Source organism: Dasypus novemcinctus, chromosome 1, assembly GCF_030445035.2.
Source record: "Dasypus novemcinctus isolate mDasNov1 chromosome 1, mDasNov1.1.hap2, whole genome shotgun sequence".
In the NCBI taxonomy this organism is placed as follows: domain Eukaryota; kingdom Metazoa; phylum Chordata; class Mammalia; order Cingulata; family Dasypodidae; genus Dasypus; species Dasypus novemcinctus.
Genome location: NC_080673.1, coordinates 76,296,778 through 76,368,866, shown reverse-complemented (window position 1 = coordinate 76,368,866; position 72,089 = coordinate 76,296,778). Strand labels below are relative to the sequence as shown.

The window sequence follows — 72,089 nt, the reverse complement described above, 5'->3', positions numbered from 1 at the left end:
CACTCTTGGTTCCCTGGTGTGGTGGTTGACCACCTTCATCTCCAAAGAGCCCAGCTGGTGCATGGCCAGTTCAGAGATTCAAGTTTCCTGGGTATATACCAATCCCAGCATCAACCACAGCTTCAGTAAAAGTGACAGAAGAGGCATGTTTGGAAAGGTCACATCTGAGTCCCACTCCATCACACTCAGGGACACAAATTACAAAGTAGGGCCCACTGACAAGGCACTGAACTCCAGAGCCATCTCCCATGACTGTAGAACCTGTGTGTCTCTGTAGCCCTTGGGAGTACCAGTACCTGGAATTGTATCTACTTTGGCTGTTTCTTAGATCCTGCTGAGATGTGCGTAAGTGTGACCCCTCTGATGATCACCCAGCTCTTTTTTGAAGACTCTTAGCCGTATAAACTCATTTATCTTAACCATTATCCCCTTTTATTCAAGGACTTTTTCTAATTACATCATCAGCTAGTGATTGGTAGCAGGCTCATCCCTGGGAGTCATGTCCCATGCTGGGGGGAAGGTAGTGAATTTATATGCTGAGTTTGGCATAGAGAGTGGCCACATTTGAGCAACATGGAGGCTCTCAGGAGGTAACTCTTTGGCACCCTGCAGCTCTAGGCCTAGTTGAAATTTCAGGTACACAGGCTCATAAGCATAGTCATCAGTATAGACTATACACTTTTATAAATATATGGTGAAATTTAGCATGGCTTACATTCATCATTGCACAATCTTGTGAAACACTTCCATTGCCCCCAGTTACCCCTTCTTACATCTATTCTATTCCTCCCTTCCCCTCCCCTCAAGGTCCACAGTGACAACCAAGCTTCACTGGTTGACAGAAAAGATTCATCAATACATACAACAATGTTGAGGACTTGACACTTTAGTCTGTCCTCCCCCATTGGGAGCCACCCATGCTCTCAAGAGACACCCTTTCCTCTTTTTGAGAATATCAGGCCTCCCCAGGAGGGGGTACGACACTTGCCTGTACATTGTATGTGTCTCCACCCACTGATATAACCCAATATGATAAGATGAGTGCTCACACACTCCCTAGAAGACTGTCCCCTGTGCATGCTGTGCCAGATGTCCATGTCAAACACCTTAAACAAGTAACACTTCCTTATTATATTTTCAAGAGTTTTCTCAACTTTATACTTTCTACCATGTACCTGACAATCTCCATGCTCACCCAATTCCCCCAACCCCCCCCCCCAAATTCTATGGACCATCAGACCCATTCACCCAACCCTAGCCCCCCTCAAGCCTCCAAAGCCCTACCGAGTAGTATCCCTAAGCCTCATCTTATCTCTTCACTGCACAACTACTTACCTCCACTGTATCATAGATCTCAACTGCGCAGGCATCAGCTCACAAACTTCTTGCTTCCTATTTCCTCTAAGCCTATAATCCAGTCTCTAGCTCTCTGAAACATCTTGATTTGCTTAATTCATATCAGAGAGGCCATGTAGTATTTGTCCTTCAATGCCTGACTTGTTTCACTCAACATAAGGTCCTGAAGATTCATCCATGTTATCCCATGTGTTAGTACTGTGTTCTTTCTTACAGCTAAGGAGTATTCCATTGCACGTATACACCACATTTTGTTTATCTATTCCTCTGTTGATGGACATTTGGATTGATTCCAACTTTTGGCAACAGTGAATAATGCCACTATGAACATTGGCATGCATATATCAGTTCATGTCCTTGTTTTCAGTTCTTCTGGGTATATACCCAGCAGTGGAATTGCTGGGTCATATGGCAAATCTATAGCTAGTTTTTTGAAGAACTGCCAGACTGCCCTCCAGAATGACTGATTCTTCTACATTCCCACTAGCAGTGAATGAGTGTTCCCATTCTTCTGCATTCTCTCCAACACTTTTAGTCTTCTGTTTTTTTAATAGCCGCTAGTCTAATGAAAGTAAGATAGTATCTCATTGTAGTTTTGATTTGCATTTCCCTAATAGTAATGTTGAACAACTTTTCATGTGTTTTTTAGCCATTTGTGTTTATTATTTGGAGAGGTGTCTGTTCAAATCTCTTGCCCATTTTTGGAATGGGTTGCTTATCTTTTTATTTTTGAGGTATAGAATTTCTTTATATATGTGGGATATTAGGTTCCTATCAGATATATGGTTACTAAATATGTTCTCCCATTGGGTAGGCTCTCCTTTCACTTTCCCAATAAACTCCTCTTAGGGGCAAAATTTAATATTGAGGAGGTCCCATTTATTTATCTTTTCTTTTGCTGCTTGTGCTTTGGGTGTGAAGTTTATGATGCCATTTCCTATTACAATATCCTGTAGATGCTTCCCTACATTGTCTTCCAAAGTCTTTATGGTCTTGGCTCTTATATCTAGATCTTTGATCTATCTTGAGTTGATTTTTGTATAAGGTATGAGATGGTAATCCTCTCTCCTTCTTTTACAAATGGATATTTAGTTCTCCAAGCACCATTTGTTGAAGAGGCCATTCTCTCCCAGTTGAGTGGTCTTTGTGGTCTTGTCAAATATCAGATCCTACATATATATATGTAAGGATCTATATCTGAACTCTCAGTTCCATTGGTCAGTGTGTCTAGCCTTGGGCTAATATCATGCTGTTTTGATCACTACAGCTTTGTAGTATGTTTTAAAGTCATTTCATTTGGATTTTAAAGTCCAATTTCATTTTTCTTTTTCAATATATCTTTGGCTATTTGGGGTCTCTTTCCCTTCCAAATAAATTCCATAGTTTTTCCAGTTCACTAAAAAAATGCTGTGTTGATTTTTATTGGAATTGCATTAAATCTGTAGATCAGTTTCAGTAAGATAGACATCTTGATGATATTTAGTATTCCTACCCATGAACAGGGAATATTCTTCCATTTATTTAAGTCTTCTTCAGTTTCCTTTAACAATGTGTGTAGTTTTCTGTGTATAGGTCTTTTACATCTTTAATTAAATTTATTCCTAGGTATTTGATTTTTTTAGTTACTATTGTAAATGGTATTTTTTTCTTGATTTCCTCCTCAGATTGCTCATTATTGGTGTACAGAAATGCTACTGATTTTTGCACATTGATCTTATAACATACAATTTTACTAAACTCATTTATATGTTCTAGAAGCTTTGTTGTAGAATTCTCAGGGCTTTCTGTGTATAGGATCATGTCCTCTGCAGATAGTGAAATTTTGACTCCTTCCTTTCCAATTTGGATGCAATTTCTATCTGTTTCTTGCCTCAATGCTCAAGCAAGTACTTCTAACACAATGTAAAATAGGAGCAGTGATGGTAGGCATCTTTGCCTCATTCCTGATCTTAGGGGGAAAGTTTTTAGATTTCAATATTGTAAATGATGTTAGCTTTGGATTTTTCATGTATTCCCTTGATCATGTTCAGAAGTTTCCTTCTATTCCTATCATTTGCAGTGTTTTTATCAGGAAAGTGTGCTGTATTTTGTCAAGTGCTTGTTATACTTTTATAGATATGATCATGTGATTTTTGCTTTTGATCTGTTTATATGGTATATTACATTGATTGATTTTCTTATGTTGAACCATCCTTGCTTTACCAGGGATGAAACCCACTTGGTCATGTTGTATAATTCATTTGATGTGATGTTAAATACAATTAGCAAGTATTTTGTTGAGGACTTTAGCATCTAGGTTCTTTAGAGACATTGGTCTGTAATATTTCTTCCTTGTGTTGTCTTTGTTTAGCTTTGGTATTAGGGTGATGGTGGCATCATAGAATTAGGCAGTGTTCCTTCTATTTCAATATTTTGGAAGAGTTTAAGCAAGATTGGTTTTAGTTCTTTCTGGAGTATTTGGTTGAATTCATCTGTGAATCACACTGGCCTGGGACTCTTCTTAGTTGGGAGATTTTTAATGACTGTTTCTATCTCTTACTTGTGATTGGTTTGTTGAGATCATCAATTTATGCTTTCATCACTATAGGCTGTTTATGTGTTTCTAGGAAATTGTCCATTTCCTCTAAGTTATCCTTCTTGCTGGCATATAGTTTTTCAAAGTATCTTTTTATGATAGTCTTTATTTCTGTGGGGTCAGCGGTCATATTTCCTTTCTTGTTTCTTATTTTGTATATTTGTATCTTCTGTTTTTTTTTCTTTGTTAGTCTATCTAAGGGTTTGTCAATTTTATTGATCTTCTCAAAGAACCAACTCTTTGTTTTGTTTAATTTTTAGTGGTTTCTTATTTTCTATTTCATTTAATTCTGTGCTGATCTTTGTTGTTTCTTTCTTCTTCCTTTGGGGTTAGTTTTTTGTTGTTTTCTAATTCCTCCAAGTGTGCAGTTAGGTCTTTGATTTTAGCTCTTTCTTCTTTTTTGATGTATGAATTTATGGCTATGAATTTCCCTCTCAGTTCATCTTTTTCTGCATTCCATAAGTTTTGGTATGTTGTGTTATCATTTTCATTAGTTTCAAGATAGTTACTGATTTCTTTTGAGATTTCCTTCTTGACCCACTGTTTGTCTAAAAATGTGTTATTTAACTTCCATATCTTGGTGCCTAATCTGGGTCTCTTCCCCTTGCAGATATCCAGATTCATTCAACTGTGGTCAGAGAAATTATTTTGTATGATTTCAATCCTTCTGAATTCATTGAGACTTTCTCTGTGGCATAGTGAATGGTCTATCTTGGAGAATGATCCATGTGTTCTTGAAAAGAATGTATATCCTGCTGTATTTGGGTATAGTGTTATGTACGTATCTATGAGGTCCAGATTCTCTAATATATTATTCAAAGTCTTTATTTCTTTACTGATTCTCTGTTGACATATTCTGTCTAATGGGGATAATGGTATATTAAGGTCCCCCACAATAATTGTAGAGGAGATATTCCTCCACTTAGATTTTCTACTATTTGCTTCACATATTTTGAGGTGCCCTGGCTAGGTGCATAAATGTTTATGATTGTTCTTTCTTCTTGAAAGATTACCCCTTTTACTGATACATAGTGTCCATCCTTGTCTCTCACAATAGTTTAGCATTTAAGTCTATTTTGTCTGATCCTAATATAGCTACTCCTGCCCTTTTTGGTTATTGTTTGCTTGTAAGATTGTTTTCCAGCCATTCACTTTCAACCTCCTTGAATCCCTGGATCTAAGGTGGATTTCTTGTAGATAGCATAGAGATGGGTCATATTATAAACTCACCAAACTGGTGAGCTTAATCCATTAACATTCAGTGTTATTACTTCCAAGGAATTACTTACATTAGCCATATTTTCTTTGGATTTGTGTATGTTATATGTTGCTTCTATTTCTCTTTTTGACTATTCAGTTGTTCTTACACTTACCTCCAACTCTGTCTTTCCTGTTTTTCTCTTTCCTCCTGTAGAACTCCCTTTAGTATTTCTTGAAGGGCTTACTTATTGGCATACTCTCTTAGTTTCTGTTTATCTATGAATATTTTGAACTCTCCATTATTTTTGAGTGCCAGCTTTGCTGGATAGAGTATTCTTGGTTGGAATTTTTTTTTTAGTACCTTAACTATGTCCTACCACTGCCTTCTTGCCTCCATGGTTTCAGATGAGAAATCAGCCTTTTATCTTACTGAGCTTCTCTTGTATGTGATAGTTCTCTTTATTCTTGCTGCCTTCACTGTTTTCTTTTTGTCTTGAGCATTGGATAATTTGACAAGAATATGTCTTGGGGTAGGCCTGTTGAGATTTATACTGTTTGGGGTGTGCTGGGCTTCCTGGACATGTAATAGGTTTGGGAAGTTTCCAGCCACAATTTCCTCCAAAACCTCTTCTGTCCCCTTTCCCTTCTTTTCTCCTTCTGATGGCCTATAATGGGTATGTTTGTGCATTTTATGTTATCATTCAAATCCTTAGCTTCCTGCTGGATTTCTTCTTTCTTTTTTCTATCAATTCTACAACTGTTTGATTTCAGATGTACTTTCTTCCACATCACTAATTCTTTCATCTGCTTCTTCAAGTGTGCTGTTACTGCTGAGAGTGTATTATTGATTTCTTAAATGATGGCATTCATCGCAATCATATCTGTTATCTTTTTGTGTATGTTTACAATTTCTTCAGTATGCTCTCCAAGTGTTTTCTTAATATCCTTAATCTCTTCTTTTACTTCATTAAGTTGGTCTGTGATATTTGATTGGAAAGCTTCAATTAATTGTTCAGTGTCCTGCTCCTCTTCCTGGTTTTTAATTTGTTCATTGGACTGGGTCATGTCTTCCTGATTATTGCTTTGGTTTGAACTTTTTTATTGTTCTCTGGTCATCATTTTATCTTGGTGGGTTTGTTTAGTTGATTAGCTTCTCCCTCTAGGCTCAGGTGTTTTTAAGTACTGTTTTTTGTTTGTGTGTTAATTTTTCTCTTTGACACTTCGTTCTTCTTATTCTCTTTCCTTGTTGTCTAAGTTACCTTGAAGGAAAAAGATTAGGGCCAGGAAAAGCAAAAGAGGTAAGAAAAGAAAAAGTATAATAGTAGTATTGGTAGTAAATGTTAGCAGAAGAACCATATAAGACCTAGGAGAATAAATATTAAACTCATGTAAGCGGTGTATAGTTATAGAAATAATATACAATAATATAGAATAATATACAATGAAATGGGAAACTGAATATGGAGAAGAATATAGAATGAATTAAAAGGCTAGCATGATCAGGAGAGAGGGAAAGAGAAAAGACAATAAGATAAAGAGTTAATAAAAAATAGAAAACAGAGTAGAATTGTTAGATATAAAAAGCCAGAAAAATTGGGGGCTAAACAAAGAGAGGGTATATAAAAGCAACAACAGAAGGGGGAAGATAGAGAGATGTAAGTAGGAAAAAAGATAGTATTTGTAGTCAAAATCAGTACACAAAGAAAAAAGGAGGTTGAAGATGAGGAAGCACAGGAAACAATAGACAAGCCCACAGCACCTAATTGAAAAAAGGGTGGGGTGATAAAGAGGAAGGAAAGAGAAGATAACAAGGAAAAAAAAAACACACACACACAAGCTCTCAGGCAAGAAGTCAAACGAACAATAATTAAAAAAAAAAAAAAAACCCAGACTTCCCTTTTAAAGCTCTTATTTAGGGAAAATAAGAGACTCAAGGGAAGCTAATACAAATATATTATCTTTCTTTTCCCTATCTCAAAAAAAAATCCCCTTCAAGGGTGGGATAGATTCTTTGTCATTGAGTAAACTGATTACGAATCTGCCCTTTCCAGTTTCTCCCTTTCTCACTTCCCTCTCTCTCGGGGCAGCAGGAAGCCCATATGAGAGGTCCCCTCCAAAATTCAAGTGGGGCCCTGGTGAGCCAAATAATGACTCTCAGTCTCTTTGCCAGGAACCCTAAATATGCTCTTGGAAGCCACCAAGTACTTCCTACTGTCCCCCTCCCTTAGGTGTGTTGCGCAGGATTAGTTAATTGCCTGGCTCCACCTTCTCCTTGGCTTAAACACAGAGGTTAGGTAGGTCTTACTGCCTTAGCAGATTTGCCTCTTCCCTCTTCCTGGTTTCTCATTAAACCAGCTGGTATGCTCCTCAAAGCTCAAAAAAGGGTGTCAGGAAAATTGAACCCACTTTCATAGGACCCCTCTCCACCCTTACCTAGAACCCTCCCACTCTCGTAGATTTTCTTCTCTGGCTGTGTGTGACCTGCACGGTTTGGGTAAAGCCAGGGCTTCCTGCCCTGGGGGAGGGGCAGAAACCCATGGTTTTACCTTGAGCTATCACTCTTCTTGTTATGCTCTCTCTGGATTGATGTCCAGCAGCCTCCCGCTTTGTGGGTTCTCAAAATAGCTCATTCAGGCAGGATTTTGTCCCCACTTAGCCATTTTTTTTGTAGGAGCAATGATATGGGTGCTCTTACTCTGACACCATCTTGCCCAACCTCTGACATTTTGCCTTTCATCAGAGTAATAAGTGTTGCCTTGCATGTACAGTGGCAAGGTAATCTCCTCCATTTCTTCCTCAGCGTCCACATCCTTTCTTAAAAATTTTTGTCTTCTAAAAACTTTTAGATCACAGTAAAGTCACATATACAAAATAGGGGACTCCCATATACCCAACATCAAACCCTTTTTCCACTTCCCCAAATTGTTATGTATTCTATTTCTAATCCTTAAACCTGACTATACTATTTCATTTTCCTACTAATTGAATTTGGCAATATATTAGGCTTAATTTTTTAAGACATTTTAGATAACAGAGGGGTTCAACTATGGCAGGGGAGGACCACTGGTGTGGGGTGTCTTTAGTGGAGGATGCATGGGTGGGAGAGAGTTCTCCAAGGTATGCATGTAGGGCCCTGTCACAGTGGCTAGAGTTACATATGACAACTGAGGGAGTGATGAGTTTCCATCCTGGGAGCTCTGTCACATTCCCCAATGTAATAGCAATAATCCCAAAATGCAAGGACAAAGACCAGTGAAGAAGGATGGTTTAATGATTGGCCTTTGATACTGATGAGTATGCTTATGAGCCTGTGTGCTTGAAATTTCAACTAGGCCTAGAGCTAGAGAGTGCCTAAGAGTTACCTCTTGAGAGCCTCCATGTTGCTCAAAAGTGGCCACTCTCTAAGCCAAACTAAACATGTAAATGCATTACCTTCCCCCCCAGCATGGGACATGACTCCCAGGGATGAGCCTCCCTGGTGGCAAGGGACTACTACCATCACCAGCTGGTGATGCAACTAGAAAAAGATCTTAAATAAAAGGGGGAAATGGTAAAGACAAATGAGTTTATATGGCTAAGATGATGGATGGGCTGGGAGAGAGTGTGAGCTACAGTGTATCCTATGGTCCATGTGGTGTGGCAGTGCTCCAGGGTGTATTCACCAAATGCAATGAATGTGCCTTACTGATGAAAGGGGGTGTTGATGTAGGAGAACTGGGGCAGGGGGGATTGGGGTACATGGGAACCTCTTATGTTTTTTGTTTTTAACATAACATTTTGTGTCATCTAGCTATAATTTTATAAAAAGACAATAATAAAAAAAATTTTTAAGTAAAAAAAGAGATATGAAAATGAATAAATAATAAAACCTTATTGAAATCCTGAAAACAAAGAATGAACTCAAAATATTTATTTTATACTTTGCATTATAATTTAATACTACTTAATTTTGTTGCTTAAATTGTTCCAGATTTGACCATTTTGAGTTCTTTCAGTTGATTTCAGTGTCCATTTGGTATACCCCTACTATTGTCTTTTTGTTTTTTTAGTTACCTCACTTTCTGGCATTGCAAGATGCTCCAAGTTCATCTTGTGTATTTTCTACCCCAGTCCTGGTATCAGCCATTTCTCCAAGAACCCTGTCTCCTTTTATTGAAGTATGTATGGAAACTAAGATCTGTACACTAGGTGTGATCATTGTTACTGGGTGTCCTTGCTTCTAGGTCCTCTCACCTGACAGAGGAAAGAAATATATGTGTACATACAAAAAATAAAATAAAATAAAATAAAAATACAAGGAAGAAAAGCCCGGGACCAGATGGCTTGGTAGATGAATTCTACTAATCATTCAAAGATGATCTAATACCAAACTTGCTCAAGCTTTTCAAAAAAAAATGGAACAGGGAAGAATGCTACCAAATATATTCTATGAAGTCAGCATCACCCTAATACCAAAATCAAATAAAGATACTACAAAAAAAGAAAAGTACAGACCAATATCACTAAGGAATGTAGATGCAAAAATCCTCAACAAAATACGGGCAAACCAGATCCAAAAGCACATTAAAAGAATTATACACCATATTCAAGTAGGTTTTATCCCATGTATACAAGGGTGGTTCAACACAAGAAAATTAGTGTAATAAACCACATTAATAAATTGAAGAAGAAAAATCACCTGATCCTCTCAATTGATGCAGAAAAGGCATTAGACAAAATATAGCACCCTCAAGGAAGCTTTCTCAAAATGGCAAAGTGCATATAGGAAAAACCTAGAGCTAGCATTGTATTCAATGATGAAAGACTGAAAGCTTCCCTGCTGAGATCAGGAACAAGACAAGGATACCCACTGTTATTCAATATTGTGCTAGAAGTTCTAGCTAGAGCAATTAGGCTAGTAAAGAAATAAAAGGCATCTGAATAGGAAAAGAAGTAAAACTTTCACTATTCATTGATAATATGATCCTTCATCTAGAAAATTCTGAAAAAATCCACAACAAAGCTACTAGTACAAATAGATTAGTTCACCAAAGTGGTGGGATGCAAGATTAATATGCAAAAATCAGTAACATTTCTATACAATACTGATGAATAATCCGAAGAGGAAATCAGGGCAGAAATTCCATTTATAATAGGGACTAAAAGAATCAAATATTTAGTAATAAACTTAACCAAGGCCAGAAAGGTCCTGTATTCAGAAAACTACAAAACATTGCTAAAAGAAACCAGAGAGGACCTAAATAAATGGAAGGACATTTGTGTTCATGGACTGGAAGACTAAATATAATTAAGATGTCAATGCTACCCAAACTGACTTACAGATACAATGCAAGCCCAACAAAAATTGCAACAGTCTTTTTTTGCAGAAATGGAAAAGCCTTACCCTTCCAAATTTATTTGGTAAGGGGCCCTGGATAGCCCCCCCCCAAAAAAAAAGTCTTAAATAGAAGAAAATTGGGGGACTCTTACTTCCTGGCTTTAAAGCATACTACTTAGCAACAGTGCTAAAAACAGCATGGTACTGGTATAAAGACAGACAGAGTGACCAATGGAACTGAATTGAGAAGTCAGAAATAGACCGTCACTTTTATGGTCAAGTGATTTTTGACAAGGCTATGAAGCCTCCCTCCTGGGCCAAAACAGTCTATTCAACAAATGGTGCTGCAAAAAAGTGGTTATCCATATCCAAAGAAAGAAAGAGGATCCCTACCTCACACCTTATACAAAAATTATCTCTAAATGGCTCAAGGACCTAAATATAAAAGCAAAACCATAGAACTTCTAGAAGAAAATGGAGGAAAACATCTTCAAGATCTTGTGGTAGTGGCAGTAGTTTCTTAAACCTTACACCCAAAGCACAAGCAACAAAAGAATAAATAGATAATTGGGAAATCCTCAAACTTAAAGACTTTTGCTCTTAAAAAGACTTTTTCAATGAACAAAAAAGGCAGCCTACACAATGGGAGAAAATATTTGGAAACCATATGTCTGATAAGGGTTTAATATCCATGATATAAAAAGAGACCATACAACTCAACAAGAAAAAGACAAACTACCCAATTAGAAAATAGGCAAAAGATTTGAAGACACTTGTCCAAAGAAGAAGTAGAAATGACAAAAAAAAAAAACAAAAAAAAAAAACACATGAAAAAATATTCTATGTCACTAGCACTTAAAGAAATGCAAATCAAAACTACAATGAGATATCATTTCTCACCTATTACAATGGCCACTTTTAAAAAGTTGGAAAACTACAAGTGTTGGAGAGGATGTGTAGAGATAGGAATGCTTATTCACTGATGGTGAGAATGTAGACTGGTATAGCCACTGTGGAGTATTGTTTGGCAGTTCCAAAGGAAACTGAATATAGACCTGCCATGTGACCCAGCAATACCATTCTAAGTATATATCTAGAAGAACTGAGAGCGATGGCATGAATAGACATCTGCACACTAACTTCATAGCAGCATTATTCATGATAGTTAAAAGTTGGAAACAACCAGATGTCCATCAACTGATGACTGGATAGAAAAATTGTGGTGTAGACACATGAAGAAATATTATGCAGCTATAAAAAGAAATGAAGTCATGAAACATATTACAACATGGATGAAACTGGAGGACATTATGTTGAGTGAAGCAAGCCAGACACAAAAATACAAATACTGTATGATTGCAATATTATGAACTAAATATACTATGTAAATTCAAGGAATTAATAATTAGAATATAGATCACCAGAAAATAGAATGAGGATAGAGAATAGAAAGCTGATAGTTAATCTGTGCAGAATTGGTAAAAAAATGTTGTTTGTAAATCTTTGGAAATGAATGGAAATGGTGAGAGTACATCATGATGTTCATGACCAGCAGAGCTATTATATGGGTATGACCATGATTGAAAGGGAAAGTCTAAGCATATGTATATTACCAATAGGAAAGCTAAAACATATAACATGGGACTGTATAGCATATGAAATCTCATGTAAAATACGAATATGGGTGATATTGTTTATATAAGACTGTTTTTACAAAATATAAATACAAATAAACCAGAGAGAAGGAAACAGAATAGAAGCTGTGAATTGCAGGGAAAACAGAGATTGAGAAGTGATGAGTTTCTTTGCTTGGTATTTGTTTTTTAGTATTATTATTATTGGAATAATGAAAACGCTCTAAAAATGACTAAAGTCATACATATATTTTTTTTTTTATTAGAGATGTTGTGAGTTTACAAAACAATCATGCATAAACAGGATTCCTATGCACCAGACCACCAACACCACCTTGCATTGTGTGGAATATTTGTTACTACTGATGATAGCACTTTTTAAAAAATAAATGTACTACTTTTTAACAATAATTACCTTTGCTACAATTGATGAAAGATTATTAAAATAGTTCTATTTCTTTACTTTAGGTATATTTTTCCTATTATTTTTCCTGTTTTACTACCTTATATTAATATTGTACATTTGTTATAATTCATGAAAGAACATTCTTACCCTTGTACTATTAACTGTATCACCTATAATATATAATAAATAGGATTTAAAAAGAAAGAAAAGGACCCTCTGTATTATGTATAGATACTCATTGATGACAGATGCATCCAACATCTGTTATGTATGCATGTGCAAAACATAGTCCCAAATCAATCCTGGTTCATATTTTAATTTTAATAAACTGTTAATGAAATGTTAATAAAATGCTAATAAAGAATCCTTTTGGATATGGTACAGTGTCAGGATTTGAGCAACATGATTGTGGCCTCTTTCAAGCAGTGTCGTAGCAGTGCATGTTGTACCACATACTGTCTACTTAAATCTTGGAGCTCTTGCAATACAGAATAAACTGCACATACTTCCCAGCTGAAAAAAAAATGACTGAGGTGACAAATGCACAGCTCTGTGGAATACCATTAATTTTACATATTTGGATAGATTTATGCTTTTTTAATATGTATCAATAAAATTGATTTGTTGAAAATTAATTTTTAAAAGACAAAAAAGGATGTAATTTACTGAATATAAACTTTACTTCTATATATCTAACTCTAAAAAAATTAGAATAAGAAAATCAAAAAACTTGAAAAGAACAGCCCGATTGTTAACTTCAGGATTTCCCTGAATTGGTGATACCTGAGCTTTGCCAAAGTGAACAGCCCCCAGTCCATGCTGGATAATGACCTTCAGTGCTTTAACACATGAATGCAATTTATATTGAAAGTGCCGTAGCAACATTATGTGGTCTTTTATACTCTTCCATTATAAATTATCTGAAGATTTTATTTCTTAATTTAAAATAATGTAATTTTAATACATATGTTTGAAGACCATATATTTATGTGGCTTTATAATAAAAATATTAAAATAGTATACTATGAAACATCTCCCTCCTTCCCCTGCCACTCAAGTATTCAGTTTCCTTCCCAACATGCATGCAACCATTATTATCAGTTTCTTGTATATCCTTCAAATATTCCATCTTACATAGCAAAAGCATGCTATTTTTCCTTTTCTTACTCATGATAACCATATTATGACCATTTTTCTGTACCTCAGCTTTTTTCATTTAATAATATTCTTTAATATTTTCCCCTATTGACAGCCTTTCAATTTGTTTCAGTATTTTGTATTAGAAGCATTGTTACAATGAATAACCTTAAGCCTATGCCATTTCTTCTATTTACTGTGTCTCTATAAGAAAAATTCCTAGAAATTCATCTGTTGGATCAAAGACTATATGTATTTGTAGATGTGATAGATAATGCCAAATGATCTCCAAAGAGGATATACCAATTCACTCTGGCACCATCCAATATAACAGTGTCTTTCCACATGAATTTCCAAAATTTTTCTCTGGGTATTTTATTGGGATTACATAAAATGCAGATTAATTTAGAACTTAGGGAGAACTGACATCTTTGTGATATTAAGAAATTATATCCAATAATATAGTATGTCTTTCCTTTGTTCAAGTATCTTAGTAATGTGTTAAAACTTTCTTCATATAGATATTGCACACTTCTTGTGAATTTTATTACTAGGTTTAGTACAGTTTTTACTACTATTCTAAATGGGATCTTTTCTTCCATTGTATCTTATCATTGTTTTGTGGATAGATATGGAAATTGATTTCTAAATTTTTATTAATTTTATACCTTACAAATTCTTGCTATTATATGTAATTTTTTTCAGTGGATATCTTATATTTTCCAGGAATATAATTATATAATGATATTTTAACTACCACCAAATTTTATAAACATCTCATATCTTTATTGTTTGGAATTTGCATTGCTCAGTATCTCAAGAAAAATTGTTAATAGTAATAATGGTGCCTATAATATTCTTGCTTTGTTCCTGAACTTAATGAAAATACTTTTAGTATTTCCCCATAACATTGGATTTGAGGTTTTTATTATATTAGTGAAAAATCAAGTTTTTATTTAAAATGGATGTTGAACTTTATCAAATAACTTTTTACAATCTATAGAGATAATCAACTCATTTTTTATCTACTAAATAAAGAATTATGATATTAGATTTCCTAATACTGAATTGTCCTTGCTTTACTGAAGAAAATTTCACTCAGTAACTGATATTATTTTTAATGCCCTGCTTGGTTCTACTTGTTCATACTTATGTAGGCTTCTCATGCCTATTATCATAAGTAAAATTAGTCTCTAGTTTTCTTCCTTAGAACATTTCATGAGTTTTGTACTAATATTTTGTTTGTTTCACCATCTTCCTTTACTAAAACTTTCCCATTTCCCCAAACAGAAACCCTACACTCATTATGCATTAATGCCCTCCACCCCTGGCAATCTGCCCTCTGATTTCTGTCTTCTTGAGTTTACATATTCTCTGATATTTTCTTTGTAGTTCCCATGAGGCTGAAATTTAATATCCTACATCTATAACAATTTAGTTTGCTTGGAAACCAACTTAACATCAATAGTTTACAAAAATTATGTTCTTATAGCCTCCTATTCCCCCATCTTTATGTGGTTCTTGTCACAAATCATGTGTTTATACATTATGAGTTCAAAACCACTGATTTATCTTTACATTTTATGCATTTCTTTTTAAGATCCTGTAGAAAGTAAAAAGTGGAGGTACAAACCAAAAACACAATAGTACTGGCATTTATATTTACCCTTGTCATTACCCTCACCAGAGATTTTTATTTCTTCATGCAACTTTGATCAATTGGCTATTGTCCTTTCCTTTCAACCTGCAGATCTCTCTTTAGCATCACTTGTAGGGCAGTCTAGTGGTGACAAGCTCCCTTGGATGTTGTTTATCTGAGAATGTCCTCATCTCTTCCTCAGTTTTGAAAGACAGTTTTGCTAGGTATAGTATTCTTGTTAAGTAATTTTTTGCTTTCAGAACTTTAAATATATCTTTCCAGTGCCCTCTTGCCTCCGTGGTTTCTGATTAGGAATCAGCATTGAATCTTACTGAGGATTCCTTGTATGTGACACATTGCATCTCTCTTGAGGCTTTCAGAATTCTCACTTTATCTTTGACATTTGACAGTTTGATTATAAGATGTCATGGCATGGGTCTATTTGAGTTTATCATGTTTAGAATTTGTTGGGCATCTTGAATATATATATTCAGGCCTTTCATTAAATTTGGGAAGTTTTCAGTCATGATTTCTTTGAATTTCTCTGCCCCTTTCTTTCTTCTCCTCCTGGGGTTCCCACAATGCATGTATTGGCTTGTTGATGTCCCACAGATTCTGCAGGCTCTGCTCACGTTTCTTCATTTTTCCTTTTTTTGGCTCTTCAGACTGAATGATTTTAATTGTCTTACCTTGAAGTTCACTTCAAGTGAACAAGTGACAAGTTCACGTCCTAGCTCCAATCTGTTTCTGAACTCCTCTAGGGAGTTTGGCACCAAACTCTGGATCCTTTTCATAATTTCCATCTCTTTATTGATATTGTCTGTGTTCATCTGTCTTTTTCCTGATTTCCTTTAGTTCTTTATCCATCCTTTTCTTTAGCTTTTGAGCTGATTTAGGACCATTTTTTAAAGTCTTTTTCTGGTGTGTCCTAGATCTGGTCCTCCTCGTTAATGGTTTCTAGTGCTTTAATCTTCTTCCTTACGTGGGTCATTGTTTCCTGTTTCTATGTATGTTTTGCAATCTTTTGTTGAAATATGGACATTTGATATTGTTTTTGTTTGCTAGGCTGCTCCAGCAAACACCATGAAATGGGCTGGCTTAAACAGTGGAAATTTATTTGCTAACAGTTTTGAGGTCAAGAAAATGTCCAAATGAAGGTATCTTCAAGACTACGCTTTCTTCCCAAAGACTGGCTGCCAGTTATCCTTGGCTTATCTGCCACATGGCAAGGCGCATCTCTTTCTTCTCCTATTGCTTTCACTGATTTTAACTTCTTGCTTCCTGGCTTTCTTCCCTTTTTGTCTAAATTTCATTCTCTTATGAAGGTGTCTAGTAACGGGATTAAGATGCAACTTGATTAAAGTGGGCCACACCTTAGTTGAAATAACTCATCAAAACATCCTATTTACATCCACAGAAATGGATTAGTTTTTTAAAAATATGTTTTTTCTGGTGTACATATAGCTTCAAAACACCAAAGATACTTCAATGTGTTTTCTCTGAAATTTAGACTCTAAGGCATGTGCTCCTTAAGCTTGTATCCAGCTAGTGTTTTGACAGAGTTTTCCTTGAATATCAGGAGCTAAAAAAAAAGGGAGGGTGGGGGAAGCACATTTCCCAGACTTTGCAGACTGACCTGTATAAGTCCTCTCCTTCCGGGCTTATTCATACAATGAATTTAGGGAATAACTCCAGGCCATACATAGGGGCCTCTCTGGCCCTTTCTACAAATGGGTCTTAGACGCATGTGTGGCTGGGGAATTCCTCCATTTACCTGGTCTCAGGCCCTGCACTATGTGTCCTACAACTAGTAATCTCTTGCAGCAGGCAACACAAACTGACTGCTCTCCCACAACATTCTATAGAATTCAATGAAGCTGCCTTCTATACAAGTTCTGGAATGTTGAGTCCCTCAGGCCACCACTAGACAGACCGGGCCAAGTGTACGTGCTCCCAGTATGTGCACAAGGATTTTTCTGCCCCTTCTGAAACTGGGACTAGGGATCTGCACACAGAGCATGGGGCAGTTCTGCCCTGAATCAGGGAGGGGTGGAGGAGGGACCAGACAGGGCACCAGGAGATCCTAGTTGACTCAGAACTTGCCTTATTACTGCTGTCCTTTAACTGTAATCTGAAGCTTTGAGAAAGATGTTTCTGTCAGTTCTTGCTACTTGTTCAAAACTTCTGGGTGGGGACAGAGCTCTGAAGCATCTCATTCCACCATGTTGATTGGGTCTCTTTTGCCTTTTTTTTTTTAAGTGAGCTCTCCTGGTGGGAGTAAAGGTTTCCAGCTTTTATTTTAACTTTATTTTTTCTTTTTTAAAAAGAAATTTTAGATTACATAAAATTTACATTGAAAATATAGGGGATTCCTATATACCCTAGCTCTCCCCCTCCAGCACTTTTCCCCATTAACAACATCTTTCATTGTGTGGTACATCGGTTGGAATTGATGAATAAATATTGAAGCATTGCTACTAATCATGATCTATAGTTTACATTATGGTTTACACTTTGCATAGCACAATATTATAGGTTTTGACAAACCGTATAGTGGCCTGTGTCCATCATTGTAGTATCATCCAGAACAATACCAGTGTCTCCATAATGCCCCTTTTTCCATCTATTCTTCCCTCCCCCCTCCCCCAGAACCTCTGGTGACCAATGTCTTTATATCAACGTTACAAGTTTTTCCATTAATAGAATACTAATGTCTATATCCATAATTGACTTACTGATCTCACTGACTGCCACAGTAAACAAGTCACAAGCAGAGTGCTCCTGAGATCTCTAGAGACATCTGGACACTATAGGCAAGACAAACAACTCCAGGAAATCAGCACCCCATCAGTAGCCTTACCTTGGAATATATGATCATCTATTTCCCCAATGTAACAGAGTTAAACTCATTTTTAATTTTACTAAACATGGTTCTTCTGTCCCTTTTATTTGAACTTCTTTTGCCTTTTTTCCTCCTGAATTTAACCATGTGTTTGTCCTTTTGCTGTTGTTATTCCACTAACCACCTGATTAGATGAAGTTTATCGTCTAGTACTTCCTTCAAGTTTTCATGAAAGCAATACTTTGTTACTGCATGTTCAAAACTTTTTGCTTTTACCAAAAAAAAAAAAAAAAGGTCAGTCTTGGGTCAAAATTTTTCCATGAAAACTTGGATCTGCGGCCCTAATGTTAACTTTGGATGTTAACCTGGAGATGTCTGAGGCTAACCTGAATTTATTCCCTAAGATTTGCTCAGTCCTTCTTGGCCAACTTTCCCAAAGGTTCATTACTTTATCTTTGGGAATAAAATAACTCTACTAGGTTATGTCTTGGCATTCACTAATCTATGTTAATTTTTCCTGAGGCCTGATTTACCCTTTCAATTTATAGATTCAATTCTCTCATTTCTGAAAATTGTTATTTATATAGAATTATAAAAATAATTATTTATAAATAAAATAGAATTTTATAAATAGAATCATTTTATACATTTGATTTATATAAATTATATATTTTATTCTTTTTAAGTTTTCTAATCATGCTTACATTAGATCTCATTTTTCTGTATTAGCTCTACAATTTTAATACCCTATAGCTTTTTAAAACTGTTCTTTTAATTTGTTTCTTATACCTATTTTTGTGGCTCTTACTATGTTTTCAGAAGTGTTCTTTCTCTCTTTTGCCATTTTTGATTACACCCTCATTTTTGTGATGGTTTTCTTTTTTTTCCCTTTTATTTCTTTCATGGACTCTACCAGCTATTTCATTTCCTTCTGTTTTCTCACCTCTTCCCTGAACTCTTATGTCTCTTCTTTGTGCTCTTATTCTATGGAGGCAAACACTCATTTTTGGCAAGATATTTGGTCACAGCTTTTCATTTGTTCCTGACTAGCAGGATCTTTCCCTATGACTCACATTCTCTAAGTGAGTTCTTTCGGCTATTACTTTTCCAAGCCAGTAAAGATAGGCTGTTTACAATGCAAGTTTCTCTCTAGCCACCCACCACCAGCATCACTGCCATTCTAACAATTAACTGCATTCTAAAAATATGCTTCTCAGATTCAAACCAGATCCAATGAAGTACCAGTCTCTCCACTCTGATCCCCTTGCAGGGAAAGAATTTTAGGCTTGTGTCTCAAAATGAGTCCCTGACTTTTGAAAACTGCACTCTTCCATCTCTCTGATATATTCAACTCCAGGTATACTTTCTGCTTCCTCCCAATTTGGTCTTCACTACTTTTGGCACCTTTTCCCCATTACTTTTTATTCAAGGCTTCAGATGTCTCCTCAATGCATTGAAAATGGAGTATGCATTTCTGTTTCTCATTCTCTTTGTTGTTTTGGATAATTTCCAAGAGAAAAGGGGTGAAATGTTGACTTTCACATCCCAATTTTCAAACCACAAGTGTTCCCTTTCTACCGAGATTTTGTAGCTCCTGCTTAGAATGGTATATCCATGGTATACATGCAATCATTTAAATCATTCCTTCTATTTTGAACTACTGGCAGAATTTGCTAATTAATTATGATTCTATTTCCCACTTAGCTCAAACATGGCCTTAGTGCCCTACACCACAAGTTAACCAGCCCTTACCAAATAATTGGTGTTAGTATGCAAATTAAACCTTATTTGTCATCCCTGAGGGGCAAATTCTTTATGAAGGAGCTTTGTTAAAAGTCCCAAGTCTTTTAAAAGTTGCATTAAATTGGAAAGTCATAACTTCTCTGTTCCTGATTTTTTAACATGTAAATAAATTGATTTAAAACTAGGTAAATTTGAGGGCCCCTTCCAACATTAAATTATTCCTAATCTAAATTCTAGTTTTAAACCTCCACAAGAACCAGACTTCTTGGAAAGCAAATGTGGCACAAGCAATTGGTCTCCCATCTACCATATAGGATGTCCAGGGTTCGATACCCAGAGCCTCCTGGTGAAGGCAAGCTGGCCCATGTGGTGATCTGGCTCACATGGAGTGCTGTCACGCACAGCAGGGCTGCCCCATACAGGAATGCTGCCCCACACAGGAATGCTGGTCCACGCAGATAGCTGATGCAACAAGAAGACCCAACAAAGAGAGACAGAGGAGAGAATAAGAGATGCAGCAGATCAGGTTGCTGAGGTGGCACAAGAGAATGATTGCCTCTCTCCCATTCCAGAAGGTCCCAGGATTGGTTCCCTGAGCTACCTAATGAGAATACAAGCAGACACAGAAGAACACACAGTGAATGCATACAGAGAGTAGACAATGGAGGGACAGGTGAGAAATATATAAAATAAATCTTAAGGAAAAAAAAAAGGACCAGACTTCTGTATACAGTCATATTATAGATGTCAGCAATAACCTTCTCAAGGACTTTGCTCCTATAATTATCCCTTGTTTCTTCCTCATCATCAATTTCTATTTGTATTCAATGCTCTCCTTATCAACAAATTTTCTTGAAAGAGTAATAATCTATTTCACTTTTCCTACTCCTTTCCTTTCCTTTGTCTTCTCAATCCATCCAGTGAGGCTTCAATCCCATGATTCCACTGACACTTCTGTTTCCAAACTCACCAGGACTTCCATGTCAACAGTCCCTTTTCTGTCCTCATATTTGACCTCTCAGCCACATTTGATATTTTGATATTGCTGAGTATTTTCTCCTTCTTGAAACACTTCCTCCCTCTCCCATATCATTTCTCCCCTCTCACTATCTGCTTCCTTTCAGTTTTGTTTGCTGGCCCCTCTTCTCTCTAACTTCTAAATGTTGGAGCTCAGTACTTGGTCCTCTACTCTTCTCCCAGCAGGGCACATCCAGTTCTATGTCTTTAAATCCCATCTATGTGTTGATTTATATCTTCACCTCTGAACTATTTCCAGAATAACATATTTTTATATCTAGTTGGCTACTCAACTTCTCCATTTGGTTATCTGATAGGCATTCTGAACTTAGCATGCCATGATTTTCACCCAACTCTCAAACCTATTTCTCCATCATTCTTCACATAACAGTAACTGGCTCCACCATTTACCCAACTGCTCAGGCCAAAAATGTAGATAATATCTCCTTTCTTCTTTCTCTAACCCTCATATCTGAATGTTTCATCAAGTTTTTTTGATTCAACCTTTTTTCAAAACACATTTTAAACTATCCATTTCCCTCTATTTCCACTACTATCACCCCAATCCAAGCCACTATCATCTTCCATCTGTATTATCACAAGGCCAAATAGATCTCTTTCCATTTTGCCCCCAAAATCCATTCTCTGCACAGAACCTAGACTGTTTAAAAAACAAAACAAAAACACAAGCCAGCTCAGGCTTAAAACTCTCCAGCAGCTTCCCATTGCACTTAGAATAAAATACCTTCCCCTGCCCACAAAGCCTTACGTAGCTGAGTCCCTGTATGACTGTCCAACTCCACCCTGTATACTCTTCCGCTGGCCAACTAGGCTTCAACAAGACTAGCCTTCTTCCAGTTTCTTGAATACCTCAAGCTCATACCTACAGCACTTTTGCAGTAGTGCTCTACCCTCAAATGAACAGATTCCTTTTGACATAAATTAAATCACCTTTCTCAGAGAGGTCTTTTCCCTTAAGTGGCCCCTAATCACTATCAGATTATCCTGTGTATGCCATTGATTACTATCTGGCATTTCCTTGTTTATGTATTGGTGTCTATTGTCTGACTCTCTTCTAGAATGGGTGATCCTAAAAAGCTGGGACTTCCCTACCTTGTTTCCCACTAGGACTACGACTAGGGTGAGACAATAGAAGCATCTACAGCATAAGACTTAAGGAGGTACTGACTCAGGTCCAATCCTGCACTTGCATGATGCTGACAGTGAATGCCTCCTTTAATTTTGTTCCCTATGTACCTAGTTACCTCATCCTAACCTAGCCCTGGTGGCTAGCACCTAGACCAGTGCTTGGTATTTAATAATAATAGTATTTGATAAATATTTATTGTTTGAAAAATTAAATCATTTTAAGAAAACAAAATCTGGGTATTAAAAAAATCAACAGCCAGTCCACTTAGCACCACCATTTAGAGAAATTAAAGAAAGTAAACACATATGGTGTCTTCCCTTGTGGAGTCGATAATTTAATATAAAAATTCTTTTTCTCCCTAGAGCCAGCATGAATATGAATTTACTATTAACTTTTGCTGTACTAAACATTTTCTCTTGGTCAGTCAGGCAGTATGATAAGTCACTGTGTGGATCTACTATAGGTAGAGGTCTGTTCCCCTGTTGTTCAGAGAAACAGAACTAACAGGATATATGTATATGTGTATTAAGAGATTTATTTAAGGAATTGTTTCAAGCAATTGTGAGGGCTGGCAATTCTGAAATCTGTAGGGCAGACCCATAGGCTAGTAATTCTAGTATGAGTTAATAGTGAAGTCTTGAATGCAAAATTCATAGGGGAGGCCTATAGGCTGGAAATTCAGAAGAGTAGATGGTATAGTCTTGAGGCAGAATTTCTTCTTTGTCCTGGAATCCTCAGTTCTTTGCTCTTAAGGCCTCCAACTGATTGAATGAGGCCTCAGCACATTATTAAGGGCAATCTCCTTTACTTAAAATCAACTGTTGTAGATGCTAATTCCTTGCTCTACAGCAATATCTAGGCCCATGTTTGACTGAACAGGATATTATAACCTAGCCAAGTTGACACATGAAATTAACCATCAGAACTAGTGCCCTAAAAACAAAAAAAGGAATATTATTAATTAGTTTAATTCCTAGCAAGATGGCTCATTTGAGGTAATGGTTTTAAATTTAAGGGCAAGAGGAATTACACTAAATATGAATTATTATAGGGGAAAATAACTTATTTTCTGTTTATACTTAGTACTACTATGGACACTCCAACTAAAGAGATAAAAAGGTGATTCATCTTGCCGAAAGCAAAGGTATAATGTTACTCAATTGGGATTTAATTCTTTGATTTGCATAATTCTTACTTATGCAAATACTTACTGGCTAATATAAGTTGAGGGTTTCAAGAATATATTACCATACTGAAATCCAACTAAATATATTGCTTTGGGGTTTGGAACGCTTTGCTTGTAAATTTTATAATTAATATGAAAAGTCAACAGAAGTGTTATCTAAACCAATACATGTGACCATAGTACTCACCAGAGAGAATCTGGAAATAAATTTGTGGAGAATTAAAAGGCACAGTAAATGTGTGTACTGAAGACAACATACTTGTGCACACTCGCACACACCAACACACACTCCTTGCTGTGCTAGAAAATGGTAACAAGGATTGGTTTGCGTTTTCCACAATTAGCTCAGTGCAGAAGGTAATTTGTGCCACTGCAAGCTACCTCCCCACCACCAGGGTATTTTTAAATACAGCCAAACCTAACAATTCAAAAACATTCATAAGCAAGAGCCATTAATTTTAATGAAACTGTATAAAATATCTTATAGAAGACTACTGTAATACTTTAGCTTATTTTAAAGACACATATATACCATTAACTCTAAGAAACTCAAGCACATTCCAGAAAAGTGTGCTCACTCATAAGCTCTCATATATACAAAACTTCCATTCTTGGAACTTGAATGCAAAGAACTTTGATGGAACAGAATATAAAAATTTTAAGCCCTGTGGAAATGGGACACATTGGTGAGCTCCATACCTATCTCCTCTCAAAATGTCTTAAAGAAAAATGCGTATGATAGCATGGTTCTTTTCTTTCACATTAGAGGATAGCAGTCTTGACACAAATTCCCTACCCCTAATTTTTCCATTGAATATATATATTTTTTAATAGACAGAAATACAATTTTAAAATTGAGTACATTTCTTGTAAACAGAAAGACAACTTTAAAATTGAGTGCATTAAAACTCACTCCCATCACCATCCCTGTGTATTTAATTTGCCCTAGTCCCACACCCTATTGATTGGGTTACCATATAATTTATCAATAACGAGACCATTTTTAGTAAAAGGTGGTGCTATTTGTAGGCATAAACAGGGTCTCTGTCTTGGGCAAACTTGAATATGGTGTCTCTACCTATAGGTAAACACTTTTATTATTGTCCTCTGTATCGTTTCAGCATGTCTTTATGTAGAAAATAAATGCTTTATTCCACACTCCAGTCTTTTATACACAAAAGTTAGGAAGTTATAGACACTGTCCTGTAACTTGCTCATTAAAAGGTATATTCTGGAAACCTTTCCATAAGATACATAGAAAGCTAGCGTCCTCATTTGTTTATAATGCTACAATACTATTCCATTGCTTGCATGTACTGTAGTTTATTTCACCCATTCTCTATTGATGGACACTTGGATTATTTTCAGTCTTTTGCTGTAACAAACAATGGTACAATAACCCTGTGCACATATTATTTAATAAATATATAGGTGGCAGATAGGATAAATTCCTATAAACACTATAGCTGGGTCACTGGGCAAATTCATTCATAATTTTAATATATTGCCAACTTACCCTCCATAGGGGTTTTACTATTTTTTACTCCTACCAGCCATCTGTAAGGGTTTCTGGTTCAACACAACTCACTAACAGAGTATGTTGTCCAATTTTTGGGATTTTATCAATCTGATAGGTAAAAAAAGGTATCTCAGCGAAATTTGAATTTGCATTTCTCTTAACAGTGAGGTCAAGCATCTTCTTTAATATTTAAGGGCCATTTGTATTTATGGTTTCATGTTCATGTGAGTGAACTATTTAAATCTTTTGCTCAGTTTTTTTTACTGGATTACTGGTTTTATTTGCCTTTATTGATTTATGAGTTATTTATATACTAAGAGATTAGCTCCTTGCTATATAAGATGCAAATATTTTCAGTATTTTTGGAATTTTCTTATAGTGTTGTCATGGTATTTTTCCTTCCTTCTCTCTCTCTCTTTCTGTCTTCCTCCCTATCTTCACTCCTTTCTTCCCTCAATCTCTCTTCCATCCTTCCATCATCATGCAGAAGTTTTTGATTTTCAGGTAGTCAAAAAACATCATAATTTCTGTTAAGGCTTCTGGAGCCTCCCACTCCAAGGTTCTTAAAGCAGGTGTCCTCCACCCTTCCCTCAACCTCGCCCCATTCAGGAAAAGACTCGCTGCCCAGGTGTGAGCAACATGGGTTGTCTCAGCTTTGAAGCTGAGCCACACTTTCTCTGGAAAGTACCTGGCCAGTAATTGCGTGAGGTGGTAATACAAGGGCCTGGCTGTTTCTTTCTAACATGTTACTCCTTCCATAGAAAATCTTTCTCCAGCATTCCACGGTAGAAGGCAGACTTGGCCAGGTCTGCACCCTAATCTGACGATGCCTCTGTCCAACTGGACTTTTTGCCATTTCCTTTGACGAATCTTTGGCATCCCTAACTCCATCTCAGTGTCCGCATTCCAGTTATGAGAACTCAGTTATGAAGAAACTCCCACATGACTTTATAATTTTTTTTCTTTAACCCATTTTGAGATTATCCTGATACACGATATGTGGGATGGATCTAACCTTATCTTTTCCTTGATGGCTGCTCAATTGCCTTCACACCATTTATTTTTAAAAAGAACTCCATCTTTACACAGTAAATTAAGACCTATCTTTATCAAAACTAAATTTCCAAATGTATTTGTTTGGTTCTCTATCTGGACTTGCCATTTTGTCCATGTGTCTGTTTATTCATGTGCCAGCACCACAATGTTTACAACTGAGGTTTTAGTCCGTTCTAACTTGTGTAGGATTAGTGTTCCTGCATTGCTCTTTTCCAATATTCTATTAACTCTTCTTTTCTAACATGAAATTTAGAATCAGCTTCTCTAGTTAAAAAAAAAAAAAAAGAAAGAAACTTGTTGGTGTTTTTATTAGTATCACAATAAATTCACAGTAAGAGCTAGGCAGTCACAAACTGTGACTGTAACAGATTTTAGAGCTCATTAGTTCCTTTCTTTTGAAGCAGAGCAAATGTACAATCTAGGGCTTATACTTAAAGCCAGTGTGCTATTAAAAAAAACAGAACTTTTGAAAATAAACCATGTAAGACTTTTCATATAAAAAGTATAGGCAACTACCTTATCACATTTCTATCCCTGTGTGTAAACCTCCTCCAGAATATAGGAGGCAGTTTGAGATTATTTATGAACCTCCAAAAAGAGAAGGATTATGTTTGTAAACTGGTTTATTTCTCTGGGTGTGATACCCTTTGTTTGTATTAAATTCAAAGGTTTTTTAGGTTTACTTAATAAAATCAATTTAGGGACTTTGATTTGACCACGTCATTAGGATGTGACACAGGGTTAAGTCCCAACCCCCTGAGTGGGCTGATATAAATTGACCACCACACAGGAAGAGAGAGAACTCCACAGACACAGCAGAGGAGAGAACTTTAATCCTGCAGCCCCGGGAAGAGACGAGCCCTATGCCAGCCTACAGCTGAGATCAGAAGCTGGGCCCACAGAGCCTTAAGAGGAAGGAGAGACCAGGTAGCGATCACCTGCCATCTTGCTTCAATACATAGCAACTGACTTTGAGAGGAGTCTTTGATGTCTTGATGCCTGCTCCCTCCTTGCTCATTATAGCCAGCACCTGGATACCCTTACAGTGAAGTGGATCACTCAGCGAGCAGCGATTTATCCCAAGAAAACCTTTCAAGGGGTTGGGACCACGGAGTGCTCAATCTTGCTGTTTAAATAGTTATTGCTCTCTTCCTAAGAATATGGTTGTGGAAAAAAAAAAAAAAAAGTATAGGCAACTGATTCTCTGCCAGGTTCTACATCAGAACTGCCTATGGAGCTTCTGAAAAAGCCTGGTGTCATATGTATAGACACAATTTTTAAGAGTTTACTGGTTATTCTGATGAGCAGCCATGGTTATGAAGTTTCCAAGGGAAGCAGATGTGGCTCAAGTAGTTGGGCACCCACCTACCAAATGGGAGGTCCTGGGTTCAGTTTCCATGCCTTCTAAAGACAACGAGCAAGACAGCGAGTTGATGTGCCAGGCTGGCACAGTCAGCTGACGCAATAAGATGACATAACAAGGAGACACAACAAGCAGATATGGATGCAGCTCAAGCAACTGGGAGCCCCTCTCCCACATAGGATGTCGTGGGTTCAGTTCCCAGTACCTCCTAAAAAGAAGACAAGCAGACACAGAAAGCACACAATGAACTGACACCAAGAGTAGACAGTGAGCACAAACAATGCAGGGGGTGGGTGAGAGGGGATAAATAAATTATAAAACAATAAAAGTCCCCAAAAGGAGAATAATCAATTTTATTAAAATGCCTTAACAGCAATCACTATGCTTAAAAAAAAAGTGTCTATAAGGGAGTAAGTGCAAAAAGGGAAAAATCGAACCATTCAAAGAGGCTGGAAGATAAATATTAGAAAACCAACAAGTTCTCCTTTCTAAGAGATTGCCTGTCTTTTTATCCCAAAGAAGGTGGCAGGTGGTAAATAGGGAAAACAAGTTTATATGAGGAAAGAGAAAGGTAACACTCTGAATTTTTAGGTTGTTACAAAATCAACTTTTCTATTAAGTAACTAGCACCATAAGTATCATCTTATCTGATACTCAAATAAACACTCTACAAATAATAGAGACCTTCAACCTTTCCTCATTCCATATGCTGGAGAAGAGAAATTGTTTGTGATATTGCATTTCAAATTCATCTCCCAAAAAGACAACTGTAAATTAATTCTAAACTAACACCATTATCAAATGAATGGCCTGAAAAAAGATAATATCCTTAATTAAATAAATTTTCTAAACACACATACAATTCAGGGAAAAGGAAACATTTATTTTTCATTAATCATTTGATGCAACCACCATGGTTTTGCTGGTTTAACAGAGTAGCAAATTTGATTAATAACAGTTCCAGGATTTAATAATTTCAATGCTAAGGTTTTAATTAAGGTAACATGGTTATCAACTTAATATAAATGAAGTTTTATAAAAAGGCTAAAAAAGCAGTCTGACCACTTGAACATAGAAATGACCCACACTCTAGACTTAGCATAAGTACACTTCAGTTTTCTAACAATCAAAGAGTTAGAAAGATCAGAAAGCAGCATAATGCTTTTATTTCTAACACATGGATGTTTTGGTCATTAGCATGCTTATATGAATAAGGCAACGTGTCAAGCTGTAGCATACAAAAGGTGCACTTGAGGTGTGCAGGAGGAGGGTAGCGGTGGTGGTGGTGGCAGGCGCAGAGCAGGGATCTCTCACCAACTGGCAGGTCAGTCGTCTTCTCCTCCACACAGCAACAGGAGGGCTTTCTTGTAGTCCCCAGATGTATCACTCTGAAACCCCAGTGTACTTAGTTAATCTCCATGAGTCAAAGAAGTCACAGAAAATGAAAAACAAACAAAAAACCAAAGAAATACTGACAACAAATTATACAGATGACTTTTTTCTCAAGCAGGTGATCTGTGCATGACTTGCTCATCAGGAATGTTAAACAGGGAGTTTCCTACCAATGCAACTCATGTTTAACTTTGTAACTTTACCCTGTGAAGGCACAGATCTCTCAAAGACAGTGAAGGGTGTACTTCACTCTAGTAACAATGAGGATGGGGAAATGGACCTGCCCTCACTTTTAGAGCCTTATTAAAATCAAGCCTCCTCCATAAACCGTAAATCTCTATCGCTCAGCATGTATCTGGATAAGGGGTCTCTGCTGGGGATGCCTGACTGTGATGACTTTGTCTCAAGGGAGGACATGCCATGCCTGTACGTGCCTCACAGACAGATGTGCATGATAAAGTAATGCTCCAAGCTATGACGGCATGGACAAACTCTCTAGCATCTTACAGCCTAGCCACACCACACTTACAAGTTTAAAAGCTTATTCATTTGAAACCCTGCTTTGCACACGGCACATACTACCTTTAAAAAAAATAAAATAAACCCACAAATACCTTAAACTGAATTTAATTATTAGCCACAGAGTTCCTTGCTTTTAAAAGCGCAAAAACGATAATAACGCCTATGCTCTTTATTCCAGATATGACCTGGTTGGTTCTTTCCTGAACTATGAACAAATATCAGAGACAAAGTGATAATAGACAATAAGGGGGAAAAGTGATAAGAAAGGAGGAACTAATAAAAACAGCTGGAAGTGATAAAAGAAAGAACAAACATATTATTATCATGGGCAAGGAGTTGGGTTTGAGTCATCTGTTATCACTACTAAATAATGCTTCTAAATTCACCAAGAGCCTCAGCAACTGTCCTGGCATTCACCTAAGAGCTGACATTCTTACTTCAGGAAACACTGCAAGCTTTATAGCACATACCGCTAATCATCACATTAAAATGTTAAATGTTAAGAGCTCATAACAGTAAAATTCCAAACAAGTCAAAAATGAGGTTCTCCAATCATGTCTTTCATGTCATACATTAGTCACTTTGGATTTCTAAACATAATTCAAAGAACGGTTTAACTACCTTAATCATAGAATAAAGAGAGGTGGCAAAATTCTTCCTAAACTCCTTCCTAATGTTGAGCAGATCAATCTCACTCCTGGAAACCACGACTCTGATAAGGGTATGATCATCTGTTCCTGCTCCCTTTGAAAAATAAAAAAAGAAAGGCACATTGTTTAAAAACTTCAAACACAGCATCAAAACTCACCTGAGGTGGGATGAATCAACAAAGTAAAGCAATTTAGTAGAACTGAGCTGTTTTAACAATTTAAAAAAAGAAACCTCAAAGTCTGTCATCTAAAACATGACCAGAGACATAGAAAGATAACTAGAAAGATGAATTAGATAGAAGATCAAGGTATCTACTTACCTTCATCGCATAGTAGAGGGTTTCTGCAAGGTAGGTAGGTATACTTCGAATAGATTTCACTAAGAAAATAAATAATACAACGATCAGATGCTATTCTGAGATTAAAAGGATTAAATAAATAAATATCCAAAGCTGGAAGTGGATGTGGCTCAAGTGGCTGAACGTCTGCTTCCTACATGGAAGGACCCGGGTTCAATCCATGGTGCCTCCTAAAAATAACAACAAGCAAACAGACAAAAAAGCCAACTCGGGGGAGCCGATGTGACTCAGTGGTTGAACACGGGCTTCCTACATACGAGGTCCTGGATTCAATCGCCAGCCTCAGTAACTCAAAAAAAAATCCAAAGCTATCTCATGCTTATAACTCTGCTTCAATAAAAATTAACATAGGTGTAGGCACTGCTTATTTGCAAGCTGATCTGATCTCCTTGCTCACCACATATTTTTTAGATTACTGGTTGAGTTTTCCCTGGAGTTCTGAGTTCTACATAAAAAGGCATGTAAGACAAGGGGTCCAAGTTTTTCTATGCCCCTTTATTCCATGAGCATTTTCCTGACATGTCAGTTTGGGCATCTTGAGTTGTTAGCATGCCAAAATCTTCCTGGTCCCCAATAAATTACACAAACATTTTGGAGAATTTCATTTCATGAGCCTTAAGTAAATAATACAAAATTACTATTTTTATCCAAATCTGATAAATCTTGCATTCTCTTCCTGTAACCTTAATCTAGTTATTCTCTCCCATCTCTTTAAAATCCATGATACACATAAAGCACATTAAGATTGAGATATTTCAGTAGTACACCCAGATTAACTGATATCAGAAAAGTATAACTTCTCTCAACATACAGATTTCTAATGTAGGTGAAGACTGCTTAGACTTCATTCTGCTTAGCTTCTTATTGTATAAAATTTCCTTAATAAGCAAAATCAACAAATTTTTTACGTTTTTTTAAATTTTCTTATTCCACCTTTTTCAATGCTTAAGAAAAACAGCCACCAGTCCAAACTGTTTTAATTTTTATGTTGTACTCTAATTATAAAAGGGCTGTCTAAAAGCTTTCTAGTAAAAGTCCATTAACTAAGAACTCAAATGAAAGGCTACTTTTACTCTTGGTTAATGCACATCTTTAGCTTTTTCTCCAGAATATAGACAACGCAAAAATTGTAGCCTAACACTAATACTTTCAACAAACAGCAGAGGTTCACTTTAGACACATATGAAAACTAGGACCACAGGGAATTTTTACAAGCTATATTCTCCCAGGATTTGGAGATATAATACTACAATCAACTGTACAATCTCAGTCCTCCAATTTTTCCAGATTATTCTGAACACTCAGGTAAAAAAATAACAAATTATAGAACATGAACACAATCCCATATCTTCCATTATATCAAAGATGTGCTCTTCAAAACTAGATGCCAATTTCTCAGTCTGTCTCAAAACCAAGAAGACAGTATTCAAAACAATTTTAGAATACCAAAGGTATCAGAATTTTGTCCACAATATTTTGGGTTCATAATGAAACAGTAACATTTTCATGCAACTAAAACATGATTTTTAAACAATCCTGATAGTATATCTATTGGATTAGATGAACTAGGGAGATAATCATGTATTTTCAGTATCAAGACAGATTTTTAAACAAAATATTTAGGAGTCTGCTTCATGTTAAGCTCTTCTTTTCATAAAGAAATTGGTGATTATTTTTAGCTATTGCCTCAAGTGAATAAATATCACTCTAAATATTATATACATTATAAAATTACCTACCAACAGCAAGGAGTAGCTGCTCCAAATTACCAGAAGTCTCCCGATCAATGGTCTCCTCAATTTGAAATCCAGATATAGTCATGTATTTGTCAAACACTAGGAAAAATGAAGGTGACTTTTTAACCACATCAAAAATAACCTTTCCTGAAAGGAGATTTTTGCTCTGACCAGGTGATGTACTACCCAAAACAAATATCCCTTTCTTCCTTATTAACAGAACACTGATTGCTTTTAGAGTCTCAATGTGCCAAGCACTGAACAATGGATCATGAGTGTTTTGTATTCCATGATTTCCCAGCCCCCTGGACTAGTTAAATTCAATGAGACATAAAGAGAAATCTGTTGGAGGGATTTGAGAAATCTCTCTCTTTCTTGATAAAAAGTGGCAAATAAAGATGACTAATTTACCCCTTCTTTTTCTTCCTGTCATGAAAATGGGTGATATGTTTGCAGCTCCAGCAGCCATCTTGTGACCATGAGGTAATAAGCATAAGAAAGAAAACCAAAAAATATGGACTCATGAGCAGAGTAAAAGAAAAATCTCAAGCTGTGCAGAATAAAAGAAAAAGCTCATGCTGTGCCAAACCAGCCACAGAATCTTATAGAAAAAACACCAATTTGTAAAGCTATTAAGAGAGTTTTGTGTCACTTGTCACTGAACTCATTCCCAACTGATACAAGTACTGACAGAAATCCAGAGATAAGGACATGAATACTACTGTTTAAGAGGAAATACCAGTACTCAGCCATGAACTATCCAGTTACTTTTTGCCATGAGAATAACAATTTAGAGACCTGACCTCCCTCACCACCCTCTAATAAGCAAAGGATAGACTGCGGAGCTCTAGTTTTATAAAAGTTGTAAGAGCAGCGAAGAGAATTATGAGATTTCTTGGGAGTCACCAAAAGAGAGACAAAAATTCATTGATTCATTAAGCATCTGCTATTACAGCTTTTCTGGCATACTAGCTCCTGTATTTTCTAAATTAATCAAAATATCTGTCCCATACACATTTCACTCACCCCTTCTCAAATGAGACGTGCTTCGTGTTCCAAAGATGGTGATAAACTTTTCTTCATCCGTCCCCCATTTTAGTTCCCCAGCTTGAAATAAAGTCTGTGGAAATTTCAACCTCCATCAATAACTTAATCCTCCATCTCATTTCCAAGTTCTTAATCACAATTGAATATTAATTTACCTGATTCATCATTGTATACTTTATTATTGTTTTATGTTTCCCACTCAGAAACTCAGTTCACTAAGTCTGGAGATACTTTGGACCTTGCCACTAAACTGTTTCACATTAATGTGTCAAGGCAATAAAGCAGACCGTTGTTAACTGCAAGATAAGTGTTCCCAAAACGCCTACCATAACTTACAGTCTTTCTGGACCAAGGATCTGAGTTGTGGGAAGTTCTGATTGCCTCACCGTTCACGCTACCAATTACGGAAGGGGAAACAATTTATTTAGAAGCTAAGTTGTCTGTGTTTTCTCTTTTGACTATTCAGTGTAAATAGCACATCATAAAAAGTAAACTCCATATTTTCCCTTTACAACTGAGATTTCATCAACGCCAACTGTGAAACGTTTTCACTTTTCCAAAAAATGATAAACTGTTAAAAGGTTATGGGTGTGACACAGTGCCTCGCACTTGTTAAAGTATTTGTAAATCCACAGTCCCTTTTTTGACATGAAAAGGAATATATGCTTTCCAGTTTTCAGAGTTTCAAAAAAATAAAATTATATACAAATTTGTCATTAAATCTTTGCGTTCACTTATAAAGATGTGGATAACTTATTAAAATTCAAAGATTCAATCTTTATAATGTTTATACTACCATTTCAATTACTCATTGCTAGGTAAATGTCCCAATTAAACCAAGATGAATACAATTTGGTAAAGCTGCTACTTGAAGCTGAGATCTTATCACCACAATTGGTAAACTTATTAAGGATAGGAGGGATGCTAGCATTTGTTTGGATATGAAAGTCTGGGTTATAGTACGTTTAAAACTCTAGATTATGGTGTTAGATGTATTTTTATTGTATTTTCATAGAATAAAAAAGATATTTACATTTAATTTTCAAATTAATTTATATTAATGACAAAAATAATAGTTCTGATCACATGCATGCTTTTCAAAACCGAGCATCTACTATGAAAGTCATGCAAATACCAAGTATCTAAACTTTAGAACTATGTATGATCATGGTGTTAAAGGTTTTCTTAAAGTTATTTATTACAAAATAACATGCTTGAGAATTTTGTAAACAAAAAGGAAAATTAAAAATACTGAAAATATCAATATCCTGAGGATGTTGGTTACTACTCCTAATATAAGCCATATTGTCTAAGAATTATGTCTAGTAGGTATAGCAGTTAATCCCATTACATGGGAATAATTGATGAAATATCAGCTATTTATTATAATAAATATTTATTTTAATCTCTTAACCTTCTTGGAAGAATTACATAAATATAATCTATTATATTTCTTATAATCTCTTAACCTTCTCGGAAGAATTATGATAGCACCAATTTCCAAAGAATTATAAATGAAAATGATATAACTTACATAATACATCGAACAGTGTAGGTAACCAATAGCAGGTGTCAATAAATATTGATTCCCTTCATACTCACTTTCCTTTCCCAAGGAGTTCAACTTTCTCTCCAGACAAAGTATGACAGTTTGAAGCTGGATGAACCCCCAAAGATCATGTTCTTAGAGCTAATCCTTTTCTGTGCATGTAAACCTACTGTAGGTGGGACATTTGGATTAAATTACTTAGCTAAGGGCCTTTGATTAGACTGCATGAGCCAAGCTGCGTCTTAACCCTCCTACTGGAGTCCTTCATGAACAGAGGAACAAAAAGCCAGAGACACAAAGAGAAACCACCAGAAGCTGAAATCAACGAACCAGCAGAGAGAAAAGCCACAGATGGAGCAGCCCAAAGAAAACTAGCAAAGAGGTCTGGAGAAGAGAGGACAGAGGAGGTGATGCCACAGCTGCAGCTCAATGCCTTGATTTGGACACTTACACAGTCCCAGAACTATAAGCTTTTAAACTATTTAATTCTCATTGTAAAAGCCAACCCATTTCTGGTAAATTGCCCCCAACAGCTTTTAGCAAACTAAAACAGGAAGTATAAAATAAGGACTGGATGTGGTGGGGGAGAATATAAACACAGTAAAAGAAATGTTAACAAGTAAAGTGGATGGGAATGTAGAATGGTACAGCCACTGTGAAATGTGGTTTGGCGGTTTCTAAGGAAGTTGAATGCTAGACTTGCCATGTGACCCAGCAATACCATTGCTAGGTATATACCCAGAACTGAGAGCAGTGACATGAACAGACCTCTGCAAATCAATGTGCATAGCAGTATTATTCACTATTGCCAAAAGATGGAAACACACTGGTATTCAACAACTGATTAACGGACAAATTGTGGTGTATATACGTGGTGGAATATTATGCAACAGTAAGAAGAAATGAAGTCATGAAGCATAAGACAACATGGATGAACCTGGAGCACATTATATTGAAGGAAGCAAGCCAGACATAAAAGGACAAATACTGTTTAACTGTGCTATTATGAACTAAATACATTGTGTAAACTCATGGAGTTAGTAATTAGAATATAGGTAACCAGAAAATATTAGGAGGTTAGCAAATGGAAACCTGAGGGTTTAATTTATGCAGAATTGGTAAAAAGATTTTTCATAAATCTCTGGAAAGGAATAGAAATTGTGAAAGCATATCTTTTTATTTAATTAAATAGCACTGCTAATATATGTGACAGTGACTGAAAGGGAAACTCTATGGTCATGTATATTACTAGAAGGAAAGTTAAAAAATGTAACATGGGATTGTATAGCACAGTGAAACCTCATGTGAAATATTAGTATGGCTGTTAATAATATCGCATATATAAGACTTTTTACAAAATATAAATACAAATAAATGTTGAAATTGAGCAAATGTATGTTAATGTCACAAGATGTTACTATTAGGCAAAAATACAACCAAAGCAAAATATGGACAGTAGTAAATAGGAATATATTAATAATCTTACATTAAATGTAAAAAAAAAAAAAAGGAAATATACTAACTGAAAGAAACTAGACAAAAGGTACTACATATTGTTTGACTCTATACAACATATAAATGCAAATAAATTAGGAAGATAGAAACAGAATAGCAGCTATGTATGGAACAGGAAGCATAGAAACATTGAGAAGTGATTATTAAGGGGGAGAATTCTTTTTTTTATTATTATTATTGGAATAATGAAAATGCGCTAATAATGATTGAAGTGATGAGTGCACAACTATGTAATTATATCGAATACCACTGACTATACACTTTGGATGGATTGTATGCTTTATTAATATATATCAATAAAATCGATTAAAAGAAACACACAAAAACAAAACAAAACAAAAAACCAGTATAATGGCAGGAAATAGGGAACCATTTCTTGCAATAAAGTTTAGAGGAAGGTTGGATAGAGACTGTTTGCCAGGAGAAACTGCAAGTGAAAAGGTATGTCTACATGAAAGGACCTGGTCTTAGTCTTTTTACTTTGGCCAGCTTCTTCCACTATTCATGCTACTAACATCTGTCTTATGTCTGGGGGCCTCCCTCACAAATTAAAAAAAAAAGGTAAAATATATTATCTACAAAATGTTTCGCTCCCAACTGAATGACTCACTGTAGCTTATCAAACCCATGAAATAACAGGAATCCTCTTATGCCAGGTTATCAGTACAGAAAAAAATTCAAAAGCTTCTGAAAGGACTCTTTAGTTGTCACACCTTACTTTCAATTTTTAAAAAAATTCCCATAGTGATAAGAGTCTAGTTGCCCTTGGTGTGTTCGTTTTCATAATACTGAAAATAATTATTTTCAATAAGTCTAATTAACTTATAACAATAATACATTTTAAAGAACCCAAGACTTGGGCAAGGTTAGGGAAAGCCCAGATTCTATGCAAGAGACATTTTTAGGAACTTGATAAGGCAGTTTTCAGATGTACAAAGTTTCCCTTTCAGGGTCTTGAATGGTCATAAGAGACACCTTGCTACTCAAATTGTGGTCCCAGGATGCAGCATCGGCATCACCCCTCAGACGCACTGAATCAGATTGTACAGTTCGCCAGGGGATTCGTACACACATTAAATTTCGAGAAGCACTGCTATAGACAGAAATCAGTGAAAACATACTGTTTTCCACTCAGCAGCCTCACACTTCAGCAATGCTCTCATTATTTCACTGACTGTGCTGGAAAACTTACCCACTGCTTTCTAATGCAGGCTTCACCATTGTCATCTGAGACTACTAAAGTTGGTGTCTTTGACCATGACTGTTAAAAAGCTCCCAGAGCTCCTACTCTTGCGAGTAGGAACTCAAGACCTAGCACTGTCTCCTAGCAAAGCCCGCCGACAGTTAATGTTGATAAGCAAAAAGGTCAGTTGGGAATATGGAGTTGTAAGTTGCTTTGGCTCTTTTTCCCTCAAGAAGATGGATAGAAGATGGATCTGTGCTTCCCGTCTATATTTAATAATCCCTTTATATGGCAGAAGAAAGTCAGAGGGAGGAGCTACCAACCAAGAACACTGAGGACTTTGTTCAGTGACGAGGAAAGGCTTTGGAGCCAGACAGGCCTGGGTGGGAATGAATCCCAGCTCCACCACTTACCTGGTGGGGCTCACGGGCTTATTTCTCAAACCCCTAAACCTCGGTTTCCTTGTCTGTAGAAACGTATTCCCTGCACTTTAGATACTGAGCATCAATTATGTGCTAGGAGCTGAGGATGCAAATTGAAACAAGGCTCAATATGCCTTGAGAAGGCAGTCAAGGAGATGGACGCTATAATGAAAAGTGGCAACGGCTGTGACAGGAAGTTGGGGTGCTATTATCCCTTTCCTGTAAGGGGCACCTGAGTCTTACACGTGAGGCCCCTGACAAGGAGCTACACTGAGGACTGACTCCTAAAGAACTAGCCAGGTGAATGCAGTGGGAGGAAAAAGAGAGAACATGCAAAAGAGAGGCTGCAGGCTGGAGACATAAATTAGTAAGGCACAGACGATGAAGAGGCTTATAAGCCACATTGAGGGGCTTGGGCTTTATTCTGAGGACAGTGGAAACCACTGAAGGGTTTTAAAGTTTTAAGCAGGGACCTGACAGAATAGGTTTGCATTTTATAAGGTGGCAATGAGGCAAGAGTCAAGTACCACACAGACAGCCCTCAGTAAGCGTTTTCTTTCCTTTTCTCTCTCCAGCTTGAGAAAGAGAGAGCAGCATTCTAAAGCCATGATAGAATCAAACAACTTAAAAGAATAATAATGCTCTCATTTTTCCTGTTGGCAAAGGCAGATCACACATCCATTGGTTGCTTTAGAGGGAACAGTAGAAAGGAGGAATGAATATGACGCTTCCTTTTTCAATGGTATATGATTAACAACCAAGAATTGTATATTTTCTTAATTGGAACATGTGATCAAAGAGACAGGGCTATGACATGTGAAACCTAGAGCCCAAGTACTCCTTTATTATCAATTTTCAGTTACCAAACAACTAGCGTGTTGCAAATTTCCTAACATTTACTTCCTACAATTGGTTACTTTACAAACCAGACTAAGACCATACTGGAATTTAAAATTCCCAAGTACAAATTCCATTTGGGAGCTGACTGTACAAAAGCACAGAATTCTATTTAGAATTTCATTTAATATGAAATGTTAAGAAATTTCCTAACACTAAAATAACTTGTCATCTATTACATAATAAAACACTATTTACCACTAAAATAAAATTCTTTCTTCATCTCTCCTGCTAAGAGACCCACTGTATCACTAGACTAAAATCAATGACACATTTTTTAAACAAAATTCTCTATTTTGTGTCTATTTTGTGAATGTTTCAGAATCATAGGAAAGTATCAGGTGTAGGTAGAACTCACTATTTGTAATGATACTTATTTTATTTCATTCCAGCTTTGAACTTAAATAAATATTCTGTCACTTAAAATGAAAAAAAAATCTATGTGCAAGGGTCCTATAATCTGTAAGAGTAATTTAGGTTCTTTCTAGAGGCTATTACAACATATATTAATTTGGCAGGGTAATTTCATTATCATTGATTCCTTTTTCATTTATATGTTATAATAAATTCATCACATATTAGGCCTCACTCACCTGAGCATCTTGTTCAACCTGAGCTTCATCAATTCTAGCATCAGGGTCTCTATTGGCCTGTAAGAGAAAATATATTACATTTCTGAATTATATGACCACTTTCATTCCAAAGAAAAAATGGTTCAAATTGATGGTTATGCACCTCAAACCATCTTAGGTATAATATGTAATTTTTCTTTAAAATAGTATCAATTCTACAATATTTTACACTCTCTAATAGTGCTTTCCAAAACCAATCTGACCCTCTTGATTTTAAACTCTATAAATAAAAGAGGATAGTTCTATTGCCAAAAAATCAGAGTTAGCTATTAAGAGTTTAGGTCAGGTATTCTGAAACACATACAAACATAGGTACCTTCCAGCCAGAATTGTCACAGACTGCAGTAAGAATCAGCTTAAGTAAATTCAGGCTATGCCAGATCTTTTAAGCAAACTATAAACAGCCTCCATCCAATACCTGAAGGAGAACCACCAACATCCTCTGGTAGTATCCTGAAGTATCCCCGACCACGTCATCTTCCAGGCTTGAGCCATATTCTGCAAGAAAATAATTTCATAGTTAGGTATAGCTCCATTCAACCAGAAAAAGATACCCTCCCCACTAATCAAATGGAAGACACATAAAGGAAGAAATATTACATTTGATCAACAAATTCTCTCTACTCAAGTCTCTGTGTGCTCTAAAGACTAATGGCAAAAGCTTTAAGTGGATAGCTGGATGAAAGTGAATTAAATTAAATTCCCCAAAAAGCACAAGATTCAAGCCTAAATCATGTCTCAGTCATTTTAAATGTCCTCAACCAATGTAGTTATTCATCTGTAGACCAATGATGGTACTGGAAAGCCTCTCAGATACAATCAATTATACTTTCAAACTTTCTTTTCCTTTCCTGCAAATGATTATTTATATGATTAGTTTCCAACTGTCGTCATCCTCTAATACTGTCTTTCTATGATCACAGCCATTCCATCCCCTAATAAGATACTTTTTCTTTCTGCAAATAAGGTTAACTCCGTGAGACAGCAGTGATATTCAGAGTACGACTCTCCACCTCAATGTGCAGCTCTTCAACATTTAGGCCAGAGGAAAGGGGAGAACAAGAATGTACAAGAGTCGGCAAGCCCTTTTCACTAACTCTCAAACAGATGCCATCAAAAGAAAGGAGGGAATACTCTAAGGCATTTAAATATTTAACCATCATTTGAAAGCAGGCAAGTTTTAAAAGCTTCTATTTTAAAAAGTCCAAGAGTTACATGTTTAATTTAACCAGCCGCAGAACCTTGAAGAAATCCCGATTTCAACACCTACATATAATTAACCATCAAATCCTGTCAAATATTTCTCCTCCCTCTGATTTACCCCCATTTTTCCAGCTAAAGGCTCTAGGCTTGTAGGTTTGTTGATAGAGCTGACAATCTGGACCATCTGTTCCTCTTCAATCAGGTAAGGGAAAGTTTGTTTTAAGAAGATTAACAAGAAAGAAAGAACTTACTACCCTTACTTTTTATTTCATTTTCTTAATTCCATTCAGAGCTATGCTTCAGAACAAAATATAGGTTTTTTTTCCATAAAAAGCATGACATATCAAATAGAAAATTCAAAATGCAGAGTGCTAAAGCACTGCCAATAGCTAAGACAACACACATTTAACTAAACACTTTAATCAACTGATTTAGAAAAGGGTTTTTAAGTTTCTTTCCCAGGTTCAAAAGGTGCCTTTTACAACTCTTAATTTCCATCCACATAAATCTGAACTTTTTAGAGGGACTAAAACCACTTACACCTTAAAAGTTAATGATAATGACAGACAATGTGAATGTCCCTAAACTGATTGCAAATCCTATGCAAAAGTAAACTGTATCTTCAGAAGCAGCTTCTTATAAACTACTAACATAGTTACGGTTTTTTTTACCTTCCTAGTCTTTTTTCTTTCTGAAGGAGAAAAACAGCTTGAGTTGTAGCTTATTCATTCATTCATTTCTTTATTCATACATTCATTCATTCAAAAATCATATATTGCCTGCCCCCTGTATCAGCTATGCCTTAGAGAAATGAAAGAAATGGCAGTAGTGATGAAGGGGAAATATAATTTGACACATTTACCTTCTTCATAAACTTGTTTTATGGCTCTCAGTTCTTCAGGTGTCCTGGAAGCAATAATCTCAGTCAGGACTTTCTCATCTGTCCCAGCTCCCTGTTTGGAAATTCATTTTTAATATAGAAAACATGTCAATAAGATTAAAAGGAGTTTTTTCTAGAAAAAATGTTACCCAAATTTCATAACTATATAAATATTATCTAAAATAACACCATCTTCTTTTATAGGCATTCTATGACAGAAATAAGAAATTTGAAGTTATTTTTCATTCCAAAGACAATTTTAGTCCTTTTTGTCTACCAAAAACAATGAATTTCATGTGTTATAAATTATATACATTTGTAAGATGATCAGGTTAATTCTAAATAATCTAAAAGTAAAACATTCTTATAAGACATGAAATAGATATTTTTTAAAAGGCTGAAATAGTAAAACTGAAAACTACGTAAATTTCCATGGAGGAACACTGATAGTTAAAAAAAAATCTGTATCTCAAAAATGTAAACTGGGAAGCAGATGTGGCTCAAACAGTTTGAGTGCCTGCTTCCCAATGTGAGGTCCTGGGCTGAGTTCCTAAGTGCCTCCAAAAAACAAACGACAAGCAAAACAAATGAAAAACTAACTGAAGGGAGCTATTATGGCTCACTGGTCGAGAGCCGGCTTTCTACATACGAGGTCCAGGGTTCAATCCCCAGCCCCAGTATCTCAAAAACAACAACAACAACAAAAACCACTGCTCACAAGTTAAGCTCACAGCAGAGCCACAGAGAAATCTTACATAACTAGTAATAAATATAGCATTGTTTAATTACCATCCCAGGATCAGCAAGAAGGAATTGGAGCTTACTTTATGGATTTCTGAACAATATTAGTTGTTTTTCCTTTTTGTAATTATGAAAGTAATATCTATACTGCTAAATCAGAAAATACTAACAACTATATAGCTGAAGTTAATGAAAAAGATATCATGTTTAAACTTTACTTTATATTTTCATTTGTTACCAAAAAACAAGCATTAAAAAACCTATGTTCAGTCTCTGGCAGAATTTCAATGCTACATATTAACTGTTCCTAACAGTTCATATGTGCTCTACAAAAAATATGCCCTTTTCTTAATATCCTAGGACTTCATTTATTCCCAAAAATTCACTGTAGGAAAATGAAGAGAATAAGGATACAAAAACTCCTAACTCCATATACGTTCTCCTCCCTCCACTCCATTAAGTAAGAACCGTGAGCTATATTATTTCTTTGGTATTCAATCTTAATTTGCCCTTTCAAAACCATTAAGGATTGAGTATTTCCTGTCTCATAAATATAAACAAATGATTAAATACAGTCCTATCTTCTTTTTTTTAAAGATTAATTTTTTATTTCTCTCCCCTTCCCTGCCTCCCCTCCCCAATGCCCCCACCCCCACCCCTTCTCTGCTTTCTCTGTCCATTTGCTGTGTGTTTTCTGTGACTGCCTGTACTCTTGTCAGCAGCACCCGGAATCTGTGTCTCGTTTTGTTGCGTCGTTTTGCTGCATCAACTCTCCGTGTGTGCTGCGCCATTCCTGGGCAGGCTGCACTTTTTTTTTGCGCTGGGTAGCTCTCCTTACAGGGTGCACTCCTTGCACATGGGGCTTCCCTACGCGGGGGACACCCCTGCGTGGCAGGGCACTCCTTGTGCGCATCAGCACAGCGCATGGGCCAGCTCCACACGGGTCAAGAAGGCCCAGGGTTTGAACTGCAGACCTCCCATGTGGTAGGCAGATGCCCTATCTGTTGGGCCAAATCCGCTTTCCAATACAGTCCTATTTAAACAATATTCTAAACACCAGTGAAGGTGGTACACATTTACTTATTTGCTAATACTGAAATTATATAAAGTTAATCAGCTACTTCACTTAAGCATTTAGATTTCTTAGTGTTTAGAAGAATAGGAAAATAGGAAAAGGTATTAGCAAATATTACTTATCTTGAAAATTCTCCCTGAAGTTTTATTTTTTAATCTAAAATGGTAAACTATCATTGTTTCCTCATCAGGCCAAGTTTTTATGTAAGAAAATAAAATACCCAATTTGTAACATTTTAAAAACACATCTCAAAAGTAGAAAACCAGCACAAAAAAATATAAAAAGCTATGAAAATATTAAAATTTTAATAGCCAGCATTATTAATTATACTAAACAGTTAGATGATATATTTGTAGTTTTTTATCCCTCCTATTCTCTTTTTTGCCTCCAACACATTTTTGTCCTCTTACCAACCTTCATTAAAATAATTCATATATTTTAAAACATAAAAAGGTGGAGTAATTACAAAAACAAAATAATATCCCTCAAGACAGAAATGTTCCTCTCATTCATCCTTTTACCTTAAGAGCATGCTTCAGTTCATAGGCATCATAAAGATGAGAGGGTTTCATCAGAGCCACAATTAATTTTTCAAATTTTCCAGTCAGTTCTGATTTCAGGTCATCCAGAAGATCCTAATTCACAGAAAATACGTATCTGTTAACCAGGTAGACATTTTAAGGAGTTTCTTCTTACATATGAATGATAGTCCTTTGGTATCTCCAAGTAGGGAAAAAAAGGAGGAAGGCACATAAGCTAAATGAAACTCTGCAGCCCTGAAAGGACTTTTGAGATTAAAACCAAACATTTTATTTGACATTATTTGACATTAAAGCTAAAGCAAAGCCACTTATTTCAGACTAGTCTTAAAATTTACAGCTGTTCTCACAGTCTACCTGGAGATTAAGTGTGTGGCCTTACCCTGCCAAACAGAGTTTTAAAAGCCGCAACGATTTCCTGGCGCTGAGCATTACTTCGGGATGTCAACAGAGTCAGGATGGTCTCCTCATCGGTGCCTGCCAATTTATGTTCAGACAATTACATCTCATTCCCGGCATTCCCCACTCTCCCAATAACCTCTACAACCTACTCCCCAGTCATTTATGTCCTTATTTCTCTATATGAGCATATGAAATATTAATAAAATAAGTACATTATTACTATATATATTTAAATTTACAATGTATCAAATGTTATATTCCAACTGTTTTCTACTGGATATATTGTGAAGTAGGTGGAAAAATATACCTAACTTTTTAAAAACTGCACATAGTTTTTCATACAAGAAGTAGTTCCTCAAATAACTACTATTCACATGGCATGATGTGGTAGGTATTATGGGGACTGAGAGAGGAAAAAGATAGATCCTGGCTTCAAGTGTAAGACAATTTAGCATGTAAAATATAAAAACATACACCTGTGAGCTCAGACAGACTATGAAAAGAACATCAGGAGAGCATCAGGTGTTAAATGGGGTTCAAAGGAGGTCCTTTTAGCTGATGGGGAGGTAGAAGAAAGATTCGGGAAAGGCTTTGTGGAGAAGGTGACATCCAAAACAGTCTGGAAGGATGGAAGGATTTGACAGGCAGTGATATAAGGAAGAAGGACAAACTTTTAGAATCAAAGGAAAAACTCAGCTGTAGGAAAATCCAGGGCTTTCATGAATAGCAGATAATCCACGGAGAACACAAGAAGTAAGATGTGATTAGCCTGATGAAGTTACTGGGAATACACTATGTAAGGTCTGGCCAGAAAGCCTGCACCAAATCCTGCTAAAATAGAACATCTCACATGATGGCCAGAATGCAGAATGACCAGTTCAGCGCTGAGTCTGAATAAGGTGAATCCCTACACATGAGACACTAGGACAGAAGGAACCTGAGGACACAGAGATCAGTTACATGTATAATCCCTCAGGATGAGCAGTTTCTCAATGGCCATAAAGGAGGCTGGGAAGAGAGAAGTCAAGTCAAAAGCAAGAGACTTGCAGAACAAGAACTGGATATCTGAGTATAGGGAACAAAGAACTGTACAGCTGCTTGCTCTCAGGGATGCTGCTTAACTACTCCATTAGCTACTACAGAGTTGTGAAGCTAGAAAGCTAAAAAGCAAAGAGGCTGAATTTAACTTCCTGCTCATTTCTAAAGACAGATACTAAGGATGGTTATTATTTTATCTCAATACTCAATACTACATAAATTTAAGATCAAAATATTCTATAATTACTCTTGCTATGAATCAATTTTGTTTGAAAACACAAATTTCACATTTTGAGGACAAAGTGGCTGCATTTACCCAGGCCTTTCATGGCCTTCCGAAGAGCTTCTGCATCAGCCCGCTCGTCAAATCCAGGGAAGTCAGTCACAGCGCCTTTCACAACCTAAGAAAGGAAACACACTGATATTATTCATATCGTGACTAATATGACAAAGCAAATAGCAAACAGTAAGCCAGTTGCTATGGATCACTTTCAGTCTGCCTGCTGATGGTAGGGAGAGGAAGAAGAGAGACGATGTGGGGGCATTTTCAGGATTTGGAATTGTCCTGGGTGGTGCTGCAGGGACAGATGCTGGATATCATGTGTCCTGCCGTGGCCCACTGGGTAGACTGGGGTAGAGTGTGGACTACGATGTGGACCATTGTCCATGTGGTGCAGCAGTGCTCCAAAATGTATTCACCAGGTGCAGCGAATGTGCCGCGATGATGGAAGAGGTTGTTGATGTGGGAGGAGTGGGGTGAGGGGGGTGGGGGGTATAAGGGGACCTCATTTTTTTTAATGTAACATTTAAAAGAAAATAAAGAAGAAAAAAACTAATAAAATTTAAAAACTTTAAAAAAAGGAAATTACTTTTAAAAAAACAAAAAACAGAAAATATACCATTTGATGAGATGTTTAAAGCCATTTCAAAGGGGAAGTGGACCTTTCCTACTGCACATTAGCAGGACCTATTTGACCAAGCACCTATCCTGGCCCTCCTGCATTACCGCTAGTGGAAAGGCTGGCTCCAAAGGCTCCTTGGCTTTGGGCATCACCTCCTGTGGTCAAGCCCCAGCAATACCTCCTGGCTCACAGAGGGCTGTTTCTTGAGGTGTCCTTCCCATTACATCTCTAACCACTTTGACCTGAGAGCATGCTCAGCCTGCATTAAACTTTGATGCCTGACCCTGGGCACTCGACTCTAAGCAATGCTCTTATTACATAACTTTTCTTGTAAGTCCTGATTCTGTCGACTCACATCAAGATTTTAAGATAACCCAGCAGAGCCTGAAAAGATATCTGGCAGGCTCAAAAGATATCTGGCAGGCCAGAAGAATACAATCAATCTTGCAATTCAGAACTTTATAAAAGTAGACTGGAAGATACTCTTTCTTATAAAGTTTTCTGTTCTATATTGCTTTATCATATATATATACACATAGCACTTTTAATCATTAAAATATTTTAATATTTCCAATAAAAGTATACAATATTTAGATCTTCAGAATCAGAAAGTTTTAATAATAAACACTAATTTTTTATCCTTATGAAAATGACTGTGCTTCTAAATTATATGCTGCACAAGGTAATGCCTACATTGTACCTTTTATATGGTTAGTTTAATCTACATATGCTCAGAGAAAACATTACTATGATGTTGTGGCTTTAGGGATATCCCAGCATCTATTTTTATCAATACATCATTTTAAAGTCCTTCAAAACTTCTGTTAAGCTACCATCTGAAACTGAGAAACAGAGCTAAAAGGGGTGGGAGGGATATCAAGTTTATAATCATATATGTTTTATTATGAATGTACAGACAGAATCACCAAGGAAAAAAATTATTTTTCACTTCAGCTCCAATTACTGCACCTACCAATAATATTATAAACTAATCAAATTTAAAAATTACAACAAAGGAAGATAGCCATGGACAAAGCATCAGAGGAGAAATAAGCACCAAAGTAATTCCATGTCAGCTCAGGGAGCTTCTTCTTTAGTAACACTGATTAATGCCACTTAAAAAAGTGGCACCCCTGGAGCCAGAAGGTAGAGACAGTTATGGGAAAACTTACAGGAAACCCTGAGCTCATGAAACTCCTTAGAATCAAGAGTTAACATCATGAGGCCAAATATTACATTCCAAGAGAAGACGAATGCTTCTCAGTTTGCTCTCCTAGCCCCACAGTGTTGACTGGTTGTGCAGCCTTCATTCCCTGTCTCTGGGCTAAACAAAGGATTGTAGCCAACTAGGAAAAGGGGAGGGGAGATGGCCTCTCTCCCACTTGTCTCATGGGTCTGGTTGTGAAACTAAGGCAGAGCTCTTCATTCTACCAAATGGGAATTCCACCCATAGCCAGGTCATCCCTATTTCCAGCCCATCTAAAGAACACAGAGGCATGAAAACTAATAAATTTCCTTCCATTAGTTCAAGAGACTGAACAACTGTCAGTTTAGTAAGACCACTTCAATCAATTAACACCATCAATACCACCATAAAAATATCACATGTTCTCTCAAAGTGGAAATGTAGAACTAATCCGTCCTTTTTCCATAACACATATGGAAGTTCACCTGTCTGTTTACTCACTCACTCAACAACCATTTTGAGTAGCCATCCATGTACCATTACATTAATTACTAAAAAAAAAAAAAAGAGTAATGGTCCTTGTGGAATAGAAGAAAAAAAGGGAGATAATCAAGTACAGTTAAGTATGTACACACAGAAATTTGATAGGGGTGATATGGGCACATAAAGAAAGGAGTAGTCAACTGACTGGATTGGGGGAGGGTGAAAAGAAAAGAATCGGAAGGACTTCCAGAAATCTTGAAAGTTGATTGTGAATTTGCACAGACATATTCAGGAAAGCAGAGAAGTGAAGGAAGGTATTTCAGCACACACTAAGACATGGAAGAATGAAACCATCTGGTATTTTGGACAAAGCATTAAGTAGTTCAACAGATTGGAACAAGAGCTAACACTGAAAAGGAAAATAAACAAGGGAAGGTCAACGAGGGGAGAAGAGAACTGGAAAACCATGCTAAGGAGAGTGGACTTCATTCTGTAGGCAACAGGAAGTCCTGGGAGAATGTTTTAAACAAAGAAGAATGTAAGCTCTGCACAGTGATGTCACTCTGGCAGCAGCGGAGACAATGGAACAGACTGTGCATGAGTGGAGACAGGAAGAATGTTTAAAAACTACTAACACAGGAAAAAAGTAAGGAAAATCTGGTGTAAGCCAGGAGCAGTAGAAATGGAAAGGAAAAAAAAGACAGGGGTGGAAGGGAGAAGGGAATCATTTAGGTTGGTTAATTTCTCGGATGGTGAATGGGATGGCTGATTTTGCATTTCACCACCATAGGCATACTGGAAAAAAAGCAGGCCTGGTGAATTATTGTTAAACATAGGTGGCAAGTGATGCTGCATGAGAGGAAGCTACCACACAAGGCAGTATCAACAGGGCAGAAAGAAGAGCCAGTGGAGATTGAGAAGGGAAGGCCCCCTACCAACTGGAGTGGCAGCTACACCTGCAAGTGCAGCGATGAGCCACACACTGTGCACCGAGCAACACAAGGATCATCTCAGAGAAATCCCATTTTAGGAATGAGAAACACATTGGCTTAAAAAGGTTTGGCAGCTCACCCAAGTGACGAGCTAGCAAACAAATAGCAGAGATTGGACCTGAACATAGGTCATGGGACTGTGGATCTTGGGCTATACACATTCCCATAAAACCAAGGAGCAAATCTGAAGAGAGTGATGACATGGAAGCCTAAGAAGAAAAATATTCCAAGAGGAAAGGAAGAGGCAGTGTCCAGTACCACAGGGAAATCAAGTAAGAGGGGAAAACAAAAACAGTCTACAGATATGACAACTAGGTCTGTGGTGACCTTCACCAAAGCAAAAGTAGAGAGGTGGGGTAAAAGCCTGACTGTAAGAGATTGAAGAGTGAATTGAGGGGCAGATCATCTCAGTGAAACCTCATTTTATAGAAGAAGAAACATGCTAACAGAGAAAACTAATAAAAAACCAGGCTGTGAAGAAAGGACAAAGGGGAACAGGAGACAGGAAGTCAGGATAGAAAAGTCCCCCTTTAGGGAAAAGAAAACAAAAAAACAAAAACTTGATCTAGTTTATAGGTTATGTAGAAGTTGCTATAGAGAGAGAGACACTGAAAACAGGGGAGAAGGCAAGTCAGAAAGGAGACAGGACGGACTGGCCTTAAAGAGAAGCAACATCTGACCCCCGGGACTGGAAGAAATGAGGCGAACGATGGAAGGAAGAGAAGTGCCCTCAGAATCTAGCTACTAACCATGAAGAAGAAATAGCTGCTGGCCATATTTTAAAGAGCTTTCTAGAAATTGGGAAACACTTTTGCCACATTCCATATGATAAGAGTCATCCATTAAGGCTAGCAAAGCCACGTAGTAGTAGGAAGAGGCCAGGGGTGAATCACAGACGTGAGTCACAAGGGCAGAACCCTTGTTTGGTCATTCTGTCCAAACCCCATCACTGTCCACATTAAACTGTCAAACTTAAGCAAATCTGACTTTAGATGACTCATTCAAGAGGTCTTTCCCTGTCTCCTATAAGGAACTCCCCACTAGCCTCAAGTCAAAATGCTTCCTTGGAGATCTAAGTTAAAGGCATACTTTACCCAGGTTAATTCTAGATACTGCTCCCTTCACCTATCCTCACTGCATCTTCTATACCCGTTACCCCATGATACCAATGGCCTACCAAGATAATTATATATTCTGAGACAAGACGTGGTCAAAACATATAATTCACTCTTTTAACTATCACCTTCAAAAATAACCATTCCTCTAGCTCTATAATTTTGGTGGATTTTAAAAATTCTAAAATAAATGCCAAATAAATAAAATGCCAAAATAAAATTTATAAAATTAAACCAAAAAGCAAGTGAAGGGTTACATTTCTAGACACATAATTAAAGATGAGGGAAACTAATACACAGATAACTTTAAGAAGAAGGATCAGAAAACATTCACCTGTCTAGAACCTTCACCTTTATTTTAAATAAAGCCTTCCTGAAGGCACAGATGAGGAATAAGTCCTCTTTAAATTCGTCTTCCAGTTCTGTGTAATCAATACTTAATCAAAAACCCACCCAACATTCCACATAATACTAATTTGGAGCTGGAAATCATGAAGCAAACTCCTATGGCTAAGCAACTGCTAAGGACTTACAAGTAATTATGAAGCCTGGTTCTTTGGAGGCCAGGTTTTAGCAGAAAGGTATACTCATGGGCAACCCAGAAAGGTCAGAAGGAGGGGAGGCCAAATGGGCATAATTCTGCCTCCCCTCTCCAATCAGAGCAGCTCAGGTCTTACCTAATATACATTTTAGAACCCTACATAAGATTTCCTGTGACAACCAGGTTCCATTAAAAAACAAAAACAAAAATTTTTTTCATTGTCACTGTACTAAAAAAGAATTGAGAGAGAATTATAGGTTGATGGTGGAGTAGGAAGCTCCAGGAATCAGTCCCTCCAAAAAACAAGTATTGAACTGTCAAGAACTATCTGAATTAACCACTTTGAACCTCTAGACACTAGGGGAATGCTGTGCAGCATCCAAAGAGGAGCAGAAGGAAGATGCTGGTAAAGTGTGATAGGACCAGTGAGTTTCACCCTGCCTGCAGAGCAGCCACCATCCCCACTCTCCAAGCCTTGTGGCCAAAAACAGTGGGAACTGGAGCTCCAGCTCGTAATTCAAGCTTCCTGGTGCCAGGGTGGGATAAAAAAGAACTTGTCTTCCAAATCCCAGGGAAGTATGGTCTGATGTCAAATCCCTACCTTTGATCAGCTACTTCAGATCACTGGGGACCAGCTCTGAGGGTAGCCATTATTCCAACCCCCTCAAATAAAAGCAGCAGAGGAATCTTAAATACAATAATCTTCCTCAAAACTACAGAAAGCAGTTACAGGACTGCATTAACCGCTCAAAGCTGAATTAAGAAAACACGGCTTTGAAAGCCTTAAAAGCAGCACTTGGTATCCTTGCTGGCCACTCGCCCACCCTTCCCACAACACAGGGTGGAGACAACATTGGCTGCCATTGTGGGCCCCTGGCCCTGCTCCGGAGTAGAGGGGCCCCTGTGTGCATACTGGGTGCATGTTTGTCAGTGGCAGCTATCAGATGAAGTCTCAGAGTTGGGTCAAAGAAGAGATCAGCAGGGGTATTAGGAAATATCTTGAGGCAAATGAAAATGAAAACATGCCATACCAAAATTTATTGGCTGCAGCAAAGGAAGTGTTCAGATGGAAATCTATAGCTGTAAATGTTTACATTAAAAGAGAGTATCTCAAATCAGTAACCTTACTTCAAAATTAGAGGATCTAGAAAAAGAACAAACTAAACCCACAGTGAGCTGATGGAAGGAAATAAACAATAGAGATAAATGAGCTAGAGCACAAAAAACAAGAGATAATCAAAAAACCAAAAATTTTTTCTTTGAAAATAACCTAGATGAAATGGAGAAATTCCTAGAAACACACAAATTACCGACACTGCCTCAAGAAGAAATAGATCTCAATAAGCCAGTAACTAGTAAAGAAATTGAATCAGCCATCAAAAGCCTCCCAGGAATGAAAAGCCCAGGACCAGATGGCTTCACAGGGGAATTTACCAAACATTCTAAGAAGAATTATCACCAATTCTGCTCAAACTCTTCCAAAAAAATTGTAGAGGAGGGAATACTCCCTAACTCATCTAAGAGGCCAACATCACTCTCATACCAAAGTCAGAAAAGAAACTACAGACCAATATCCTTTATGAACACAGATGCAAAAAATCCTCAACAAAATACTAGCAAACCAAATCCAACAGCACATTAAAAGAATTATAAACATTAAGTGGAATTTATCTGGTTTAACATAAGAAAATCAATTAATACACCACTTAATAGAACAAAGGGAAAAACCCACCATTTTCTCAACTGATGCAGAAAAGGCATTTGACAAAATCCAGCACTCCTTACTAAAAACACTTATAACACTAGGAATAGAAGGAAACTTCCTCAACATGATAAACGACATATATGAAAACCTGAGCTAACATCATACTCAATGGTTAAAGACTGAATGCTTTCCCTCAAAGATCGAAAACAAGACAAAGATGCCCACTGTCACCACTGTTATTTCAGCATTGTATTAGAAATTCTAACCTGAGCAGGTAAGCAAGAAAAAAAAAGAAAAGGAACCCCTATTGGAAAGGAAGAAGTAAAACATTCCCTTTTGCAGATGATATGAGTCTATATATAGAAAATTCTGAAAAATTCACAACAAAACTACTAGAACTAGTAAAGCAATTCAGCAAAGTGACAGAGTACAAGATCAGGATGCAAAAATTAGTAGTGTTTCTGTACATTAGTAATGAAGAATCTAAAGAAATCAAGAAAAAATTCCATTTACAACAGCAACTAAAAGAATCAAATATCTAGCAATAAATCTAACCAAAGATGTGAACAATTTGCATGCAGAAAACTGACAGTGCTAAAAGGAATAAAAGAAGACCTAAATAAATGGAAAGACTTTCCATGTTCATGAATTAGAAGATAAAATATTAAGATATAAGCCCACCCAAAAAGATTTAAAGATTCAATGCAATCCCAATCAAAATTCCAACAACCGTCTTTGCAGAAATGGAAAAACCAATGATCAAATTTATAAGGAAGGCTAAGGGACCTTGAATAGCCAAAGCCACCTTGAAAAAGAAGAATGATATTGGAGGACTCACACTTCATTATCTTAAAACTTATTACAAAGCCTCAGTAATCAAAACAGTATGGTACTGGCACAAGGACAGATTATACAGACCAGTGGAATAGAACTCAGAGTTCAGAAATAAATCCTCCCATTATGGCAAGGGTGCCAAGTCCACTCAATTGGGAAAGAATAGTCTCTTCAACAAATGGTGCTGGGAAAACTGAATCTCCATATGCAAAAGAATGAAGGTAGATGCCTGCCTCACACCATATAAAGAAGTTAACTCAAAATGGATCAAAGAACTAAATATTCGAACTAGAACAATACAACTCCTAGAAGAAAATGTAGGGAAGCTTCCCAGGACTTTCTAAGCATTGCTTAGAAAGCAATGCTTTCTAAGAGTTTACACTCAAAGCATAAGAAACAGAAGAAAAATCAGATAAATGGAACCTTATCAAAATTAAATACATTTGTGCATCATAAAAGTGAAGTCAACCTACTCAATGGGCAAAAATTTTTTGAAACCACATATCTGAGAATAATTTAATTTCCAGAATTTAAAGAAATCCTACAGTTCAACAAAGAAATAAAACAGCCCAATTGAAAAGTGGACAATAGATGTGAATAGACGTTTCTCCAAAGAATGCCCTCCTGTCTAAACTCCCACCCACTGCCTAATTTTGGTCCTTGGGATCTCACTGGTATTACTTCACCAGATTCCTAAATGGTCTTCCAACATCCAGCATCCCTTCTCTTCTCTTTCTCAAAACCCCACCCTTCCCCTCACATCTCTGTAGCTCCAGAAATGCAACCATCATATTAGTACCAGGGGAATCTCTGTTAAATACAAATCTGACCTTGGCACATCCAAACGTACAACTCTTTAATAGCTCTCCTTTACCTACAAAATTGTTCATATTCTTCAGCTCAGGTTCTTGTCTGTTTTACTGGATTCCCCCTTTCCTTCCAAGACAGGGCTCCTTCTCCCTATCTGATTGCAGCTAAACTCCAGCAATAACGCACTACCTGAAGTTCCTGGTCCCGCCAAACTCTTTTACATCCCTGAGATTTTACATTTACTGTTGTTGCCTCTACATATAATCCCTCCTTTGTCCCATACAACTAATGCCAGCCAAGTAACCTCAATTTCCTCTTCTGTGAAAGAGAAATGTTAACATTTATTTCCAAAAACATGAGTAGTGGATAATACATAAAAATGGTTTGACAATGGACCTGCTACATGATAACTTAGTTCTAGCTCCCATTTTATTTCCCATGTCTAACAATATGTGGCATATAGTTGGAACTCAAAAGCTTCACACATTCACAAATGCATGCACAAATAGAAAGTAAAAAGATCAGTTAGGAACTGGCATCCAAGGAGATGAAGCCAAATGGAATACAAGTTCCTTCTAATTAACCCATTGCTTATATATTCACACATTATGTGATCTACTACACTTGAAAGGCTGAGTTCAAAATAAACCCATAAAGCAAAGGTCTCAGGATCACTAACTTTTTTAAAAATCAACTAACATTTGTGAAATAGTATATAGATATGCATAAAATTTATTTCAGAAATGGGTCTATGATGTAAAAGTGTTACATTTCTTAAATTTTAAACTCCTAAGTCATTAAAAAAAAATTCACTGATATCCACCTATAACTATCTTGACCAACTGTGTAGGTCTGTTGAGGGGCACTGGATGCTAGCTAGATATGGGAATTGAGAGTTGCTGAATTCCAGTGAAATGCTCAGTAACTTACAAAGCAGCCAAGCAGTTTTGACTCTAGTTCTTTCCCAGAATTTAAAATGAAGACAAGATTTAAAGTATTCAAAAACTGAGAAAGGCTAACTCCAAGTAACACAGGCTGTGAGTAGGAAGGTAACCCCTATCTAAGATCTGAAGAATAAATCATGCCCCAGAGATGTGACCTTAAAGTAAATGGCTATCCATCATCATCACCTTGTTAGTTGTCCTGGGTGAGTCCAATCAACTGGAGAATAGGTATTGCAACTCTGTTGAGATTCACAAGGATGGACCAAGACAAGGCCCATCCCAAGGAACAGAGACAGTCTGCAACTGCAAGCAAGATAACTCCATTATGCCCCATGTTTCTAAGCCCCCTCTCAATCAGAGGCAGAGTGGGCATCACCGTCCCCAAATCCTCAAGACTGGGGAAGGAACAATGGGCTAGAGTAGACTTACTATTTTTCTACTATAGACTTATTGTTACTATAGCAATGGAAGAACTTTTTATCACTGATGTGGAGGCAGTGGCCACCAGAGGTTCTGAGGGGAGGGAAAGGGAAAAATAGGTGTAATAAGGGAGGGTTTTTGGGACATTGGAATTGTCTTGTATGACAATGTAATGACAGATACAGGCCATTATATGTTTTGTCATAACGTACAAAATTGCATGGCACATAGTGTAAATTATAAAGTAAATTATAATCCAGTTAGTGGCAATGCTACAATATGTGTTCAATCAATTGTAACAAAATGTCACACACTAATGAAGGATATGTTAATGTGGAAAAGTGTGGGAGGGGGAGGGAGTGGGGTATATGAGAATCCCCTTTACTGTTTATGTAAAATAAATAAAAATAAATTTTTAAAATAAAAGAGTGAGTGGCATGAAAAGATGTGATCAAAATCCTCTGGAACGACTGTCATCTAAATTTTACTTATTTACAATGAGCCTGCTTGCTCTGCTTAACTCCTTTGTAAATTATCATGACACAATGATTTTAAGCTAATCAAAATAATTTCTACTCAAATCTTGTACAGTTTAAATACATACCAGGGCGATAACTCTGATGTTCATGAAGTTTCTAGTGGAAAATTACGTTGTTTAATTTTGACTTCATGACATTCCTGTTGCCCTGAATATATTGCCCCTTTAAAGCAAAATTATAAATAAAATTAAGGTCAGACTGCCCCAAAATCTGAATTTTTAAACTTTCATCATCTTAATGAAAATGAAAGATATTAAAGCCTTAACTTAAAACAGATTAAACGTTATTAAATGGATCATTTGTGTATGAAATATATCCAACTCTTGATTTTTTTTCAAACCAAGGAATACAAGGCCACTTTTAAGTACTCATATTTGGTATCTATGACATAATTTGGCTCACAGTTAAATGGTGGTCAAGATGAGCAATAAAAGAAAAAATAGCTCAGGACCCATTTTAAGAAATCCAACCCAAAATTTGGTAAGTCAGATTGAGTGAATGACCCTAGGACCTAAAATCAAAATTCACATGTGTATAATCAAAAGTTTACTGTAAAAAGAAATTTTTGAAAGGATTCAAAAATATTTTCCTGGGGAACAGATGGGGCTCAAGCAGTTGAGTGCCTGCTTCCCATATGGAAGGTACTGGGTTTGGTCCCCGGTGCCTCCTAAAAACAAAAAAAACAAACAACAAGCAAATAAACAAGAAAACCAACTCATGGGAGCTGATGTGGCTCAGTGATTGAGCACCGGCTTCCCACATAGGAGGTCCCGGGTTCAATACTAAAAAAATATATACATATATATACACACACATATATATCATATATAAAAATATGTGTATACATTTTTCCTCATATAGATAATGCAGGCAATTCTTAACAGCTCTTTGGCCCTTCTTAGTAAATAACTTGAACTAGTTTGTACTGAACTTAACGTAGTAGAAAATGTTATTGTTCCAGTAATCATAATAATTTACTACTCCTTTAGCAAATTTATGTAAAAATTAGATGAATGTTTGAATGAATGATTAAAATGTATACAAAAGTAAATATTGTCCAAGAGTTGTTTGCATGCATGATTTATCTCAGACACATTTGTAATTTTTATTTTCCTTGTATGTGCTAAAGGAAAAAATGCAGTTAACCAATATGTTCTCTTTAAGAAGGAATGGGAAACCTCACTTTAGAATATTCTCTCTCTCCTTCACAGCAGGCAATAAGTAGAATCTCACATATTTCAATGGCCTAGAATTAGGACCAGAAAGAGAAGGACAGAGCTCAAATCATGATTACCATTCAAATGCCTCCCTCCTGCTCTGACTGTATTTGCCCAGCATGATAACATAAATCACCTTCTGTGTAGTTCCCAGTACCCTCTTTGCCACAGCTCTGTCCTACCACCCTGAGAAGACTAGAGCAAACTTTAACTGGAGAAAACTACATCAGTATAAGTATGCACTTCAAATGCAAATAAATATTAACACAAACATGCAGGAGAGTACAGCATCCCTGGTAATACTTTTTATAAAACAAATTCCAAAGTATCTATCAAAAATCAGTCAACTAATAACACCTTCTGGTTAAATTCTTGATAAGAAGGTAATGCCCCTGATCTTCATATACAGTAATTGGTTCCCAGATTTTTGTAGGCAGAGTTATCCCACATAAGTAAACACAAGAAATCAGGTGGTGTGGAAATTAAAGCAAGAAGACTTTAATTTTTCAATGATGAGAGACATTAATATTTAAACAATGCATTTTAAATTGCTGAAAGATGCACCTCTGAGACTCGGCAATCTGATCCATTATGCTCCAGAAAGCCAGGGAGGAGGTCTCTTGTTCCTGTTTCCACAAGTCAACAAAACGTACTGCCTTAGAAACCGTCTGAAACCGTAACATTGAAGCTACACCAGCTTTCCTACAGTAACATTTGTATAAGAAGCAAATTTTAGACAGTAAAAGTGTGATTCCATAATCTGGGCATTCTGTACACCATCAAATGTTAAATAAAGAAAATTCCATCTTAATACTGAAGTTTTTAATGAAATGTTTTATTACCATGGTTTCCAAGGATAACTAATAACAAATCTTGACCAAATTCAATGCTATCTTTTCTAACTTGTAACTTTTATGATGACTGCCAACTGTGGTTTTGATTTAAAAAAAAAACAAAACAAAAAAAACCCAGCCCTAGTGTTATATTGTGATAAAGATTGTGTACATAACTTTATCCTGCATGCCACCATTCTCCAAGGTTTTGAGTCTATAAGGGCCTTTACACTATTAACGTTCTTTGAAATTAAAATGATGTCCACAATTGGAAAATACATTCATTTAAAGTAATAATATCTTCTCACATATTAGCTTTGGTAGATAGTCTGCGTAATTAAAAGGAGTTGATTGAAAAACCTCAGCTATCCCAGGGTATACTTACAAAAGAAACTCAAGAAACAGCCAAATGAGAAAGGATAAATGAAATTACTCTTAGATGTGTGCTAAATCACCATGTACATCACCACACCCACGAATCAAGACAGGAAAAATATTTCTTATGCAAGGAAAGCTAATTCCACACAAAAGTATCTTTATAATGAGGAAAACCTAAACCAAAGTTTCCACTTAAAGTAATATGAGAATTGTTTTATTGCAAGATTTCTTAAGTGCAAAAGGGGAAGTAAGAATGGAAGTACTGTATAAATTTAATAAAGTTACCAACTCATCTTAATCTGTCCATTTTCTCTTGGAAAGCCCTATGAAACCTTATTCAGCTCTGATAAATCAATCTGATATAAAGTGAACTACAAATGAGAGCGGGCATTGTTTGAGCAGTTAAAACACTTGTTTTAAAAAAAGTATCTAAACTCTGATATGCCAGTTAGACTGCCAAGATCTGTGAAACTAGTTTTGGAGTGGAGTTTTTAAACACGAATATATTTTATTCTCAAAAGATTTTATAACGGATTTTTAAAGACCGCTATATAAATTAAATTATTTTCTTTCTCCTACGCTTATATTTAAAAACTGCCCAAAAGGAACCAATATTAGGTAATCAACTTCCGAAAGAGTCTTAAGACAAACTCAGAACTCGTTCTACAAGTTAACGTCTTAAATAAAGCAGCTCTTCGTTTTAATAATTTGCATGGAAAAAAAAAATCACTGTCGACAAAGGAACAGTTCCTTCCAGTGAATTTGGGCTTAAACTCCTCCGGAAAAAAAACAATATCCATCAATACAGAAACTTGGCTTAAAAATAAAGCCGAAAAGAAAATACGCCGTAGCCTCACATGACGGTGATGAACTGTTCTGCGCTGGCTCTAATTTTAGCTTCTCTTTTTGGATTTTGGGGAGGGCCCACTTCTACACTTCCACTCAAGAAAAGGCAGCGCTGGGGAGTTCCTTTCCTTGTGCGGTTTGAATGTTGCCCGATCCATGAATTATTAATTGCTCAAATAAACTCACTCAAATAATAAAGGAAATAAAGGAAGAAAGGAAAAGAAAAGGGAATACAGAAAATCCAGCCACGTCACCAGTGGCTGCGCTCTATCACCTGGCTTCATCCGCCCGAACGCACCGCGGGAAGGACGGACACAGGAAGGGGGTAGGGGTGGGAGAAGCGACGAAGGGTTTCTTGTTTGAAAGGTGTACGAGGTTTTCCGAGGGCAGATTCATTTCACTCCTAAGCTTTTCGGGCTTTCAGAAAAGTTCTAGAACTTCTTTGACGCTCCTTACAAAGCCTTCGGTGAGTCGGGGCGCTGCTCGGGGGCGCACGGTCTTACCTGTGCCATGGCGATTTCTCAGGGGAGGAGGAGGAGATGCAGAACTGCAAGAGAGCAGAGACACCGCTGGTTTAGAGAGCCAGGCTCCCCGCATCTCCCGCTCCCCGACGGCCGGTGCTGCGGCTGCTCCCAGGCGCCCGGAGCGCCCCGCGAGTCCTCGCACGGCGCAGACCCGCCTCTCCTCAGGTCCGGGCTGGGGTCTCGGCCGAACCTGCGCGGGAACCCAGCGCACAGCACCCTCTCCCCCTTCCGTAGGAAGCCCCTCCCCGAGCTAGGCCTGCACTCACCCAGACAGAGGGACCCAACAGCCCCGAACCTCCCGAGGAGCAGCGGCGCAGCGCGGGGCGGCGGCGGAGAGCTGGAGAGGGCGGGGATGCCGGCCGAGGAGGACCCGGGCAGCCGCTCTCGAGCAACGGAAACACGACCGCCCCGCCTCGGCCCGGCCCAGCCGACCCGCCCCACCCCCGCCGGGTCCTTCCCGCCCCCGGGCCCCCGGGCGCCCGCCCAGCGCCCGCGCAGGCCCTGCCCCGCGCCGCGGCGACGGCCTCGGCTGGCCTGCGTGGGGCCCGGTTCCTCCCACTCGGTCTCGCCGCCGCGCTCAGAGCCCCGAGGCTCCCGCGGGCCTGGGTGGGGCCGCGGCGGCTCCGAAGGCACCGGCAGGGGGCGCTGCCCCGCTTCTCGGGTATCGCGGTGCGTGGCTCCTTTTTGGAAAGAGGGAGAGTCACTGCAGCCTAATGGTGTCTTTCACCGTGGTGTAGCAAAAAGCCTGAAGCGTTGAAGGCCATTTAACAAGTTCGTTTGTTTCTTTAAGTTCGTAAAACAAACCAAAAAAAAAAAAGTGTTAATGATGGCTTCTTAGCTCTCTCAAGTTTATAGCCCTTTGGTAGCTTATGTGGGATATTTCAAACCATCTGCCCGGGATCAGTTTCTATTTTCAAAGCCAGCCTAAAACTTTCTATTATATGTGCTGTATATAATATAACTTAAATCTGGGCCATGTCCTATTTTGGTTCTATATAAAGTATTTGGGTCTATAACACACACACACTCAAGACTGTGCGCCTACAGAGTGTTGTACGTGGCTGGTGCAGGAAAAGCAAACAGAGAAAGACACAGTGCTCTTCTCCCCAGCACTGGGGGAGGCCGAGGGAAAAAAAGGTGGAGTGAGACTAAGGCCACTGGGCAAAAGCCTGCGGCAATAGACACAGAGATTCTAGAACAGGGATTCTTAAAGGGGTCCTGGAGTTTGAACTGAAATTCAAGAAAATATTTTTCTTGGGGATGTGTTGGTGTGAGTGTGATATATTAAATAATATACAGTATAGTGTGGACTTAGTAAGGGGTATGTGGAACAAAAAAGTTATAGAACCCCTGTTCTAGGATGAAGTATAAAGTGCTGTGGTGATTCAGGAGAGAGAAGGATCTCATCTGTTTGGGGATATTAGGGTAAATGTGGGCCGTTTCTGGGAGCCGGAGGCCCTGAAATGAGGACGGGTTGGTCTGGCCAGCCTCGTGACCCTCATAAACAGGGAGCTGGATGTAAGTTGGAAGGAACACCTGTGATTATAATCAGGAGGTCTGGTAAATGTTAACTAACAACCCTTCTCTCCCACTGTCTGTAACCTTATGAAAGCCAACCGTGTCTCTTAAGTGGCGGAGCATGGCATGAAGCAGGGCACCTCCTGGCTCGCCACCACCGGGTCCTGTAAGTAGCCAGAGCTTACACTGGCCTGTCCCCACTGGGTTATGTTTATAATAAAGGCATGATCAACACTGGACTCCCGTGTGGTTTCTTTGGAATAGCAAAGAATTTGTCAGCTTTCCTGGGCTTGACTTCCCGCGCTACAGGGTGTTAACAGAAAAACTTCATACCTTTTAGTCTATCATAAATTTATTGAGCAACTAATGAGTTGAGCAGCATCCCATTCAGAAAGAAGGGAGCGCTACCACCAGGAAGTTGGAAAGGGGAAGCTTATATAGGGCAAGTAGGAGGCATGTGAGGAAACGTTCTGACTGATGCTAAGCTTCCGTTTACATAGGGGAGTCAGAGCTTACATACTGTGAGCAGATACACATTGATTAGTATGGCATGCTGTCCATTCTGATAAACTATCACTACTGGTTTATCACTAGGTGTTGCTTATCTGCAGTCCCACGGGGTGCAGTGCATTTTCTCAGAAAATTCCTGCAGATCAATTGTTTTTGTCTTCTGGAAAATCTCCTCTAAGTTAAACAGAAGACAAGTATGGATTCTGTACAAAACTTACTTGCTTTCACATGTGAACCACTTGTTTAATCAAGCCCAGACCCAGTCCCAGCAGAGTGGTGGTTCTCTGGAAAGGGAGATGAAATTGCCAAGTATGTGGAGCTTGCCACCCTACCAGCCCCTGGGAGCTCCTCTCTCCCAGCCCAGAGTTCCCGGGAGGGCTCAGGTTGCCTACTGCAGCACCCCACCCAGGGCACTCTTTATAGACCCACTGTCCTTTCCTTGGCATCTTTTTTTCCTCTGTGAGCTCCCCCTCCTGATCCACCTTCTCTCTGCTCTTCACCAAGAGCAGCTCCATTAATCTGGCCTAGCACATTCTTTTTCCCACACATGTCCACTTGAACTCCTTGTCTCTGTTTTTTCTCTCATTTTCTACTCACAGTTATTGGATTAGGCCCTCAGAGATCCTAAATTTAAAAATCATATTGATTTTCTAGGAATCTGATGCCCATCATGGGTTAATGATTTGCTCTATGACTTAGAGCTACATTGTAACAAAACAGTAGAACTATTATACCAAATGTTTTGTTATACCCAGGTTGGTATTTCTTTCACCATCACTTACCAGGAACAGTTCTAGGCACTTGGAATGATGCGATAAATGAAGCAAAGACCCTGCTCTCATAGGTCATACATTCTCATGGAAGAGACAGACAATAAGCAAATGTCTAATAGGTCCAGTATGACGTGTACTATTACAAAAATAAAGCTGTGCTAGGGAATGAAGGCGAGAGGAGCGTTATTTTTGCAGAGATGGACAGGGAAGGATTTTCTGTGACAAGCTGAGACAAAATCTCAATGAAGTGTGTTTTAATTTTCTCTTTGCTAATGCAAATACCATGCAATGGGTTGGCTTGAATGATGGAAATTTATTGGCTCACGGTTTTGAAGCTAGGAGAAATCCAAATCAAGGCATATGAAAGCGATGCTTTCTTCCCAAAGACTGTCATTCTGAGGCTAGCTGCTGATGACTCTTAATCCTTGGCTCCTCTATCACATAGCAGTGCTCCTGGCGTCTGCTTTCTTTTCCAGATTACATTGACTTTCAGCTTCTGCCTTCCCATTGCTTTCTCTCTGTCTGAATTTCATTCCCTTGTAAAAGACTCCAGTAAGATTGAGGATTAAGATCCATCCTGATTGAGTCAGGTCACAGTTTAACTGAAGTAACCTCATCAAAAGGTCCTACTTACAAAGGATTCACATCCACAGGAATGGATTAAGTTTAAGACCATGTTTCTCTGGATTACATAGATCAAAACCACCACAAAGTGATGCAATTTAATTGTGTTTTACAACTATTTACTGAGCACCTGTGGAAAATGCATACATAAGAATAAGCACCTACTATTATAGACAAATGCAAATACTAAAATGGGAGTCAAACCATAAATCATGAAAGAAATGCAGTCAACATGCAATCTGTCTCAGAGGAGAGACAGCTAATATTGGGGGGTAAAAAAAAATTGAAGTATTGAATTAGGCTATGACAGGATATTTTATCAGCGCAATGGAGGGGAGACTGAAGAGCAAGACAGAGGGAGCATGCGCGCGTGTGTGTGTGTGTGTGTGTGAAAGAGAGAGAGAGAGACAGACTTGAACTTTAGTGTCTGGAGTGGAAGGTACATGAAGGGAGACTGTCACATAAAGGTTCTGCTTTGAAAGTTGTGTTTGATTGATGGATTTTGAATGGCAAATGATTTTGTATTTTACTGCTGAGTGGCTTAAATAATGAACACTTAGGAAATCTCCTTTACTCCCAAAAAGTGTCCAACATTCATCCCCAAAAGGCCCTGACTAGTGTCTAAAAGTCATCTTCAGAATCTCTACCAGAGTTGCCACTTGACTCTTTAGCCCTCCAAATTAAACTCACTCTACCTATGCATTTAAAATTAAAGTCCATCTTATTCAGTATTATTGTCTTTATGTTGTATTAGTGATAAGTATTACATGATTTTGGTTGGTTGGTTGGTTGGTTTTACTATTCCTAGGTACAAATAATATATTTTATTATTTAGAGATAGTCAGATCTCTTCCCTACCTAAAATTTTATTTTCATTGGGAAAATTTTCCAAATATCAGACAAATGATTTACAAACCCATTTTTGAAACAATGTATTTGTAAACTCAGTATTTTTCCTATTTTGCTCTTTCCCTCAATTATTTGGATCATTCGGGAGCAAACAACATTTTCTTAACAGGTCACTGATCTTTTTATGTTGCAGCTTTCACATCTCTCAAGGCTAATATTCTGATCATATCTTTCCCTTGACTATACTGATCCATAAATAGGTGGAATAAATAAAAGTGTTTGTATATGCAAGTACAAAAAGCAACTTTCTCCTTATTTTAGAAGGTTCAGTCTTATTTTTAAGAGGAATATAAAATTTTTAACTAATCCACTTTTTTATTTTATTTAATAAAATTATTGATTTTCTTTAATAAATGATTTTAATTTAATTAATAAAATTATTTTATTTAATAAATAAATTATTTTATTTAATAAATGTATTTGTTGCAAAGTATAGTTAAAGAAAAAGGAAAGAAGACAGGAAAGTGGACTGCAAGAGGCAGAGGAAGGAGAGAGAATGACTGAGAGATAGGTAAGGGACAAAGGGAAAGGAGAAGGCCCTGCCTCCCAGACAAGAACTGGAAAGAGGATGCCTTCTGAGTCAGAGAGGTCGGATCAAGTCCTCCCTCTGCTGCTTACTGTATGTGTGACTGATGTGACTTCTCTGGCACTCCAGTCCTTACAGAGTGGCAGTTAAGATAAATGAGCTCACTTGTGTAAGTGCCTAAAAAGTCATAGAAAGATTGGTTCCCCTCCCCCGCAGCTCTTCCTCTTTCCAGAAACTCCCACTACCAACCCCCACTTTCAGTTCCCATTCTGATGATTCAGCCCCCAACTTTACATTAAGAAAATAAAATAAAATGACCACTGTGGATCCAGTTCTACAGCAGGCCCTACCCTGTCATCTGCATGTCCAGACGCTTTGGGGCCCACCTGATGCTCCTGGTGCCATTCTCCTTCTGCTCTCCCTTCTTCCTCAGTCTCTCCTCAGTGGCCCCTTTCAAGATACAGTTAATTTAGACTCACACCCCTCACACCCCTCCCCATATTTAGGCTCCAAGTTCCCCATTTTCCAGTGCCAAGAACCCCAGAAGCCCTGCTGGGAATTTAGTTCAGGAAACCTACCTGGCCTCACCTTGTGCATTCCTGAAAGTACCAGGTGAGAAACTGAGATCATGCTGCATTCCCCCAGCAGACTCCAGAATGTCATTATCATCTCTACATCACAGCAAGAGACGCTAGAATATGGTGGCTCCCCATCCTTGCACTTTAAAGTGCTTGTATGTTCTTGAGGGAAAACAGATCCAGGTTTACTTTTAAAACCTGGTGCAGAGCAAAATGTCCCCTTATCAAGACCCAGGTGCTCACCAGAAATTAACGGCAAAGACTACTCTGTAAGATTTTTAGCTTAAATGTCTTTCCATTGTTTTTATTCAAAACAATATCCCTAGCTCCAGTAAAATGTAAATCATCTTCATAGCAGAAGACCTGAAGTAGCTCTTGGGTAAATAATTAGATCTCATAGGAATCTTTCAGACGTAACGTTTTTTGGCTTGATTAAGCTCTTCAGGGGAGCAGAAGCAGCTCAGTGGTTGAGCGTCTGCTTCCCATATAGGAGGTACTGGAAAAAAAGATATCCCGAGCTATCAGTAGAAAAAGCAATAAAACCAGTATGCCTATTTGCAATATGGACAAAGATCCTTTTTCTTTTAAGTATTGCTGATTCCAACATCTGCCTAGCAGATGGTATATGTGCATAGTGTATAGCTCATAAAATGTTTTCAATGAATGCATGCATTGTAGGTATTGGGCTTTTTAAATAAAGATTGCTATTAGCTGATATTCAGAATTATCAGGAGATATGAGAGTTAAAAGGAAGCCTTGTAAGTAAGAATTTTTGTCAAAGAAATAGATGTTTTCTCATATAGGGATTCTAAATTCTGGATAGAACTTGACCCAACTGGATAAAATTTTGTTCAATGATCTTACTAGATATATGGCCTAGAACAATTATTTGATTTTTCCTTATCTGGAGTGGTGGTTACAATTAAAAGAACTGACTTTTTTAATGCATAAAATTAATAGAAAGATTGGTTCCAATTTCTCACTCCTCTTTCTCCTTAACAAAAACTCTCATCACTTAACTGCACTCTTCATCTTCTATTCTGATAATTCAGCCCTCTCACTCAAAAAAAAAAAAAGACCTCTTAATTCACTGCTCTACTTTTGCAGTTTCTTCCCTATCAGCCAACTTCATAGCCTCTCCTACGTACACTCCATGGATGGAGACAGTTTGATGGTTCTCTCAGAATTAGTTTCTTTATCTAGGGTGTTTCTTTAGTCAATAAATTTACTGTACAAGAGACCATGTGAAAAACACTGAGAGTACAGTGATTTGAAAAAGAAAATGGGTACATAGATCCTGTCCCATTAGAGCTTTTAGTGTAACAGATTAAATGAAGTGACAGAGCAGAGCTCTGTTATCTTACAGTAAGAAGTAAGAGTAGGAAGCAGCCTTCAGGATGTTCCCAGTATTGGTGTGTAAAAACTACAAATACAGGAACACAAGGAAAGTCTTCCCAGGGAGTGTGCACATGTGTAGGTGTGTGTGAGTGTCCATTCCAGAAGTCAGCACATCAGAAAGCAAGGTGTAGGAGGGAAAGAATCCAGTCCTGCGAGTCAGGATTTCTGCGTGCTAGTCTCAGGCCTGCCAAGAACTTGCATAGTGACCTTGGGCATGTCACTTTAATCTCTCCTGTTCTTTGTTTCCTCAGTATCTGAAGGAACTAAAATCCGACATCAAGGATTCTTTCAACTCTAAAATAACAAAGATTCTGGTGCCATTCTTCTTCTACCTCCCTCTTCTTCCTCAGTTAGTCTCCCCTTAGCGGCCTCTTTCAAAATAAAGTTAATTTGGACACCGACCGTCACAATTCCTATGTATTTCCTCTCCTATCAACTACAGAATTTTTCCCTGTATGTGATCTTATTATTTAAATGGGTTGAGAATAAAGGTTCATGGAAAAAGAAAACAGAGAAGAGAGCTATTCCATGGGAAAGGAGATAAAGAGGATACACCTTTTAAAGAGTAGTTAAGGGAAGTGTGCAATAGTCTTTTACACTGTCATTCTGAAATTAAAATCTAATTCGTACTCCCTGGCCACTTCCTCCTGTCTTCCATGTTTTCTCACCATCCGATCACGTTGCTGTAATTACACTTGACTTCATCCAAACTGCCAGTGCCTCTTGTAACCCAGCCTACCACTCTTTCTCCTGCTCCTAGTTTCTCCTCTATGCCTTCTATGGTCTATGTAGCAAACCATTTTAGCCACCATCCTGCCATTATCCTCACCCTTCTCACCCTAGTCTACTCTCTTCACCGAGTCAGCTGGACCCCAGCCCACCATCACCTGCTCCTACAGGCAAGCAGCAGAGTGCAGCTGGATACAAACACATCATACCACAGATCAGGCCTCAAGAAATATGCACTCATCAACTTTAGCCCTTTTCAGATACCATTTAGCATGTCCTTGATCCACTCTTTATCCTTCCCTAATGAGATTTATTTTGAACTTTGATTGATTTTAAAATGCTAGCCCACTTTCTTTCTCCCACCAGATATGGCATTGATGCCTGCTTAACGAGGATACTTGCCCCAGCTTCCCATCTCACACTGACAAATTCACCTTTGCCCACATCCCTTCTTACCTCCTCCTTTCTAGATCAGGAGAGCTGTCCCTTTTCCTATCTAAGCTTTTTTTTTTTTTAAAGATTTATTTATTTATTTAATCCCCGCCCCCTCGGTTGTCTGTTCTCTGTGTCTATTTGCTGCGTCTTGTTTCTTTGTCCGCTTCTGTTGTCATCAGCGGCACAGGAAGTGTGGCAGCGCCATTCCTGGGCAGGCTGCACTTTCTTTTGCGCTGGGTGGCTCTCCTTACAGGTGCACTCCTTTGCGCGTGGGGCTCCCCTACGGGGGGGGACACCCCTGCGTGGCAGGGCACTCCTTTCGCGCATCAGCACTGCGCATGGGCCAGCTCCACAAGGGTCAAGGAGGCCCAGGGTTTGAACCACGGACCTCCCATGTGGTAGACGGACACCCTAACCCCTGGGCCAAGTCCGTTTTCCCCCTATCTAAGCTTTAAGGTTTATCCTCTAGGATCATGAACGTGCTCTAATCTATATTTAAACTTTCTCCCTCCACTGGCTCATTCACTCAGCCTAAATGAACAAAGCTGTATAAGTCAGGTCTCTTAAATGCAAGTAACAAAAGCCCAACTCAAGCTAGCTTCGGTATAAAGGGATTTTTGTTTGTTTGTTGTTTTTTAAGATGCGCCTTTCAGAGTCCTTAAAGGTAAATAGCAGACCACTCTAATTTAAGCAAAAAATTATTAAAAGGTATTAGATAAAGACAAATGAGTTTATATGGCTAAGAGACTTCAATATGAGTCAGGAGGTCATCAGAGGGGTTGCTTTTATGCATGTCTCAGCAGGATCCCAGAGACAGCCAAAGTAGATACAACCCCCAGGTACTTCTGAGGGCTATGGAGACACACAGGTTCTATGGTCATGGCACATGACTCTGGAGTTCAGTGCCTTGTCAGAGGGCCCTACTTTGGAATTTGTGCCCCTGAGTGTGATAGAGTGGGACTCAGATGTAACCTCTCCACACATGCCTCTTCTATCATTTTTACAGAACCTGTGGTTGGCACTGGGGTTGGTGTATACTCAGGAGACTTGACTCTCTGAACTGGCAGTGTGCCATCTGGGCCCTGAGCCTCAGCAGAGTTGCAACTCCTACTCATCGGTTCATTGGACTTACCTAGGTCAGCTAACAGGGAGGTGAAGATGGTCAACCACCCCACCAAGGAACCGAGAGTGCCTACAACTGCAAGCAGGAGAATCGCATCCATCAGAGCCATGTGAGATCTAAGCCCCCTCTCAATTTAGTAGAGGAGTGGACATCATCATTGCAGATTCCACAGAATGGAGGAATAAAATATGGATCAGAGTGAACTTGCTCGTTATTCTACTAGAGAACTATTGTGCCTCTAAGAATGGAAGAAATAGTGTCATTGATGTGGAGACAGTGGCCCTGGTAGTTGCTGAGGGCAGAGAGAGGGAAGAAGAGATGTGATGTGGGGGCATTTTCGGGACTTGGAATATTCCTAAATTATAATGCAGGGACAGATGCTGGACATTACATATCCTGCCATAACCCTCTGATTAGCCTGGGAGAGAGTGTAAACTACAATGTAAACTATAATCCATGCAGTGCAGCAATGTGCCAAAATGTATTCATCAAATGCAATCAGTGTGCCACAATGATGAAAGAGGTTGTTGATGTGGGAGGAGTAGGGGGTGGGTGTAGGATGTGGGGTATATGGGAAACTCTTATATTTTTTAATGTGACCTTTTTGTGATCTATATATCTTTAAAAAAAAAAAAAAAACCTATGTATTAGGTGCCAAAAGTTGGAAGAAGCCCAAGTATTCATCAGCAAATGAATGGTTAAACAAACTGTGGTATGTACATATGATGGAATGTTATTCAGCTGTAAGAAGGAATGAAATACTGACACATGCAACAACATGAATGAATCTCAAAGACATAATGTTGAGTGAAGTAAGCTAGTAACTAAAGGACAAATATTGCATGAGCTCACTGACATGAACTAAGGATCTTGAGCAGACTCACAAAGGTAGAATCTAGAAGATAGGTTACCAGGATATAAAAAGGAAGTAGAGAGTAGTAGTGAGTCAATGCTCCATCTGGGCAGAATCTATGATAAGGTGGATGGTGGTGGTATGCAGTGGATGGGGGTAATGGTGGTGCAGCGATGCGCATGGGGTCGACAGTACTGGTGTGTGTGTGAGTGTGTGCGGGTTGTGGGCCTGGGTTGGGCTATCCATGGAGTGGGAGGAGGGCTGAAGGAAGGAAAAGGTGAACTCAGGAGGATGAGGACTCTGGTTGAGAACACAGTTGTGGGAGTTTTCTTTTGACAGCTGTGGCGGGGGAGGGACACTGGTGCGGGGTGTTGGTGGTGGGGGATGTGTGGGGAATGGTGCACCTGGGCCATGCCTCTGTGGAATATGACTGTGTTCATCTTGTCATGGCTAAGAGATATTCGTGCTTGTGCTTATGAAGCTTGTTTTTGTAAAATTGAAACTTAGCCTAATAATTACTGTCTAAGAGTTACCTGCTGAAATCCTTGTTATTCAAATGTGGCCTCTAAGCCAAATTCAGCAAATAAACTCACTGCCTTCCACCACCACCCCTTTTCCCACCCACCCCAGTGTGAGACATGACTTCCAGAAGAACTAGTAACATTTGTTTCCTGACATTGGGGGAAGAATTTGTAATGGAAGAATTTGTAGCAATGATTTAAAGATAGTGGTTACCAGAGGTTATGAAGGGAGGGTGGGGTAAAGAATAAATGGAACATAGGGCATTTTCAGGACATTGGAATTGTTCTGCATGATATTGCAATAACAGACACAGGCCATTATATGTTTTGTCAAAACCTATAAAACAGTACAGTGGAAAGTGTAAACCATAATGTAAACATAGACCTTAATTAGCAGCAATGCTTCAATAGTTGTTCATCAATTGTAACAAATGCACCACACTAATGTAAGATGTTATTAATTGGGGGAAATGTGGGAGGGGAGGGGGGTGAATATATAGGAGTCCCCCATATTTTTTATGTAACTTTTCTGTAATCTAAAGCTTCTTTAAAAATAAAGTTTATTATATGAAAAATAAAATAAAAGGTATTACACAGCTCATGCAATGTCCAAGAGAACCAGGAAAACAGGCTGAGTGTCCGTGCAGGCTGAACACTACCCAAATCACACTGCTGACCTCTCCAGTGAAAAAGCCACAACTGGCACCACAGATGCTGGCACAGAACAAACCTGCTTAAAACCTCAGACCTGCCTCTGAAAGCTCATGTCTCTCCACGCCATTCTGCCAGTATTACTAGAAAGTGGATTTCATGTGCCATTTGCTTCCTGATATTGCCACAGTGGTCACAGAGTGTTTTGGAATGCTAGGTTTTGATTCCAGGCTCACCTTCACCCCTTTATGAGGTCTCTTCAGCATTGTGTAGAAGAAGCTGGGAACAGTATTTCCCAGAATCCTATGTTAGAGTTTACCAAAGAGAGGCATTTTGTGAGATTTGGAAGACAATAGAGAGGCTGTTATTCTTTGGTGACCCTTGCAGTCAGATACACAGGCAGACTTAAAATACTGAACAGTTTTTTGGAAAGTCCTTGGGACCAGCAGCTCCCAGTATCTCAGAACCTCAGTTGCTGGACTTCTTGAATATAGCAGCAACTTCCTGGCAGTCTCTTGAGAGCCTCCTAATTTGATACATCAGATTTAACTATTAAGTGGTAGTTTCACTGACCTACACTCCCCAGTTTTTCTAGCATTGGTTAAACCTCTAACCTCCTGCATTAAAACCTTTCATACCTGGATTACATAGATTACCTAGACTTCTGTTTTCCTAACTGAACCCTAACTGATTCAACTGAGTTGGAGCCTTAGCCCAAGTAAGGTGGCTGCTGCATGAATCTGGAAGTTACAGCAAAATAATATAAAGGGGATCTGTGGTGGCTTGGAGTTATATGCCCTAGAAAAACATGTTCTTAATCCTAATCCATTCTGGTGGATGTGAGTCCACTGTAAAAAGGATCTCTTAAAAATGTTATTTCAGTTAAAGTGTGGTCCACCTGAATCAGGTTGGGTTTTAATCCAGATTACCAGAGTCCTCCATAAGCAGAATAAAATTCAGACATGAAGAGAAAGCCATCAGAAGAAACCAGGAATCAATGGAATCCAGAGGGAAAAGAAGACACTACCATGTGCATGGCCATGTGTGGTGGTTTTGAGCTATGTACCCCAGAAAAACATGTTCTTAAACTTAATCTATTCCTGTGGGTGTGAACCATTGTTAAATAGGATCTTTTGTCGAGGTTACTTCAGTTAAGGTATGGCCTAACTCAATCAGGATGGGTCTTAAACCTATTACTGGAGGCCTTTATATGTAGAATAAAATTCAGACAGAAAGAGAGAAACCAGAAGCTGAAATCAACAGAACCCAGAAGAGAAGATAGAAGAGGCTGGTGTGTGCACTGCTATGTTACAGAAGAACAAGGATCAGCAGCACTCAGCTCCAGAATGCCACAGTCCTTGAGGAGAAAAGCATCACCTTGATGATGCATTGATTTGGACTTTTTCCTCGTCGCAAAACCATGAGCTACTAAATTCCCATTGTTTAAGGCAATCCATTGCATGGCATTTGCTTGAGCAGCCAAGGAAACTAAAACACCCTGTGACAGAAAAGCCAAGGACCGAAGGATTGCCACCAGCCAGCCCCAGAATGCCACAGTCTCTGGGGAGAAAGCATCACCTCGCTGATGCCCTGATTTTGGAGTTCTCCTAACCTCAAAACAGTGAGCCAATAAAGTCCTATCGTTTAAACCAATCCTTTATATGGTTTTGTTTCAGCAGCCAGGAAACTAAAACAAGACCACATTAGCAAAGGATACCAGGAAGACATCAGGTTGAGATATGTTGGGTAG

General features: G+C 37.9%; 1 protein-coding gene and 1 long non-coding RNA gene across 3 annotated transcripts; both read right to left on the bottom strand.

The window, feature by feature from the left end:
• Nucleotides 1-28,002: 28,002 nt before the first annotated feature.
• Nucleotides 28,003-59,639, bottom strand: ANXA5 (annexin A5). Of its 2 annotated transcripts, XM_004474676.4 has the most exons (13): nt 59,458-59,639; nt 59,171-59,214; nt 45,239-45,323; nt 43,865-43,959; nt 43,465-43,578; nt 41,110-41,200; nt 39,463-39,542; nt 39,006-39,062; nt 32,826-32,919; nt 31,803-31,898; nt 30,025-30,083; nt 29,676-29,798; nt 28,003-28,528 (listed from the first exon to the last, which is right to left on the bottom strand). In XM_004474676.4, the coding sequence occupies exons 2-13, from the start codon at nt 59,177-59,179 to the stop codon at nt 28,466-28,468; spliced, it is 966 nt and encodes a 321-aa protein (XP_004474733.2). In that variant the 5' UTR covers nt 59,180-59,214; nt 59,458-59,639; the 3' UTR covers nt 28,003-28,465. The 2 variants fall into 2 exon arrangements, with proteins under 2 accessions (XP_004474733.2, XP_071070989.1); XM_071214888.1 differs by lacking the exons at nt 59,171-59,214; nt 59,458-59,639 and adding an exon at nt 55,459-55,497.
• Nucleotides 55,493-57,222, bottom strand: LOC139438896 (uncharacterized). Its single transcript, XR_011648688.1, has 3 exons — nt 57,175-57,222; nt 56,577-56,639; nt 55,493-55,555 (listed from the first exon to the last, which is right to left on the bottom strand). It is a non-coding gene; the product is annotated as an uncharacterized lncRNA (long non-coding RNA).
• Nucleotides 59,640-72,089: the final 12,450 nt, after the last annotated feature.

Bases quoted from the DNA above. Each gene is read 5' to 3' on its own strand.
- ANXA5 (XM_071214888.1), bottom strand. From the start codon at position 55,482: ATGAACATCAGAGTTATCGCCCTG. The intron at 43,579-43,864 runs GTAAGGCCACAC...TCTGTGAATTAG, and splicing joins TTAAAACTCTGTTTGGCAGG to GATCTTCTGGATGACCTGAA. The intron at 31,899-32,825 runs GTGAGTGAAATG...CATTTTTCCTAG, and splicing joins CACGTCTCATTTGAGAAGGG to TGTTTGACAAATACATGACT.